At 37.2% G+C, this 63924-nt stretch overlaps 2 protein-coding genes across 2 annotated transcripts; one reads left to right on the top strand and one right to left on the bottom strand.

Moving 5' to 3' along the window:
• Positions 1-11695: 11695 nt before the first annotated feature.
• LOC145991426 (uncharacterized) lies at positions 11696-18783 on the bottom strand. Its single transcript, XM_083127426.1, has 2 exons — positions 16717-18783; positions 11696-12193 (listed from the first exon to the last, which is right to left on the bottom strand). The coding sequence occupies exons 1-2, from the start codon at positions 16780-16782 to the stop codon at positions 11747-11749; spliced, it is 513 nt and encodes a 170-aa protein (XP_082983552.1). The 5' UTR covers positions 16783-18783; the 3' UTR covers positions 11696-11746.
• Positions 18784-24939: 6156 nt separating this feature from the next.
• Positions 24940-45973, top strand: LOC145991425 (vesicle transport protein GOT1B). The gene is made up of 5 exons (XM_083127425.1): positions 24940-25131; positions 32544-32635; positions 35159-35337; positions 39800-39881; positions 45476-45973. Exons 1-5 carry the CDS (start codon positions 25107-25109, stop codon positions 45518-45520), a joined length of 423 nt encoding a protein of 140 aa, XP_082983551.1. The 5' UTR covers positions 24940-25106; the 3' UTR covers positions 45521-45973.
• Positions 45974-63924: the final 17951 nt, after the last annotated feature.

The following is a 63924-nucleotide window of genomic DNA, read 5'->3' as shown; positions in this document are numbered from 1 at the left end:
CGAATGCATTTAGGGACTTTTATTTTAATGCTAAAGGTACCTGACCTGCCTAACCTAACCACAAAGGCATATATTGAACAAAATCTTAAGTAATCGCTAAAACTCCACAGTAAGGTTTAACAACAGAAGTAAATCAGGAAACAGTATGGTATAGTGAAAACACATTTCACTCGTTTATTTCCTAATTATTTACATTTGTACTTACCTGTTATGCATAGCTGAACATTTTTGAACATAGGATTTTGCTTTTTTCACTGAAAAAAGCGTAATTTTCCACATTACAAGTATATATTGTTCGTTGCTAATTTGCTTTCGCAAACCGTTCACGGAAGGTTAGGTTAGGTTCAGAAAATAGAAAATTAAATTGGGGAAAAAAATGGTGTTTCACTTTCACTACACATCTTGTAAAACTACCGTGTGGTTGCTACACTAACAGGGGATTACATAATCGAATGCACAGAACATTTCATTCACGTAGTCAACGGTAATGGTGGGAAGAGCTATCATGCATCGGAGACACATTAATGTCGAAAAATACATGATTTACCGGCCGAATAAGTTGAACGAAGGGAGAAAACACTTCCACGAGATTCCAAAAGTCTACAGAAAATCAGTTGTGTAAGTAGTTTCTCCTGTAAATTTGAATAAATGTGTTTTCACTTTCCATACTGTTACCGTAAATCAAAATCGAACAATGTATAAATTGTATTCGTAGCATGATGAAATCGCAATAAAACAAAAGGAACTTGGGCCAAAGAGTACATTGTGTAGTAGTATGTTCAGTTGTTTTTGAAATGCGTAAATGGGTTATTGATGCTAGAGTATGTCTTACCATTCTCAGTAAGATTAGGTTAGGCAAACATAGTTAAAATTTGGGTTTGTAGATCCATGCACAGGTAGCCCAACAAACAATTGACGGATAACCCCACGAACCTTTCACAGTAAGGTTAGGTTAGGCAAACATAGTTAAAATTTGGGGTCATAGTAATATCAGGAATATATTAATTTCGTTCTAAAATGTAAAATATTGCAATAAACATGTTTTCATGGAGAAATCAAGGGATTCTGTTCAATTTCGCTTATTTTTTTATTTTTTTATTTCTACACGTGACCCCCAAATTTTAACTTCAAATTCGTGATTAGGAGGCCTCAATTGGTGAGTATGCGAAATATTACAAAAATCGGGTAGGTGCCCGATATTGTAAATTCGCTCCCAATGTTGAATCTGTGGTGAGTCCTACTTGCATATTTTGCTGAAATTTTCCAAATAAAGTTTGGTACTGAAGTTTGATTTGCGAAACAATAATTTTCCAATTTATTGAAAGTAGCAGTTCTTTAGTGATAATGCATGTGCACAATTATAAACAAAACATACAGCTTAATACATCATATTCAATGTATAGATGATGAAAGCTTATTCAGTGGTTTTATGTTCAAGCGCAAGTCTTCAGCAACCATAAAATTTATCCTCAGGTGGTAGACCAGCAACAGCTGAACCTCTTGTAGAAATGAAGTCAATTCAATGTTCTGCAACTACTTGTAATTATGTCCTACAGGCTTGAAAGATTATTTCACACTATTCTACATCTCAGATTGAAAATCATCTGCCATACAGACAGGCCCGGTGCTAGTCATTGGGCCTCCCCGTACACGCATGGCAGATGCTTCTCCCTTTAAAAGTCCCCCTCCCCCCCCCCCCCCCACAGCAACATGGAATTGAAAATCCATACCTTCCGAAGTAATAAAATAAATAATGAAACCTGTTATGCACAGTGGGTTATTTCGAAAATAGCAAAACTTTAATAAATGCAACACTAGACTATTTGGCTCCGGTACCCTTTTCTACACCCTCGATTTTTCGCACATTTCAGATATTATCGTTACGAAAATTAGTTCTTCATAACATACGATGTTTCTAAATACCGCGGAAAGTAATTTTTTAAGATCTACGTGCTATAAAACTTACGTTTTTCAATATTTACATTCCTTATGTAACGTCGAAACGGTTTTGCAGCGACCCGACTATTTTTGTATTATTATATATTATGAACTTTATTTTTCTCTCCCTATTAAATGCATCTTAAATGTAACAAGTATTGGGAAAGGAATGAAGACTTGACCTCATATTTTTACCACTGTAGGACTATGATGTATGATTGGATTTTTGAAAGAATTACATGTAATATTCCCCGGTCTCCCAAATGGGTGATCTGAGGTCTGAATTTTTACCTGCCCTACCTCACATTTCCCAAAACTTGACACCCACTGACACACTGAGAGACGTGGCAACAGAACTTCTGATGTTTGCTTCTATTGAAATCATATGGTGTGATGCCTACTACAAGGAAACACGGAACTTCCGTCCCAGGAGTCTGCAGGTTATCTTAAGGGTTATATAAGGTCTTCTTCCAATTTTTGCCACCCATTTCCACTGGGCCTGCATACAGGCCCACAACTTACTAGTCTATTTAAACTACCACTGCGAAGATCACCTGATCTGTATTGCAACATTCAGGTTGTTCCGTACTGAAATGAAACGTGTGAAATACATAAATTTAAGCTGACTTTAATTTTACAGGGAGACATGCCTCTCAACCCCCCTTTCCATGAGTGATTAATGTATGAATTTTGTAATACTAGTTAATGTCACAGACAGTGAGTTAGCAATATTATTTTGATATTAGTAAATAATTATAATTTCAGGCCAGAGGATCCAAGAGCATTTACTAACTACACCAGGATGCCTGAAAGTATACTTGAAGAACTACTAGCAGATGTTGCCCCCTTCATTGCCAAACAGAACACGGTGATGAGGCAAGCCATATCTCCAAGAGAGAGGCTTGCTGCTACGTTGAGGTTTTTGGCTACAGGAAATAGTTATGTGGACCTGTCATACTCGACCAGAATTGCTCCCAATACTTTAAGTGGAGTAATTCCAGAGACATTAAAAGCAATTTGTACAGTGTTGGAAAATACTGTAATAAAATGCCCATCTGAACCTGGGGAATGGGAAATTATAAGTGACGGTTTCCTGTCTCTATGGCAATTCCCACATTGCATAGGTGCAATTGATGGGAAACATGTAAATTTTAGACCACCAAGATCAGAAGGATCCAGGTACAGAAACTATAAGGGGCAAGACAGCATTGTTCTGTTAGCTCTTGTTAATGCAAACTATGAGTTCCTCTTCATTGACATTGGAAAAAATGGTCGCATGCATGATGCAGCTGTCTTCAGCGGGAGTGAGTTAAGTTCGCAATTGTGTTCTGGTGCACTTAATTTGCCCTTGCCATCTCCTCTACCAGGAAGCAGTGTGCCTGTGCCATACATTATAGTGGCTGATGAGGCATTCCCTCTGAAGCCAAATATAATGAAACCATATCCACGCCGTGAGTTATGTCACAGAAAAAGAATTTTCAATTACAGACTTAGTCGGGCAAGACGAGTTGTAGAAAATGCCTTTGGCATTTTATCAAATAGGTTCCGTGTGCTATTGACAAGCATACCATTACCAGTTGAGAAAGTTGAACTGATTACGTACACCTGTTGTTTGCTGCACAACTTTCTCATACAACGCAGTGTGGAATGGTATATTCCTGCCGAATTTAAAGACGGCAATGGGAAATCCATTTTAAGAAGTGTGTCACAGCAAGGCGGTAACAGATCCAGTGTCAATGCAAACACTGTCAGAGCAGCCCTCACAGATTATTTTAATTCTGTCGGTGCAGTACCTTGGCAAGATAAATCAGTCCATAATGGGCAATATTAGGAAGAAAATATGTGAAACTAACCTACCTATCTTTTTGTATAACCTGCTACTGGCTTCTAACACAAACGTTTCAAGTACACCTCGTAATTTTAAGAAAGAACTACAGAGACCATATATAACAGTTGGGCTGAAAAGTTCGTAGGCTAACATAGTAAAAAATATTTTTTTGACAAAATTCGATTTTATTATTCAATATAGTTGCCTTTGAGGGCGATACAACGATTATAGCGGTCATACAATTTTTCGATGCCATTTTTATAGTACGATTTCTCTTTAGCCTCAAAATAGGCCTCAGTTTCGGCGATTACCTCTTCATCAGTGCTAAATTTCTTTCCAGCGAGCATTCTTTTAAGGTCTGCAAACAGGAAAAAGTCACTGGGGGCCAGATCTGGAGAATATGGTGGATGGGGAAGCAATTCGTAGTCTAATTCATATAATTTTGCCATCGTTTTCATTGATTTGTGACACGGTGCATTGTCTTGATGAAACAGCACTTTTTTGCACAGCTTTCGCATGTTCAAATATTCATGCACAATATGTCCAACACGTTCCTTTGATATTTTTAAAGTCTCAGCTATCTCGATCAACTTCACTTTACGATCATTTAAAATTATTTTCTGGACTCTTTTTATGTTTTCGTCGGTAACAGCCTCTTTGGGGCGTCCACTGTGTGCATCGTCTTCGATGCTCATTTCGCCTCGTTTAAATTTAGCAAACCACTTCTCAACGGTTGATTTTCCTGGTGCAGAGTCCGAATAATGTTTATCAAGCCAAGCCTTGGCTTCAACAGTACTTTTTTTTCGCCAAAAAGCAATACTTTATTAACACAAAAATTATTTTTTATCCATTTTTTCACAATAACAAAAGCTGCTTCACTCACAATGCTATATCTCACGAACTAATTATCCGGCAGCTGTGAAATTTATACACGTATCTTTTGAAGGTTAGTACTAAGTACAAATCACATGGATTTAATTCTAGTAACGCCATCTATGAGTCAGCCTATGAACTTTTCAGCCCAACTGTTACACATCAAAAATGTTTGCAAGCGACTCCACAGCTGTTTTTTCTCTTTAGTAACTTTTTCTGCATACTGTACATTTATGAGCATCACAATTTTCTAGTTTAATATTCCAAAAATATCCACATGGGCAAAGTTATCACTTTTTTCAGAAACGTTACACACTTCAAAGTCTTAGTTTATGGACTTTTTGGACACCTGATAGAAGTAGAGGCAAATATGTCTCTTCATTGCTATACCATGTAAAATTGTTGACCTAATTCACATTTTTTTTAAAAAAAACAACTGCTTTTTTGCAACTCTAGAAAATATAACATGCCCTCATGATGTCACAAAATTTCTTATTGTCCATGTTGCCCCAGCCATTGTATTCATAAATATAATATTATATTAGATTTATTTCATCCATGAATCACATGCTCTGATATTGAGCATGTAAATTTGTGTTCAAATTACAATATAGCAATACAATGAAATATAATAATATAGTGAGTGTATACAATGAAATAACACCTTTGCCCAGAGGTTCCCAAACTTTTTTGTTCACGACACCCTTAGTGTTTGAAGATTTTTATGTGGCACCCTAGTCAGAATTCAAGCCTAACACTTTCAAATTCAGAAACATTTCACATGTAAAAAGTACCAAATAAGCAAATATTTGGATGAATCATATCATTTCAATGAAAATAATGAAACATTTCGCAGTGGCACTATATCCCAGCCACGGTGCACATTTTGGGAACCACTGCCTTAGGTCTATTACAGTTTAATGCTGGAAGTCGTGAACTGATATTACTGATACACTCTATTATATAATAGTAGCATCAGTAAAATATGTTGAGGTTACAATATAAATATATGAATTCCTTTATGGATTGAAAGATTTAATGAAATATTGTGAGATAATATAAAGATAAGACTTATAACTAGGGTGCTGATTTTTTGCCTATTTTATTTCTTTTTGTAGTAAAACATAGGCTTTTAACGTTTGTTTCATGATGTTTTAGTCTGAAAATGCATTTTTATAGTGCCTATAAATGCCTATTCTACAATTTTTGCCATCAGTACTTCAGCATGGTATTATAAGACAAATGAAACAATTTTACCAGCTTCTTAGTGATCTTAATGCCAGCATTCAAACATAATCCCTTTTTTTCTTTGTAAGGGTCTGTTCCCATGGAGTATCTACATTGTTCATTTCTTCATTAGGTTAATGCATGCGTGTTTCACAGATTTTAATCCCATATTACATTTAAAATTGTTTTGGTACAGCACATAGCTTCTATAAAAATAAATATATTGTTTAAGACCTAAAGATAGAATATATATTATGTAGTTATCAAGAAATACTGGAACATTGTAAAATATTCTGTCAGTAGTTTTCCAAAGGTAGACTTAAAATATTATTTCTGATTTCTTGTGCATACGTGATTTTATTTTTAACCATGTGATTTGCAATTTCTCCTTTGTAAACTTGTATAAAAATGTAAGTTTCTTGCTTTGCTTTCCATAAGGATGTGTAATTTATTAGCATACTAATATTTATATTTTTTAACTACATGAATATGGACATAATTATAGTACATATATATTTGTAACAATATAAGGATTTTTCTACATTAATGATGGATAATACTGGTAACATGAAAGAGAGAGAGAGAGTGAGAGTGAGTGAGTGAGTGTGCGTGTATATATAACAAATGCACAAAAATAAGTACCATCAAATATTTGTAGTTTTTTTTTGTACCCCCAAACCTTCCTTACCGGTTTTTCACATTTGTCTTTGGCAGCAAGAAGCTAGCAAAACACTGTTGTTTCCATTTGTTGCATGCACTGTTGTTATGTTCTCAACTTCTACAGGTAAATACGTTCTGTTCAGAATGTGGCATTAGAAATCATAAATTTTGACAACCCATGTGGCCACAGTGGCTCAGTCGGTGATGCATCTGACTACCATGCTATAGGTCCCTGGTTTGATCCCCAGCTGGGTTAATTTGGGAACTTCTTTAACATTGGAAGCTGCCCTGGCACCCACTCAGTATCAAATGAGATTGGTACCAGGGGGAAACCCTGGGGGGTAAAAGTGGTCAGGGGCATACCCCCATACGCCTTCATGGCCTGGTGCTAAGCACAGGGGAGCACTTTACCTTTTTTTTTATGTAGCGGACATTGTGGCCCCAACAAATCATCATGCAAGAACCAGAGGTACATAACTCCAAAAATACAGGGTTTTTATCATGTATCTACTCTGTTAATACTTATAAATAGGTTATGAATATTAAGTTACACATCTCCAATTTACTCATGTTTTAAAGTTATTTATTCTTAACAATAACTTTTTTTTCTCTGCAGTAAATTTGCTGAATTGAAGTTATATTTGGTTCTCACACGATGAAATATCCAACATAGGGCCACTGACAGATATGGTGGTTCAAGATGCTCATATTTTTCTACTAGGCTTGTTACACTACCATTTTTTACCTTAATTTTGAAAGTTGTTAAAAGACAGAAATTGCAACCTGGAGTCACTTTATTGAGGGTTGGCCCAGCCCAGTTTTTTTAAGGAAGAAAACAGTCAAAAAAAGTGTTTTTTTCTTCTGAAAAACAAAATGTAAATTATTACTTGAAATACTTGAAGTTTCACAATTTGTAAAAAAGTTTTGGAGAACTTGAAAAGGAAAGCTTAACAGAGTTTGTAATACTAAAAATAATTAATGTAGTACAAGCCAGAGTTTTTTTTCAGCCTATTATCCTGAAATCATGTTAGAAATGGAGTTTTAACAGAATTTTAAAAAAAATATATGTCCAAGAAACAGAAAAAGTATTTTCCCCTGTGCTTTGCACCACACCATTAAGGCATATAGGGGAGATGAGGGTGGGGGGAGGAGTGGAAAAATCTGGAAGTAGGTTCCAAAAAAACAAAAAAAAAAATGGTACAAAATTCCGGAATATTGATTAGATGCAAATGTTAAAAACAAAACTTTCAAAATTATCCATAAATGACTGTAATGCTACACTGTTAGCAAGTCACTCTTTCATATGAAAAATTATTTATGTCTGTACAGTGGGGATCCACTAGTATTGCTCGGCAAATTGTCCATGGACTATTTTCATTAATTTTCCTCTTACATCCTGTGTGTTTTTAAGAGTTGGATGTTTATGTATGCTGGTGCAGAAGTCAACAGCTTGTTTTGAGTTTTCTTTTAATTCTTAAAGCTCTTATTGGGTCAAATAAAGTTCATGATCATGGTGATGGAAAATATGCATGCTAATACTCATGGATCCCACTGTAAATATAATTTGGTGACAATATCAGGTGTGGCTGCTCACATGGAATGCCAGGAATTATGCGTGAATTATTGGTTCTGGGGATTATGCAGGAAGTTTGGTAAACATGAAAGAAAAGGTACAGGCAGATGTTTTCTCTATTTCCATCTTTTTCTCTCGACAGATATGAAAATTTGCTACTTTTATTAATATAAATACAAAATTTGTACATATTTATAAATGGGCAAGAAAGCTGCATGGAAAATTAATAATAGTTTTTCTCGTATGTACGCATTGGAGAAAGCCACCATCTTTAAAATTTAATGTAACAGAAAACATCAAGAGACTTTGTGAAAACAATGACGACTTTGAAATACCTGATGATATTTGGGATTCATAATTTTAAATAAAAAATAATGTGATCAAAATTCTTTTATCTGAAATAAAAATGAAAGACTGCTTCTTTTCACAGTTAAGTTGTTATATTGCAACAATGTAACATTGACAACATTATATAATGGATTCTTTTTGATTAAAATATTGCTAGCCATTGTTGTAACTATCTTTAGTCAAAATGAAAATAAATGTCTGATGAAGGGATGGCTTGTGTTCTCCTGAAATGTCAAAGAAAAACTGTTTCCTTATGCTTGTAATAACCGTAAACTACATGAAAATAATTGAAAATGAAATGAATTTTCTCAATCAGTTTACTTTGTTAGTATCTTTTGCAGATCAATCTTTCTGAAAGACGTAAGATTATTGCAAAAGGGGATAGCTTGAAGTTGTTTACAAGTTTGGGTACATTGAAATCACAGACCCTTTATTTGTTCATACATTTGTGTGTGTGGAGGGGTGAGTCTAATACATAAGGTTGGAATAGAGAAAGCATCTGCTTGAACCCTTGAATATTTTGAAAGTTTGCCTTGCTAACCGCAAATTATACTTTAATTCCATCATGATCCTAGTTGACCATGCTGAATCTTTTTTTCATGTTATCTTCAGTCAAACTCCACATTTTCTGTGCAGATAATTTTTCTTTCAACCGAAAGAGTCAATGACACAAATTTGAATGCCGAAACGTTACTGCACAAGGTGTGAATGCCACAAAGGGACTGATCTGAGCCGAAAGTGAGCCAGACCACATGGAGCAGAAGTTTGCACTTTGGATTGTGCAGGCATTAGAGGTAATTGGATGCCAAAACTGGGAGAGGGGGCTTTGACAAGGCCTAGCATTAAGAGTCCATTATGCGGGGTCAAAAGAAGGGGGAAGCTGCCCCCTGTAATCGCCACTGCTTGCAAGAATGGTGGCATGAAACATTTTGTTTTGTTTACAACTTTGAAAAACATCAAACTTGAGGGGGATTAAAATTGACAGAAAACATGCTTCAAGCATGTCCATCATTGAATATTTCTATCAGCAACCTGAGTAAATACCCATGTAACATATAAAAATCCTGTAAAAACCTTAAAAAAGGTTACATTTAGGCACATAAACTTCAAATAGGTTATTTTAAGCAGAATAAAACTGTTGGTTGTTGCATTGTTTAATGAAACTCTGACAAATTATATTTCTTATTTGCCTGCAAAGGAAAAATAGGTTAAAAATCCAAAGTCCAGTGATAACAAAGCAAGGATACCGTAATGTAAAAATTTCATCTTCATATACCTAAAAGCTCCTGTGAAAGGAACAAGAAGTTATGACATTTAGGTTAACATTGTGCACACAAGCAATTGAAACTTGCTTCAAGGCATCTCCAAATAAATTAGTCTTCGCATTCTTATCATGCTAATAGCTAACATGGATAGCAACTTTCTGTAACTCCACATGTATTTGATGCATCCAAATGAACTATACATTAATAAATATACATAGTCCTAAAGTTTCTATCAACAAAGTAGTAATTAGTTAATTTACTACATGTGCCCAACATTACTCCTCAATTCTTTTCCTGTGGGGGTATGTCAAGGACATGGTGTATATCAAATTGACAACTCTGGAATTATCAGCTGGGCATCCTCCGTGTGACTCCTGGGGCATATGTAGAAATGTAGTAATTACTACTTTGTTCATAGAAACTTTAGGACTACATACATTCATGAATGTATAATTCATTGGGATGCTACAAATACATGTGGAGTTACAGACAGTTGAAAGTAGGGAGTTTCGATTCGGCCACACTGTTGCACAGAAGTTACAAAGCCCTGGAATCCTAGCCAAAACAAAAAAAAACACCAATTTCCTACCACACACTTAAGGACCAAAAAAATTAGTGTTTATCTAATAATTCAGAGCAAAAAGTAGATCATTTTCTTCAACGTTCACTTTGCATGCTATCGTGAATAAATAATCCCAGCAACAGTTAAAGACCATGAACTTGGAAAATGCTTGTGTAAGCATCAATGGTTATTTCTAAACTTTGTGCCACGTGCATGATGGGTGGCAAGAAGTTCATGTGTCTGAAAGAGTCTATACAGTGCAATTGTGTTTCAGTTACTGGCAACAATAATAGTGCATGTAAATTTCCACGTGAACCACAATATGTTGATAACAGATATTAAATATAATTCGTAAAAGCTGAAACTAGATTTGAGAATAAATAACTTTCATCAAAGACAACACCATTGCCTTCTATTTAGTCTGAAAGTAATTTCTTCTTCAGTTTAGTTTGGTATTACAAACTCTTATCATGCACCCACATTAAGAATGGAGTGGATGTAAACAAATGCAAGTGCCCTGAGTGAAATTCTATAAATAGCACACCAATTTAGTATGTTAAATATTTCCAGGTTGGGTTGGAAGAGAAGGCCCACGTAAATGTTTTGGAAGTATAGACATACAATTGGTTAACACTTACATTTACAACCAGAATGGGAAATAGTCCATATTTCTCCCCTCCAAAACAATAATCACAGTTATATGAAGATGATTAGCAGCTAATCTACAAACAATTCCACCTTGGTGCGAGTGGCACCTGGAACATTGACTCATTTCACTTAGATGTTGATTTCTAATATTAAGCTGGGCCTCCTTGATGGCGCAATGGCAGCGTCATCGCCTTGAAATCAAGGGATCCAGAGTTCAATACCTGGTGGAGACACATAGTGGTTCAGATCCCACTTTACACTAGGTCCAGTCCCGATTAGCCTTACTGTGCATAAAGTGGACTTTTAAACACCCAATCAATCAATTTAATACTAAGCTGAAATGCACACTGTAAAACTTGCCACAGTATTCAAAATCAAGATCAATCAATTTAATATTAAGCTGAAATGCACACTGTAAAACTTGCCACAGTATTCCAAATCAAGTGAAAAAAAAAATCAGTGGGTAAAAAAAGTAATTAAAATAAAGTTGTACATACAATACTGAGGAAAAAATAATGTCTGTGGACTAAAAACTTATTACCGCCTTAGAAATTATTTAACCTAACCTAATTTTATTGGCATAGTATAGAACGACCACAAACAAAAGAACCTTCGACGAAAAGTCTCCGCACAGCTTTCCCTTCTTCCATTCAGCTTGGGCCATAAGGTGGTTCTTTTGCTGGTGGTTCCACTATACAGTATGTAATTTCTGTCAAAACATTTACACAAACAAAATGGGAGACTGGGAAATTGAAAAAGAAGCAAACAGAATATTCCAGTGGCACATTTAGGTCTATATTTACAATACAAAAAAGCTAACTCTTCTACAAATCATTTTGACGTGCCTCCTCAGATTTGGCATTTAACGTAGTTTGGACAAGATTAGATAGAACATCTAATCTTAGCTGTTCTGATCTTATAGATTTGAGTATCGATCCTATGAAAGCCATAGCAGCATCCACAGAATCAGTTTTTGTCTGCACTGGCTCTTTCAAACAGTCCGTCAAAGAACGCAGAGCCTCCACATACGGCGAATCGTCGTCTTTATGTTTTCTCTTCCTCTTCGAGGAACATGGAGTTTCTGAGGAATCTCCTGACGAACTTGTAGTTCCCTCACAAGTACGTTGAATTTCTGTGTCTTGATGGCTTATTTCTTCTCCATTTTCCTGAGATGGAAGACCGTCATAACCAACCATCACTTCCATCTCCTCATACTCTGTATATAGTTCACTTAGCCCAGCAATTGAACCACCTGGGCTTGGCGGCCTTTCCTGTAATTAAAGAAAACCAAGTGACAGGAGTTAACTTACCCAATTATTTAAACATGAAATATGGGTGGGTTGAAATAGACAATACCAAACACACAGATACAATGTAATGAGCAGGGCTCAGATTTTGATGTCTCAAAAAATATCTGAAAAATCACTAAATATTTGTTTATATTTCAGGATATGGCAGTTAGTTAGGCATAGTTCTTACTTCCGAAATTACAAGGTGTATGTGTGAAATTTAGGTATAACAATCCTATTTAGAATTATTGGAGTAGGTAATGTCAAGCGGCATGTTGCTTAGCTCCTCCATTTGCGTCGCGATGTAATTCTTGTTTTCATAGTCAGTTCCTGGCTAAAAATGAGCGAGTAAAATGTAATTGAATCACATTACTTTTTTTTTTTTCAATTATGCAAAAAAGGACAAAAAGCGAAAAATTATGTAAATCTGAATCTTTTAAAAAAATGACCTCACACTTGAAAAATAGAAAATATGACTAGAAAATGCACAATAAAACTCAAATTTTTATCAAGAGGTTCGCATTTAGGAATTTAATACTTAAGATCAATGTATACTACACAAGGGAAGAAAGATAACATGCCATCAAAATCCAAGCCCTGGTAATAAATAAGTTGGAACTGTGTTTATGAGTAGCCTAACTGCAAACTGATCCATGGGTACTAATCACAAATTGGTATTTTCAATGTTTAACCAATTTACACAGACAGATTGATCTTGACATAAATATGCATTACAATAGAACTTGGTACTACTATCTGTTCATAACATTTTATCTTTGTACCTGCAAAGAGTTTTTGAAAACATTTTGTTTGAGTCCAGATGCCACTTTACATATGTATTTCTGTGCACCAAATCTCACGTGTGTAGCGTTAACTAATTGTAAAATATTGATTGTTTGACTACCATAGACAGGTGGATACCAAGATTGCAAGCTGGTATTGGGTCGTCTTTTAGTCAAGCAAATCACGATCTAACCTGGCTTACATGTGAACCCATTTCTACATCCAATAGTTTCCCAATAATAATCATGTGTCAACTGGTTAAAATCGCAAACACACATACTGCCTTATATATATATATATATATACAACACACAATAACAATTCAATCTTATTATTCCAGGGTTAGATGAAACTAAATATATTTCAGGCACCAGTCCATAATTCTCAGAAGCCAGCCTGTGATGTTGAAACCTTTCCATCTATAAACATACAGCATTTTTTTTATTTTTTTTGCTGCAGTATGCTGTCCTAACACCTTTTTAATGGGTAAGAATAAAACTGATAACATCTTATTTTAATGAAATAAATGTATGTATGTAGCTACATAGATACACAATCATTCATGAACATAACGGTTCTGAATGTTTTTTATTTTTAAAAAAATGTTTCGCTCAGATTGGAGCAATCCAACATCTATTTGGAACACCTAAAAACGAATTCCACCAACCCACTCTCTGCTGTATTTTCAACTTCATCCCTACATTCCTGTGACATTGTCTGCTGCATTTGACACATTCTTTGTTCCGAGTCACCAAACCATCCTCCTGGAACTCACGGAAATAAATCTCCAGCCTAAAAATTCAATAATGCTGAATATAACGCAACATGGCCCAATTTTGAGTCACAAGCAATTAACCATATACTGCCGACTGAAACACACCTTCCAAACAAAAGCCAAGTACCATGTGACATGAGGTTATCACCCATTGCACCAAACTTATACACCTTGTTGGTGAAGTGCCGTATTTAGTCTTCTGGTATCAGGCCAAATGCTTTCCTTGTTATGCCAAATCTAGGATATTTATGTTAAACCTAACCACAAAAGCTTTCCGTGCTTACGTCAAAAGATGAAATACGGCACTTGACAAGGCATTTGAGTTGTGTGATTAGTCACACCCAGAGATATGTACCAAAATTTTGTCTGCAGTAAATCTCGTGTGTCCTGATGTCACACCAGAATTGCCAACCTTCAATCTCCGATACTTCCAATACTACTTCAAGATACAAACCACAAACATAACGTAACATGTCCAATGTCTTTAAAAATCTATTTGTCATTCTTAGGTCAAGTCATGTCTTTCAAAACCAATACCTTTCTACAAAACACTACAAAAGCAATGCAGATTTAGTTTACACCACAGGGAGATGGCGATGATGGAAGTGATGTAATAAATAGTATTAGCAAAAAACTGTCATAATTCCACTATAATAATCTCAAAGAGCTAAAAACAACAGAAATCGCTCGCAAGCAACAATCCTAATATATCACACATTTTTTTTTCTTTCTTTTTTTCGGAATGACCATCATCACCAGGTAAAGCTAGCTTTCGAGCTATTTTCACAAATTTCAAATTGCATGTGCATGATCTACAACCTGGCCTGCTACATGGATGTATGTATTCTTTAGTTGTTGATGTATATGAACCTTACATTGGTGCATATTTAATTTCGTGCACAAGACAAGTACTTTTTTTCTGCACATCATGGAGTTGAAAAAAAAAAGCCGCAAGAGTTTTGATGTGGACTAGTGCTGCTAATATGTCACATGACATAGGTATTACATTCCTAAATGCTTTCAATTTTAGGTTAGGCAGGCCAGGTTTAGGGTTTTTAGCATTACATTTACTTTGGTAAATACTTCCGAATCATGTAATTTCTGGTCTTCAGCACTTTGTGCTATTCTCACTACCTGGTGACAGTTGTAGTCACACCCATTTTTCATTTAAAATAACTTCTCAGCAGTAATTTCAGCAACACTGCCAATGAATATTATAAAATAAGATAAAAAATCAGGTCATGTTATGATTCAGGTAATTATTTTGCTAGTGAAAATAGCCACATGCTGTTCCCAGCACCTAGTAAAAATAGTCGCAGCATTTTTTTAGAGCGATTTTACAATACCAGACACTTCCCCAATTTTTTTTCATATTTCGCATACTCAATAATTTAGGCCTCGTAATAACGAATCTGCAGTTAAAATTTGGCGCTCACTTGTAGAACTTGCAAAATAAGCGGGTCCGTGATCGCAACTGACACCCTCGATTTCTCAAGAAAACCAATGTTTATCGCAAGATTTTGTGTTTCCTTAAAGAATGAAATATATATTCCTGATATTACTACAAACCCAAATTTTAACTTTTAGCCTAACCTAACTTTACCGTGCATGGTTCGTGGAGATATCTGTGAATTATTTGTTGGCCTACCTGTGCATCATTTGAGGGGGTGTAAATGTATATTCCTGATGTTAGTATGACCCCATAATTAGTGAGTATTCGAATTATTAACGAAAATTATGGCTTTTTCTGGTATTGTAAAATCACAACCTTCTACACGTTATTTTGCAAGTTCTACACGTGTTCTATACAAATTTTAATTGTATTGTAAAATCATACTTTAACACATACTCCTGAATATATGTTAACAGACATAAACAGAAATCAAACTATTTAGAAAATGCATGCATAGCGTGATAAAGTCGCAACTACACAAAAATAACCTGGGCCAGAACAATCCTATATGAAATAGCTTACGGCAAAGGTAGGATATATTTATTAAATTATCTGAAGTTATTTGAAAATTGTGACAATCTGGGATCAAACCTAAAGGCCAGTTTAGACGAAAGCATTTTCCTTAACATTTGTGCCATGACCAAAATGCTACCGTGTAAAGTGAGAAATCTTATGGCAAATTTCATAGCATTTCTCAAGGATAGGAACCATCCTATTTCCGTAGCATAACCAATCAGAAGCAACCTCTAGGTCACAAGCGCAGTTGTAATGGTGACCGCATGAGATGTAAACAACGTATCACTTCACATTTTTAAAACATTATTTAATTATTCAACCGAGAGGAATCACGCCTTGTATAAAATGGTTTTAGGTAGAGAAGAATGGCGCTGATTAAATATATTCTTTGCAATGTTCACTGTACAAGTGTAGAAGAATATTTAAGTTTCTTCAATTGTAAACACAGTGCACTCGCCATTTATGGTGTAACTCGATGTGCCTATCGTGCTGTATGTATCATACAAATGTAATCTCAACAGCTAACCAAAACATTCCATGAAATGCTTTTGTGGAAAGTACTATCTGCTATAAGAGTTTGGAAGCATTTACATAGCATTTATGCTAGCAAAAATGTAAAAGGAAATGCTTTCGTCTAAAGCCAGCTTAAGCCTTTCAACACCCTGTGCCAATGCTTTACCAAGACAAACTCTGATCTCTCACAATTGCATAACAACCATAAACTACTAGAAATATTTAAATAGCATCACAGTACTCTTGTAAGAGTTCAATTACAAAGGTAAGAACAACAAGCCTCACCTAGCTAACCTTCTCATGGAAGACATTAGTATATAGGATTAAAATTTTGTGCATAATAAACCATTTCTTCATTTATGATGTTGTGAGGTCAAACAGGATTGGGTTTTTATAATGTTTTAATCAAAATACTCCTTCAGAGATTGAAAACCACTATATGGATGAGTTGAATAGTTTTCCTACCTGTGCATTAGGCAATGGTGACATTATGCTCTTCCGGGGTACAAAGTGGTCTTCCACAAATCGCATTGCATTGAAGTACCAGAGAGAGGGCTGATAAATCTGAAAGAAAGAAAAAAAGGTTAACGATTAGATAAGTCGGAAACACATTTCTTGAAATTTACAGGAGAAAAGACGAGAAAGTACTTACGGAATTGAGTTCTTGTGGACTTTCCTGAAGCCGGGGATTTTTTTTTTCGAATCGTGCAACTTATTTGGCCTGTAAGTAGGGTATTTTTCGTCATTCATGCATCGCCGTTGCACGATAGCTCGTGCCACCATTGCCGTCGACTACGTGAATCAAATGTTCTGTGCATTCGGTTATGCAACCCCCTGTCAGTGTAGCAACCATTCGGTAGTTTGTTTTACAGGATGACGTGTGTAAGGTTGCGTTGTGAAAATGTTCCCGGATATTGAAGACCCACGAGATTTTTTAATTGAACATGGAATTGTGAAGGAAGAAATGGAATGTCCTAAATGTTCTAGTATATGTAAGCTACACATTACACGGGATGGGAAGTGGCTGTATATGTGTACGAAAGTTGTTTTTTTTTGTTTAAATTTATTTTTCTAAATTTTCCTAACCTAACTGAACCTAACCAAACCTTCCTTGAATGGTTTGTGGAACAATTTTCGATTAAAAACGTTTTGTGAATAGCTTGTGCGGTATTTATAAGTTCATAGCATGCAATACATTTAAGTGTAATGAAAGTTAATGTTTTTTTTTGTTTAAATTTATTTTTCTAAATTTTCCTAACTGAACCTAACCGAACCTTCCGTGAATGGTTTGTGGAACAATTTTCGATTCAAAACGTTTTGTGAATAGCTTATGCGGCATTTATAGGTTCATAGATTTGGAAACACTGCACATCAGTTGACGACAGACAAGATTTGGCCGCCGAATTAGCAAGGACAAATAAATAATTATAATGTGAAAAATAACTTTTTTCATCGAAATAAAATGATCCCAACTTGAAAATTGTTCCACTATGCATATGAGGTAAGTAGAAATTATTTTTATTTGAAAATAAACGAGTTAAATGTGACTCCGGCATATCTAACTGGTACCAAAAAAATATACAGCAAAAAAACATAACATTGGCATAAATTGGAAGGTTCACCAGCTTGAAAAACTACTGTTATAACGAATATAGGTACGATCATGTAATGTTAGAAGCAATTGTCCTTAATGTTTACGCACAGTTGCCGTCATTTGTTTTGGGGTCTTCCGCTCCACACAAGAGTTTTGCTACCTTGTGTTCAGACGTCAGATTAAGAATGGCTATGAGGTTAGGTTAGGCTGGAACGAGTTTACAATACCGGACCACTCTCCAATTTCTATGAAATTTCGCCTAATCACGAATCTGCATGTAATAATTGGCGGTCAAGTATGGAAATCGAGAAAAAACGAAGTAAACTATGTTTTCTTAATGTGACGTAACCCTACGATAAGAACAATAGCTCCACAGAAACCGCCATTTTCCCAACATGAAGAAATCAACAGGCAAGACAAGGTATAGTTCTCTTAGCTAAAATATTAATTCTTCTTTGTATTTATGCTAATGGAACCTAACCTAACCTCGTAGGCATTCCTCGTCTGACGTCAGCAAGATTGTTGTGCGTAAAGGAAGAGCATTAACGAAATGCGAAAGAAAGATGGTTCCGAATTGCTGTGTATGGACAATCACAGTGGTAAATCGCAAGGTAATTTTACAAGTTCTACACGTAAATGTACAATTTTAACAAGTGAATCACAGATATGTCATCAGGGCACCGAAATTAGTAAGTAGGCGAAATTTTATAGAAATTGGAGTGGTCCGATATTGTAAACTCATGCCGGTTAGGCCTGTTAGGTTAGGTTGCATTAGCATAAATACAATGATAAATTATTATTCAGGCTAAGAGAACTAAACCTAGCTACCTAACAAAGTAGGCATTTTTTGCTTTCACTACATTTGTGCAGGAATGTGCGCCACCATGTCACTTTTTCCTTCCAAGAGTGCCGAACCTGGAGAAGTATTTCTCGTTTTTTTCTAAGAAAATTTTTTTCGCACCTTCAAACTTATTTTTACCGATTACTAACTACAAAACATTACCAAAAAATTATGAACCGCGTTCGTCCTAAGCAGCCCATATTCTGCAGTCTTACCTAAAGAAGCAACTTCAATCATTTGAAATGTGAATTGCATACGATTTCACATACACAAATATCGATACTCTGCACGTGGCATCGGCTGTGCAGACACGTTAAAGGCAACAATCTATAACAATACTTACATCTGTAGTTCCAGCACCACTTTTCATTGACTTCTTAATCTTGCTGTTCTCCAGGTTAAATTGAGTGCGCAGATTGTTAAATTTCGTTTGGCACTCTTTGTGCTCTGTTCCTGGCCGCAACTCCCTTACAACATCGCACACACGATACAAAGCTGCTGTCCGCAAGTGCTTATTATGGTAATTAGCATTACCAATTGCATACAGACAAGGTTCTTGCTTGTATGCATCGATGAGGCACATAATTTGCTCCCTTGTCCACTTTGGTTTCGCCATACTAGTTAAAAAAAAAACGAAGATGGATACCGCTTCATAAAGACAACAGACTTTAAATGCTTTAAATTTCCTTCCTTGACTCACAGGATATCTACTGATATCTACACTCTTTGCTCACAGATTACTTCCCATGATCAAAAGTTCGCTCTGATTGGTTGGTTACAACAGCATCAAGCCGAGAAGCTAGTTGCAATTAGAACATGACCTATTCCTCAAAACCAGTCAAGCAGTCAGCCAGGCGGCCATGATTTCCAACTAGAAAGTTAGTTCAGCGCCAACTAGGCCATTCCTACTAGAAATCTAGTTCCGTGTGATAGGGGCATTAATTCTAGCAAGTACGCTGCTTAATTTCCATATTTGCATGGACGTTGGTAAGCTCTGCCAAACAAAATAAGTCTTTTTCTGTACGAATTTAAAAGTTTTATGAATCATATCTTGTTTAATCTGACAGTGAAGTTGCGAGTGTGGAACTTCGATAGCTGCACAAGGCATCCATGTTGCTTCGCAACTCCCAGTTAGGCTGGTAACTGCAAGAAGAAGTACCAGTAAAGATAATCGCCACCAGAGTAGCCAGTTACGAGCTAACTGTACATTGAAAAACCGAAATTTTCGCTAACTTCCAGTTACGTGCTAACATGAACCTTAACTGAACATTGAAAAACCGGCCAGACGTGTTACGTGGCAGGAGCAAATTTGACGCTTATTCTTACTGCTGACACGTGCATGGCACCAGACTCGGCCTTAAAATAAATAGATCTTAGGGTGGGATACAATATAACATCTGAAAATAGTAATAAAATATATTGTTAATAATAATATTGCCCTAGCACAATTGGGTGGCGTTCTAGCATAATTTCACAGTTCGAACAACACTTTTCGCAGCTGAGGGGTTGGCAACGCTGTTTCCCAGAGATTCGTCTGTGTCATTCAGTGTTGCCAGGTCTACTGATTTCGCAGGAGATTTCCTGATTTTCAGCACGATCTACTGATCTCCTGACAAGTTTCAGGAATTTGTGGAAATCTCCTGATTTTTTGCTTCCTTAAATATTTCTAATGAACAAATATTTTTAAAAATAGAAAGTTGATTTAAAATTTACATATTCAGCTGATGGAATGCAAAGACCCATGAATATTCCGCAAAGAGAGAGAGAGAGAGAGAGAGAGAGAGAGAGAGAGAGAGAGAGAGAGAGAGGTGGGGGGAGGATGGTCATACAAGGCTTGATGACACTGGGAAAGACCCGCGGCTTCTTGAGCCCTTTGTGCATTGGGAACTCCAAGGCGGGTGTCCTAACTTTCCCCATTGAGGTTTTTGTCAAAGGGGAGGAAACTGGTTACAATTAAATACCAATGTTGCCACCCAAGTATTCAGTTTTATGGTAGTGTTTATTGCAAATGCTAGATACAGGTTCAGGTTTTTAACTCTGATAAAAAAAAGGAGTCCACATTACGAATGCAGTCAAAGGTTATGGTTACAGAAGCTCTTAGCAAACTGTTGATTGATTGATTTGGTTTATTTTACTTCGCATTTCTGCCACTTTTGGCTGATCGCGAAGACAAGGATGAGTGATGATATGATGAAATTGATGAAGGGACAACCATGCCCAGGCCGAGATTCGATCCCGAGACGGGATCCCTGATGTCATAGCTCTCTGCTAACCACTCAGCTACGGAAGTCGGCTTATTAGACTGCTGTTGCAGACTTATACGTCGCAGTTTTATTTAGAAACTTAGAAATAATAGTTCATGTTTTTATAGCGTTGTTTTTCTTAACCTATTTCTGAGCGTAACTACTATTACAATTGGTCTTATGTCCCTTTATACTCAGTCAATACTGTGACGGTACAAATTCTCTTTCCAGATTTTATACCAGATAATCCTCGAATGCAAAAAGCTGATTTAATTAACATTTACATTGTCTGGAGTAACTGGGAAAAAAAGTTGAAGAAAAAATCTGCGACTTGTCTGATACTGAGCCCCGGGTTCGAATCCAGGACTGGGACTGGTATATTTCGGGGGTTCAGGCATGATAGCCCTTCTCCATTACCATGAATGCGAGTATGCTTTGAATGTGTTGTTAAAAAAAAGTGTGATCTTTCTTATATCCTGTAACTTTGGCTAGTTTTAAAGAAAAGCAATCTAAAGTGTTATCAGATAGAATATTTAAAAAATATATCCCCGAATGCGTAGTGGTTTAAGCTCTAGTCCTAGTTAATACAAAAATCACGAAATGTTTCCATAAACTTTTAAACGCCAAGTACATAAATCCACGCACAGTCACAACTTATTTTAGAATATTTGTGAGAGATGAACAGAAAATCGAGGTCGGATTTTTTCCAGTAATGTCACTGCCTTTTGCAATGTGTAGGGACAGTTCCGGCGATTGGGAGGGGGGCAATCCTTGCACCCCCTCAGTTTTGGCACCCGATCATCGCCACTGGTTGGGGGAAACTGTACCTTTACCTTAGGTGAATTAAGGGGGTGGGGTTATCGTACCCCTTGAAGTGTAAATTCATAATAAAATTTGTATTAACATAACAGTAATAAATTTATATTTTGACTTCTAAAATTAATAATTAACGTTCAATAATGATAGTGGAAAGTTTTTCCCATTCTACCCCCCCCCCCAGAACGTTGATAATCCGCTATTATTAGTTCTTCTGATTTTTTATGCAAATCTCCTGATTTTTGAGTGGACGATCTCCCGATTTTTAAAAATCTGACCTGGCAACGCTGGTGTCATTTTCGTTCCGTTGGAAATGAACGCGTCAATTGAAAATGACGTTTGAAATTGAATAGAAAAATATAAAGTAGCATTTGCTGACAACACTGTTATTTACTTCCGTGTTTAGAATATGCAATATAAATTCTCCAACAATAAGTGAGATACTACTTGATCGTAAACAACAACGACCAAATTCCCAGGGGGTGCTCGTTGCTATGTGAAGTACGTATGCATTACGTCATCTGGGAGGATCGGGTTTGACGGTGCTCGTTGCTATGTGCAGTAAGTTTGGTGCGGGGTACATTTAGCTACTAACACGTCGCAAAAATCGGAACAAGCAGGTTGTTGATTTCGTAGCGTTCGATTTATTTTTATTGTATTTTTGTACTTGTAGACTGCAATCATGTCTAATTGTGCTGTAGCAAGCTATGAAAACTATAACCAGAAAACTAAAGGAACTGACATAAAATATCATAGATTTCCAGTCGATAATTGCGTAAGTAAACAGTGGATTCATGCTTGTAGACGAAATGTAAAAAAATGCAAGTGTGCAGTGCCAATTATTGTGAAGAAGACTACGTAGGCCTATGTGAGAGATCTAAAAGCAGAATTTCTGTATTTTCCACCAAAGAACGTGCTGAAGCCAACTGCAGTGCCATCGCTAAAATTACATCCAATTACTTTAGTACCAAATAATCGAGGAAATGGTGTAGTTCTCCTAAACACTTATCTTCACAATATCGTAGGGATTGATACGATATGCTTCGCTTGTAGGACGTGCTGATAAGGTTTGCAAAGCTGTACGCTACGAAAGACACGCAATAAGGAAACGTGCCCTAAACAGGCTAAAGACTATGCTGCCAAAAAAGTGAAAAATATATAGACGTTGGTATATACACAAACTGCAAGCAATGTTTCGTTGTTGGAAAACATATTCGATCTATTACAAAGGAGAAATACACATCTGCATAATGAAGCAAATAAATTAAAGATTACAAACAACCTCTTTCAACCGCTTTAACCAAATAAAAAAGTTCAAAATCTAGAACGTAACCTAACCGACAGTACTACAAGAGAAGTCATCAATATCTTGAAAATGTGTTCAACTAGTGCGAAGTACGTAGTGAGCCTAACTGATTTGTTAAGTACATTTTATGTAAGTCGGATTTATAATTATTAACAATTTCATTTAACACTGACCGATGTGAATTGTGATTTGTATGTTCACATTATTGTGAAAAACGTTGTCGGAAATGGGCATTTCGAAGATCGTGTACTAACTTTCACGCTATTCGAAATGAAATTCACTTAGTACATCTTCGAGTTACATAGCGTTGTATGCACGATGGTAAATATTGCATAAGTGAATATTACACCTAACATTAAAATGTTTGCAACTTTGTTCAATTTTGGTATTTCACAAATATATTGTGAATAATTTTGTACCCTTGTACTCAATATAAACCAACGGATGTTACATTATTTCTTTGTAGTACATTTCTGTCAAAAAGAGCAAGATCTAAGATTAGTGTAATGCAAGTTACTTCGTTAATGTACAAATGTGTGTCGCATATCAGCCTTGGAGTATATTTTCGGGTTATACAACTCAGACACACATGGGAATGGAAATGGAAAATCTGCGGACAAAGTCCTTTAACGAATAATAATTCGTGCACTTGCACGGTCAATCATTGTCAGTTCATGTAACTTTTCTCCTTTATTGTTTAATTAAACTAAGATATTTTCATCGATATTCTCAAAGCGTTTCATTTACCGTGTGATCAAAGATCTATTTCTATAGGCTTGAATTAGTAGGTTAAGACATTTAAGTTTGATGTTCCTAGCACTCATCAAGTATTTCGAGTAGGTAAACTTAGTTAAATTAGTACTGTACACTTTGGCTCATCTTCTGCACGCGTTTGTATGTAAAGTTCTTAATACGAAAAAATACTTTTTAGAACTATGACAACGATAACTTGCAGCCAAATTTGAACCAGAGAAATTAAAAATATCTGCAAATTACAAACTGGAATTGCGTTTTCAAAGTCTGAAACTACTATCTTACAAACTATTTCATCATTCTTCCTCCACATAAAACTTTTCAAAAAATTTTTGCATGTGGAACTTTGATCCGTACGTAAATTATTGTACAGTAAATAAATATATGAAGAAGGTTGGGAATTCTTTCGAATTTAGAGTAAGTATCAAATGCAGAGTAAAATTTTATCTAGATTGTATATTGCTTCTTTCACTTGATAACTTCAAAAATAAAGTTACATTATGGACTTAGTGTTGCCCACGGGACGAGACGGGACAGGCTTTTAAAAATTCGAGACGAGACGAGATTGACCATGTGTCATAAGACAAACGAATATTTTCGAGACGAGACAGCATTTCCACGAGGCTCCACGAGACGAGACAGGCCAAAGTCTCGTCTCGTGGGCAACACTAATTATGGTGAATGGTAAAGATTGGATTTTAAGTATATCAGTATAATTTTAATACTTTCTGATGTTATATAAAATTTGAAATTCTAATTAGAACACGGACAACCTTCTTTGTAATATATCGATCATGTTTCAGAAAAATGAATTTTTACAATACTTTTGCACGTGCAATTTTCCCCTCTTTTAAAAGTAGCGTGTTTTAATTATGTTACTAATCATTAAAGGAATACCTCAATATATCCCGAAGTATGATAATTAATATTTACCCCTCAAAGTAATGAAACACTTTCCCTCTCTGAAACTCGCATAGAAATGATAGCGGCCGTTTGCTTCTGCCAAGCCCCGAACGAACATAACCGAAGGGGCACCGAGCATAACCGATCCTCCCACATGACGTCACGCGTTCGTGCATGATCGGCAATTTTCGGATGGCGCTACCTTATAGTATATTAAGTTACCTTGCCAAATTCCATATAAATGACAATGTTTAACGTAGTAGTAGAACAAGATGGAAGTGACGTGGAAGACGTAGCTACCGGCAAAACCAAAAATTATTAATGAAACCTAGGATAAAATATTGAACATATGCATTTTTTGATTTCAGGTAGTTCATAACGAATTGGTGAATCCAGAAAATGTTTGAAATTACAGATATACAAAGTAAGTATGTTTGTGTCGTCTAGTGTAGCTTTTTCATGCTAAATGTGATAGTCAGTTGTTTATGGAGTTTATCATGACCCATATGTGCTTAGAATAGACAGACGTTCATAGTGGCCGAGTAGATACAGTTTTTAACATTTTCGGCGCCATACTTTTTAATACTCGAGCAAATAATAAATTCAGATAATTTTATGGGATATTAGTTACCCCTTACTCAGTACTTTTGTCAGCCCTCCCAGTGTTCAGTATCTACTTTTCACAGTCTTTTATTTACTACATTCCTTCCAAAAACTGAGGAAAAGAGCACAAAAATCAACACAGTCCAGTGATATCGAATTTCTGTCCTGACAAAAACTTGAGTTCTTCGTTTTGTACGAGCATGGTTTGCACAATATTGGAGTGAAGTACATGATTGTCCTCCCCTCGAATTTTAAAATTGTTTTCCTTGTTTTAATATTTAATCTTAATCTGTATTGTGATATTGTCATGTCTACCGTTAGGTACTACTTTACTATACCGGAGACACCTATTAATGATTTATTTCGCAATTTTTTACATTGCTAACATACTATTCTGCATTGCGGAACATTTCTTTAGGTGAAATAATGGAGATCTAACGAAAATAATGTATGTTTCATACATACAATAGCCCCACGAACCATCATGGGGACGAGGTATGCCTACTAGGTTAGGTCTGTTAGGTTAAGTTCCATTAGCACTCCTTTGGTTCAATTTAGCATATACTAACAACATCGGAATTACAAATTCCACGGCATCTTCCACACCCGGCAACAACTTCATGACGCATCCTCGACGCGTCATCTTGTAGCAGCAGCAATAGTGCGTATTGTGCTCTCGTGCAGAAAGCAAATGGCGGCAGCAGCAATAGCGCGTCGGAAATAGATTTTCGTAGAAAACCACATGCATTCGCATTAAAATGGATCGAAACTACATTCCCGAACATCAACAACGCTACAATAACAAACATTGCTAACATACTATTCTGCATTGCGGAACATTTCTTTAGGTTAAATAATGAATTTCGAACGAAAATAATGTATATTTCTTACATTAACGAGTACTTACTGTTGTTCCTTATTTCCAAGAAACCATCCACGGGTAGCCCCAAAAACCATTGACGTTAGCCCAAAAATTCACGATAGCTCCACGAACCATCACGGGGACGAGGTATGCCTACTAGGTTAGGTTAGGCCTGTTAGGTTAGGTTCCATTAGCACTCCTTTCGTTCAATTTAGCATATACGGACAATACGAGAGCGTATTGTGCTCTCGTGCAGAAAGCAAATGGCTGCAGCAGCAATAGTGCGTCGGAAATAGATTTTCGTAGAAAACCACATGCATTCGCATTAAAATGGATCAAAACTACATTCCCGAACATCAACAACGCTACAGAAAATTATTTGCGTAAGTACTTTCTCCAGTAAATTTGAAGAAATCCGTCTCCTGTATAGTAAAGTGTTACCCACCGTTACTCTTGCGACCATTCAGAGAATATTATCACAGAAGTCATAAAATTTACCTACAAGTGGTCGTGCAGGTCATCATGACTTTTGTTTCTTTACCAATCCATTAGGGGTAAGTGGCTCATACTCCCAGTAGCTTCTTATGTCCTCCTGCCCGGTGATATTCGGTTTGCGTTCACATTTCGGCAGGAAAGGTGGTATGTGGGTTGCTGTGACACACGGCGACCATTTACATTTGTGCCAGTATACAGTGCTGGACATATGAAAAAAAACTAATTATCACCTATTTCAAACAGAAGTGTACTATATTTCTTTCCTTATGATGTTACTAATCAAAAAACTCTCATTCTTTTGTTTTTTTCCTAAAGATATACTTATTATTTGAGACACACGCAGAAATAGTGCCTTTATTCCACATGTATTTATAAATATTACTAAGAACACAAACATGTTAGTAAATATAATATGTGGTAAACTTTCCGTATCCGGAAAATGGATTTTTTAAAATTTACAGGAGAAATTACTTACCGAATGCAGTTTCTTTAGACTTGTTGAAGTTCGGGAATGTAGTTTTGATCCATTTTTATGCAAAATCATGTGTTTATCTGCGAAAATATCTCTCCAACACGTTATTGCTGCTGCCGCCATTTGCTTTCTGCAAGTGAGCACAATGTTCTGTGTGTTATGTGACGTAACCCCCAGTAAGTGTTTCAAACTTTGCCGTGTTTTCACTATAACATGACGTGTCTAGTATTTTTTGAGCTGCTATTCAAGTAGCTAAAAAGAAAAAAAAACATGTGCAATTGATAATGTTACCAAACTTAGCACTCCTAACATAACAATGTAAAATTACAAAGACCAATAAATCTAAAGATGGCTTCACATCTATTTTTGTTTTATAAGTTTTGAGTCCTTTTTGTGTGCTCTACTTTATTTAATAATCCATTTTAATGTAAAATAAATGATATTTATTGGAAATTTAATGACTCCTGTCATTAATATTTTGTGTTCATGAAGTTGTAGGTAATGTCCCATCTGGTGTTGTTTTGGGCTTTAAAGTTACTTTACCGTAACACATCTCCACAAGCTAAAAGCAACAGAAAACATACATAAACGACATAATCTTCCCTAGCTGTCCACAATTGTTCAATTTATAGCAGGGGTACATGGGGTCGAGGGTACTGATTTTACATATTGCATTATGTAGTGCACTAAATTTTATAGGAGAATGTAGATATAGTATTACCACAAAGTTAGTTTTCAGTGTTGCAAATACACTGGATAAGGAGCAGGAGCAATATTTGCCAATTGTATTGTATCAGTTGCAAATTTCACTGAACGCACATTTGTTACACAGTCAGTATTACCATATTTTGAGCAGCATCGAAATGTTCTACACAAATCTGTGATATTGATATTCGGTATTTTAGTGGCAACATTTAGACCTGTATAACTTCTAAAGCATGGAACTTTAATGCATGTTTCTGTTACCAGTTTCTTCTTTTCAAATGCAGATTTGAAATATTGTAATGTAATGAATCAATCAATACATGGTGCATTTAAAAATAAATGACTTTGTTCTGAAGTGGCAACACATTTACATTACTATCCTCGCATAGTTATGTCCTTACCAAAACAACAGGGTTTGAATTTTTTTTAATTTTTCTTGTTTCAAATTTTTTTTTTTAATGGGACACTATGTTAAGTGCTTAGGAATATATTTACAAACATGTTAAGGGGGCAGTAGGACCCTGAAACGTTGTTCCAAAAAAAGCTTCATACTCACTCACTTAAGTAGTGTAAAACTTAACATAATACAATTTAACATTGTTTATTTTATTTTATTATGTTATACTTGTTATTCTACAAACAGTAAGCTAATAAACATTTAGTTAAACAGTTTCCTCTCCAAAAAGTAACTCAAAGTAACAGTATTTATTACTCAATAATTACAAAATTTGAAAGTGTAATACCAATGGGATCCAGAGTTATGTAAGATTAAGGTTATGTTCAGTTATGTAATGCATGATAACATAGTTTGATAAAGTCTACCAAAAAAGAAAATTAAATGTAAACACAATATTTTTCAACCCAGCAGTGATCAGAATGCTACATTTTAAAAGTAGCTTTGCTACAGCTACTCTTCCAAAAGTGAACATAGTACATTTACCAAAAATTAGCTCGCTACGCTACTCCTGGTCGCTACTCGCTACTTCTTCATAAAAAACTTGAAATGACCATGTGGCAGGCCCGCACTCAAGTGAGGGGTCATGCCATCCACCTTCCTCGAGCTATGAAACATTTTAATTTGAACCTATAAAAACCTACGAAAATAACGTTGACAATTTTTCAAATTTTGCAATAATTTCGATTTTGTGGTTGCATAAATGATGGATTGTTTCTGGGAAGAGACAGGTTACAGAAGTACGCAGTCTGCAATATCTGGCAAGTCTAATTTTATGACCATTGATGCAAGTCTATCGGACAGTCCATTCCTTTTAATTCATGTCCCAACTTTTTCAGTCTTGGCTGTGACACTACTTGCTATAAAGGAAGACCCTTGCGCCACTACAGATATTCTACTGTTCATGTAGGACATTCTGCAGACTACTGTGTACATTTTTAAAATCGTCCGAATTTTTTTGAGTCAAAAGCAGCTGTTTGATACTTGACAAATAGGAATCCATTGATTTGAATGGTTTCTTTGATTATATTGACTTGGTGTTTCAAGTCCACTTTATGCACAGTAAGACAGGCGCGGTTGGCTGTATAGCGCAAATGTGCAGTGAACCCCCAGTAATATACAAAATAAACAATAACAGATGTTCATAAGCGTAGAGCGGCAAATTCTCTTGTTGAGAAGGAGAAACCGCGGGCCAGAGCCACTCAGCTCCCCTCTAGTTCCGTTTCGTGCAAAGTCTCTGCTGAACCTCCGCAAGGCAACCCCTACCATGCTAAAAGCATAGGATGGCTAGCAGAAGCTCGACGCGTACATATGGCGAAAATACATGCAGTCTGATACTGGAGGAAGGTCGTCTCGTCAAAACGGACATGCACAGTTCGTAGGATCACCAGCGAACTGGAGTGAACCACGCTCTTCTCTCTTCTAGTTGTTGCCCTATGTGTTTCAATTTGAATTCATTTGGCATTCTCTTTGTATTATTTATATTTTGCAAGACTTATTAGATTAATGAAGAGGGTGTAATATATATGCAGAGGTGACCCCAAACGAAAGCTATAAGTAAAGATGGTGGGACAAATAAGATAAATATGATAAAAAACAACTTGCCTACACATTCAGAGTTTTCTTCTTTAAGATGGAAACACTTCAGGTGGAAGGAGCCGAAAAGTCAAAAATAGCGCGAGGGCGAGGAGTCTCTTATCGGACAAGACTTAAACAACCTTTTGGTCTTCTTACGTCAGACTAAATGCTTTCGTTGACATGTTAGGCTTTTTAGGTTTAGTTGTCTTAGAATATATACACTGCAATTTTTGGGTCTTTACCGTGCTTGACCAAAAATGTAGTATTTACTGTTTATTCAAGCCTAACCTAACAATGAAGGCATTTCGCACTTACGTCAGAAGACAACCAAAAAGTTGTTTGGGTTTCGTGCGATCAGTTATACTCTAGCGCGAGAGGGTGTTCGAGGGGACCTGCGCATTTGACTTTGTTACATGTTATTGTCTCCATACTTGTTAGTTTGTTTTGAAGTACGTGGCTGGTGATTGAAATATATTTGTCGTGGTGATATGTTGAGTGGAGTGAGGTGGATTGTGTATTAGAAGGAGTGTGAGAAGTTATTGCATAGAATAGAATCGAATCGCTTTGATTTAGTGATATACTTTCGAATATTTATATAAGAATTATCTTGTGTTGAAGGGGTCTTGGGTTCGATTACTGATACATACTCATTTTAGCAGGCAGAGATTTGTATTTTTTAACTGTAGGTTCAGGATCAAGTTTCTATAATATAGTCTATTTGACAGTGGTGGGACCAGAAAAGAGTTGGCAAGAGTGGAAGAGGCAAAATTGAGGCGAGAATATTTTCTGAATTCTGAGATACCCCTAAATACAATACCATACGAAAATCTTAAATTAAAATGATCACCCCCCTTACCCACACACTCCTTGGTGTTGTCACTGTTATCTGAACATAAAGCAAATTAACTTTGTCAGTAATCTACCGGCCAAAATTTGATAATTTTCCCAGTACTACCTCTACGAACCAAAGCGTGTAGTGTCTTAAAAGGTTTAGATAAGTCCACTTTGCAGAATTTTGGTGAACCCCCAGGAAAATTATGCATGGTCCGCGGCTGCAGTAAGGCTAATCGGGACTGGACCTACACTTTAAAGTGGGATTTGAACCACTATGTGCCTCCACTGGGTATTGAACCCGGGATCCTTTGATTACAAGGCGACAACGCTACCACTGCACCATCGGGGAGGCCCCATTTATATTAATAGAGCTGCAGTTGAGATACATTACAATGTCACTAATTGTTCACATTAATTTGTATACTTTTTACATTATGGAACAAAGATTCCTCAATGGCTGCAATGCAAAACCAACCATATAAGGGGGTCATTTAGCTCCACCCAAACTGCAAGGTCTGGTCCCTTTCTTTTCTGAGTTACATTCATCCTCATCTTCATGATTAGCGATAGTTACAGAAAAGCGACGTACTGAGCACATTGATTGCTGGCACTATTGCTTTGCCATTGTAGTGGGGAATGGATCGCTCGCTCTTGCACTGCAAATTGTGTTTTACACAGGCACCTAGCCAGGGAACATAAATAAAGTTATAACTACAGTAACAATTGCATTCCATCAAAAAAGGTTTAGTGTTTAATAGAAGAACCAGGTTATATTTTTATATTCTACCATTTAATTAAAAGAATAAATGGATCCACAGATTCCAAAGTTTTCTTTGTGAAAGGTCACCACTAACTGTTAAAACCTTTTTTTGAACGATTGTGTAAAAGCTAATAACAAAATGCAATAACTATTATTTTCAGTACACTAACGGTACAAAATATATGAAAGATAATGGACACAATTGTGTTAGATATTCACTGATACGGTGGATCGAGTAGCAGTCTCACCATTTATGTAATAATAGCAATACATTTGGATTGAAATTTGTATATTTTTAATAACTTATAATAGTTATTATTGTAAAAATAACAATAAATATTATTGTCATTTCTATTTGTACTAATCAAGTTTAATCTATGGCCTGACCCCCTCTACAAATATTTCTGGTGACACTCGTGCTGATAAGCGGTGAGCCCCCCCCCCCCCCCCCCCCCCCGAAATAAAATTCTGGCTATGGGCCTGGTTTTACATAATAAATAATGACATTTTGCTGTCTCTTACACCATGAATATCCACAGGATTTTTTCCGGAGCTGTCGCAAACAAGGCATGTTGAGCAATGCAGCTCAAAGAAACATAGCTGTTAGCCTGAATATATTCATATATGTCTGTTAGTTATCTGGATATTAGAAATATTAAGATATTATTGAAATAAATTATGTAAATATCTATAATGGACGATATTGAGATATTTATAATCTAGATTATCTGTATTTCCATGTCATACACTTTGTCTTATGAACCTCCTGCAAAAGTAAGCGCTATTCTCAATTTTTTTTTACGCTGTTGCCACGTTGAAAATTTACGTCAAAATTCTGAGAAGAAATGTAGCCGTAGCGAAATTTTTGCTCCAACTACATGAATTTTGTAGCTTCGCTACAGCTACAATTTTCAAAATGTAGCGCCGCTACACCTACAAATTTTATAGCTAGCTACAGTAGCGTGCTACTTCCGACCACTGCTAATCAGTAAACTCAATATAACTGTTATGTTCCTTTTAAACTTGACTGTATATGCAGAAGGCTAATTTGTAAATAACTTTTATATTTTCAGAAATTGGAGTTGGTCTAGCAGCGTTTGGTATTGCATTCCTCTTCCTAGGCGTTCTGCTTATATTTGATAAAGGTTTATTAGCCATTGGAAATGTAAGTATATTAAGAAGACTTGGATCATAAGTTATGTTTTAGTTAGCAGTAGTAAAACATACTTTGTACTTTTCTTTTTTCCCTTTTTCCTTAATATATTTGGTCTAGGAATTAATTCGTGCGCCTGGACAAGAGATGGCGTAACGAGCGTATCGTCCCACAATTCCGTGTATCCACACATGCGTTGAAAACTCCTGTCAGCGTACATCATTCGTAGTATAGGGCAGTTGATTGACGTGTCAACAACAGCATTTTGTAGTCAACATGGCACAGTTCGTGCCAGATAAAGTGTTTTTGCGGGGTGTTCTGCTTCATTACTTTAACATGCAGAAAAGTGCTACCGAAAGTCATCGTATTTTGGTGGAAGTGTATGGTGACCATGCGCTAGCTGAGCGAACGTGTCAGAAGTGGTTTGCACGGTTTAGAAGTGGTGATTTCGGCCTGGAAGACCAAGAGCGACCTGGACAGCCAAAAAAATTTGAAGACGAAGAATTGAGAGCATTGCTCGATCAGGATTCGTGTCAAACGCAGGAAGAACTTGCAGAAGCATTAGGCGTTGATTAAACAACATTTTCCAAACGCCTCAAAGCCATGGGAATGATTCAAAAGATGTCACATTGGGTTTCACATGAATTGAAAGACAGAGACGTTGAAAGACGAAAAACCATTTGCGAATTGCTGCTTCAAAGACAGAAAAGAAAGGGGTTTTTGCATTGCATTGTTACTGGCGATGAGAAGTGGATCCATTACGAGAACCCGAAACGAAAAAAGGCCTGGGTGAAGCCAGGTGAACCAGGTCCATCACAACCGAAACGAGATATTCACTGTGTAAAGGTTATGCTGTGCATATGGTGGGATATGAAAGGTGTGGTGTACTATGAGCTGCTGCAACCGGGTGAAACTATTAGTGGAGTACGTTATCGACGACAATTAATGCGTTTGAAGCAAGCTCTGGCCAGGAAACGACCAGAATGGGAATACAGACATGATGAACTTATTTTTCAACATGATAACGCTCGCCCACATGTCGCAAAACCGGTCAAAACCTATTTAGAAAATGTCGGATGGGAAGTTTTACCCCACCCGTCGTATTCACCAGACGTTGCTCCTTCGGACTACTACTTGTTCGATTGCATGAATAACGATTTGATTGGACAGCGGTTCACTTCTTCAGAAGATATCGAAAAATGGGTCTCTGACTGGATCGCTTCAAAGGATGAGGACTTCTTTCGCCACGGAATGCGTAACTTGCCTGACAGATGGGCGAAAGTGGTGGCTTGCGATGGACAATATTTTTCTTAAGGTATTTGTGTATTTTGTGTTTGAACTACAGCTTCAATGTGTGCGTAACAACCGCACGAATTAATTCCTAGACCAAATAATTTACTTGAAAGTTTCTAGGCAAAAGTCACTGACAAGCACCTGGAGTTTCTGCAGATTTTTGAGTCTACCTCAATTCTTTCTCAGTAGATGGGAAGAGTATATCTTCAACATTATCAATTTTTAACTTTACTTGAGCACAAGTTGCATACCTCGATTATGTATAATTAAGTTTTTAACCGTGGCAAAACTTTAGTTCAACAGTTATCAGAAACATGTCAGCAGCTTTGCCATTAATTTTAAGTCTGGTTTCTTTTTGTCTTGAAGACAATTTTGCGTGACGAGTGAAAAAATGTATAAATTAAACTTTTTTTATTGTTTGTTTGCTAAATGGATAAAGAATGTTAAAATTTATATTAAAGTTGAGCCACATGGTTTAAATTTTTTGTCTTGTCTTACACACAAGGACAATTTCTTGGTTTGTTTTAATATTTAATTTGATTATGTATTTTTTTTACATACTTTATTTCAGTAATGTAATAAAAACATGTGTAATTATATATGAAAGCTCTTCTCTCAAGTCACTTTGAGTTTATTTGATAGGAACACTAACATATTAAACAAAACATAAGTAAAAATAAATAAAAGGGAACAGTAACAGTTTTCACTTATTCATGGTGCAACTTGTAGCAGTAGGTTTTTATTCTTTCAGTTTACACTTCAATTCTCACACACTCAAATCTAATATCTTACTCATATTTGCTCACCAACTTAGGCAGGTGCTAATTTTTGTTGCTCCTAGCATTGTATTTATGCTTCTATGTGTACCTGTTACTATTTGTATGTTTTAAGTATGTTAGGATTGTTAGGTTGAGTTGTTTTATGTACTATTTACATATCCTGCATGTGTATACAGCATTTTCCATGTACCTAATTGCACCTTTCATCCTTGTGTACAGTCACGATCGCTTCTATATTGTAACAAATCCATTTACTTTCAGTACCCATACTTTCTGGGTTCAATGCAACCCAGAATTATCTGTGACTACAACTTGCCAAAATCATTTCACAATTGCAACCACAACCTAGAATATAAAACAGTATTTTTTATATATGGGACAAAATCTGTGCAGCATTTAACTGTGCATAATGTATCCCTCTTGAGTTAATGCCAGTTTTTTTTTCTTAAAATGCTTCTTACAGATTCTCTTCATATCAGGACTAGCATGTGTCATAGGTCTAGAACGAACGTTCAGATTCTTTTTCCAAAAACACAAAGCCAGGGCCTCGGCTGCATTCTTTGGAGGTGTTGTGGTTGTCTTACTAGGATGGCCTGTAGTAGGAATGATAATTGAGACGTATGGCTTTATTTTATTATTCAGGTAAGAGTTGAGCATGGATTAGCATACCAAACGTAGTGAAATCTCTGATAAGGCATGGGTGTATCTCCTTTCATTTACTTCATCCTTTCAGTTAACATCCGAGATAATACTATAGCACCTTAGATCCTGTAGAGCAACCACAAGGAAAAGAACCTTCAGCCAAAAGTCTCCACGCACCTTCCCCTCCAGCAGGAGTACGATGCACAAGAGTTGCAAATCTGCTCAGGCTCTTTTGCCTGTGGCTCCACTATAGTAGCATTTGGTATTGTCAAGGATCAACCCTAGGACATGATCATATGGGTTCAACATTAACCTTAAAAAACACAGTACTGTACACAGTGGCGGAGCGTGACCTTTCCAACAGTGTAAGCCTATCATGATGAAGGTTATTTCCCGTTGTGCTTATTTTTGGGCTGACATGGTTAGTGATTTATCCACACACATCGACCCCCCCCCCATTTTTTCAGAAAAGTTCCCTGGAATTTTCCACCAAATTAAAAATTCTGGATAAATCTCTGGGATTGATGTTTTCTTTGCTAGGCTGTGTATCTCCTACATTTCAACTGATAATTAAGTCAGTCTTATTCCTATCGCAATGAGTAACGTAATGATAAAAAATATGCAAAGTTAGATAAAATGAATAATAATAATAATAAACGAAAACAGAAGGAAACAGAAAAGTGCAGAATACTTTTTACAACCGCATAACAAAGTATCAGCTTCGTACCCTGAATCACAAAATCGGCGCACTTTATTTTTCGTTTCTGTTGCTATGCCTGCTAGAGAAGGAAGGGGTGGGCCTACCTACATCCACAAGTTTCTTCTTGGCAGCAAAATCCTTGCTGGATAACGGCGTCTGCACCAAGTTCTCCACCCCACCGCACAATCACACTCGTTTTATTCCATAATGCACTTCACTATCACACAACAGCACAGGGCCGACAGTCCACTTTGAATAGATGGAATTCGCAAAAGCAATTCGTGATTAAAATTAACCGATATGCCATCTGGTGGGATTTTCAGGAAGTACTCTAAGTAGGATACGTTGTATTGAAGTCGTTTAAAGTATGGGGAATATGCGAGAGCCTAAGGTGTACTGTTCACGTTTTTTTTTGCTCTAAATCGTTTTATGGGTCAGAACAAATTAAAAGTTTTCATGTGTTTCACCCCATGGAATCAACAAAATGAAATTTGTTAATAAATCAGAGAAAACGTAATTGACAGAAGATTAGTATGGGGGATATAACACTGTAATTCGGCAAGGAAATTACGAAGAATGCACGAGTCTGCTTACTTTATTTTTCGAGAGATAAATATATATTACCATGAAAGTAAAGTTTTAAATTGTACTTTATAAATAAAGGTTTATTTTTCTTTTTCGAAAAATCATGAAGCTTCTTACCCAATGCGTCCATGTATTACCGGTATTACGTATGTGTGTGAAATTGGGAACAGGTGCAAGTCGATTAAGAGAGAAGATGAAAATAGTTTGAGAATGAATTAATGTCGAATATAATTAGAAAAAAAAGTGGACATGCTAATGTTACTGATTCATTCAGTACGATGTCCTTTTTCAGTGAGTATAGCCTGGTCATGAAATCGTGAATATTATTATTAAACCAGCCTTTCTCTTTCGAGAAAGAACTGCAACGATATGTTCGCAATTTCCTCCTGTCCCAGCTTTTCAAGTACAGGTCAATTTCAATTCCTTTATTTTCAAATAATTTCCGAGAACCCCAGTTACAACATGATGTGCAGATGATACAGCACTGCTTTGGACAATCAGTCCGTATACATAGTTTGGTCTGCATTTTCAGTGTTATTTTTGCCTATGATAATTAAATGTTTCGTTCTCAGTACAGCTTCACGTTTGTTAGAGTACCTGGAATTCACATCGCATTCGCAATATTTAAAAATAATGCGTAATTTAAACGTTTTCTACCATACCAGTCATTACAACACGCTGCTATTTTGTACTACTGCTGAATGTTTTGATTTTTTGATTTGATTTAGTTTATTTTACTTCGCGTTTTGTGCCTCTTGGCTAATTTGCGAAGATGGGGATGAGTGATGAAATTGATGAATGGACATTCACAAACAACCAAGCCTGACCGGGATTCGAACCCGGGACCCTTGGCGTCGCAGCGCGATGTGCTAACCACTCGGCCACAGGGTCGGGCCTACTGCTGAATGTAAACAAAGAGTTATCCTACTTAGAGCGGCCATATTCGAAGCGACACTAGCGCTCAGGTGGTAATTTTAATTGCGAATACCTCGATAACAAGAACGGGGAAACAAAAAGAAACCAGATCCAAAATTGGTCACTGCTCAAAGCAGTGATCTTTCGGACTGTCAGGTGAATATCCCTTTCGGATATAAAAAAATTCCCTCTCTTGCCTTAAAATTCTCTATATTTAGTAAAAAAAAAATACAATATTAATTATAAAAGAAATGCTCACTAATTGTAGGGACATATCCAGAAATTTCTATCAAAGGACTTGTAAGTGCTTTCTTAGGATAATGTAAAAGGAAATCTAGCACCTAAAAGATCATAAACAGGCTTTTCGAACACTGTTCGAAGAGTGTTTGAATCACGGACTACGTAATTAATAATATTTTGTTCACATTTGACATGAGATTTGTAAAATTGGTTCAATTTTCAGCTTTCATTAACATTTATTTATTTATTTATTTTTGCACTTTTTAGCTCAATTATTACCAGCTGAGTTCATACATAAACTGAAAACAGAGATCTTAATATTTCTGATGTTTATGCTCTCCTATAAGCTAAAAACAGAAACGAGAATTTAGCACATCAATGTGTATCTAGTTTTCCCGTATCCCGCTCATTTTTAGGTTTCTCCTTTTTCCCCTTCCTGTTAGTTCCCTGTTCCTGGAAAAAACTTCCTTGAAGCACCGCCGGCTCAAATTTCCTTTGCAGTCAACCATTCATACCCGACAACGCTGGAGCCCCTCTTTTTTCAGAACCTGTGTCTCGCTGGCACGTATTCAGTGAAGCCAACCCAAGCATAATGGTGCTAAATTTCGCACAAGTTTAAAAAGTCGTTTGTAAGTTGGGGATATAAATAAAACAAGAGGGCCACTTTTCGTTGTGGTTGAATTATCTCAAATTTTCACATATAACGTCGAACCCATCCCGTTGGTTGAACCATTCGAATTTATATTTTTGTTATAAATTAATATTAATAATATGAAAATCACAGAACAATTTAGTAGTATGTAGCATAATTTCGGAGTTTAAACGTCACCATGGATATACAGAAGGGGCAAGGCAAGGAGACACTTCCTGAAAAATGAATGTCAACCATTTTCACACGTACAATTTCATTTCAGTCACATCAAATTGTTAATTATTGTAAGGGCGTTGCAGAAAAATGTTAACTTCAAATTGAATTAGTATATTTTGAGAAGGGAAATAAATATACCTAGTTTACCCCAACCCGGTGGATCAGTCGGTAACGCATCTGACTACCATGCTAAAGGTCCCGGGTTCGATCCCCGGCCGGTTCAAATCCGGGAACTTTTCTAACGATGGAAGCGGCCCCGGCGCCCACCCAGCGTCGAATAACATGGGTACCTGGGGGAAACCCTGGGGGGTAAAGGCGGTCAGGGGCGTGATGCTGATCACATCACCCCCACTCATGACCGGATCAAGAAAGTGTGGGGCGTTACCCCCACACCCCCTATACGCCTTCATGGCGTGGTGCTATGCACAGGGGAGCACTTTACCTTTTTACTTTACCTCCCTGGTGGAAAGAAATACTGCGGATGTCCATGAACAACACTTTTTATAAACATGAGGTTTGCAACGCTGCTGTAATCCTGTGGCCGTAGGTTTACAAACCTAGGGTTTGGCCCACTCTTCTCCCTATATTCCTTGCTCTTCTTCATCCAGATAGGATAGGCACTGCTCCTTCGCGGTCAGAAATTTGTAAGGCAACATTCAGACGGCTTACAACTTTCCGCAAGCAGAAGGCGGGAGTTCCCATGTGCCCCTTGGTGCTGAAGTGTTGCAATCTAACAAACAGGATCTCGAAGAGTGGTATCGGGCGGAGTTGAACTTTGAAGTTTTTACTAATTTTGCCATATAATTACATACATTTTACTAGTTCCTACTTTCAGTTATATTTTGCTGCTGCTACAGAGTTGTGATGACATTTCTTACTTCATACACATAAATATATATATACACACAAACTACTGTATCTATGTTGCTTGTTGAGCTTTGTTGGAACCAATTTATTGCAAGGCCTGTTGCAATCATTGTCTAAGGTATACATAGGTTGCAGCTGAAACAAACAACTTTTTTTTTGTTTTTTGTCATTTTTAAGTGTTTTCCACATAGCATTATAAATTTTCTTATATATTTGAGAGATAATGTTATGCACAGATCTCTTAGTCAGAAAAAATAAACTAAATACTTTTTATGTTTTTCTTTCAGTGGATTCTTCCCAGTGGCTGTTAATTTTCTTCGAAGGGTTCCAGTGTTGGGCACAATATTGAATTTCCCAGGGATTAGAGTAGTAAGTATGAGCATGCTGGGTTCAAATCCCAGTGTAGGCATTGGCATTGTTCTTTTGTGTGTCCATTAGGGGTGTGCGGGACAGAATTTTTTTGGTCGGGACGGGAAATTTTTTTAATCCCGACATTCGGGATGGGAAAAGTTTGCAATTTCCCGACAAAGTTGGGACATTTTTGGGATGGGAAATGTTCTAAATTTCCCGAAGTTCTGAAAATCTCAAATTCTACACGTCATTTTCAACTTAAGTGATTGTTTTTGTATTTCTGGAATAAAAAGGAACAGTTTCCGATAAGTTCCAGATGCTTGCAATGCAGAAAACGTCGAGAATTAACGACTTTTTAAAATGACCATTTGGTATTTCCCAACTGCTTGGGATCCCGAAAAGTTGGGATTGGGATGGGAAATTTTTTTCCCGATCCTGGTCCCGACTTTTCAGGAGCCTGCACACCCCTAGTGTCCATTCATCAATTTCATTATATCGCTTATTATCTTCGTGACTAGCCAAAAGTGGCAGAAAAGACAAGTAAAATAAACCCAATCAATCAACAAAGACATTTTTGCTATACACAAATGAAAATATGATTATAATGCTAGTTAGCAATTGAGGACTAAAGTGATAAACGTTGTAAGTGCCAAAAGGGAAAGTGTTGGGAAATCGCATCATTCAGCACATCAGCCCGTATACGAACGTTTACACGCCCTTTGTACTACTTAGAGGGCTACCAGCCACTTTTCACGTTTACCACATTATCAAGCATGGAACATTTCACAGTTTAACGTGAAAAACGGTGTTTGAATTCTTGTGGCACTTACAGCATTTACCAATTTTAGTCTTCAATTAATGAAATGTATAATGAACTAATTTTCATCCCCTATGTATCTTGTGTTTTGGAATTTCGCAGAGTTGTCTGCTAACATGTGGTCTCCACTTCTCACATTGGATATTTTTTTATTTGGAATAGGCATTACCAGGGTTCCTGGAAAAGTTCGGGAAATAACTTAGAATTGAAGAGGTCATCGAAAAGTTAGGGAATTTTGTAAAAACATGGAAAAGGAAGAAATTTCTTTGCTTTCTTGCCAAGATTGGAAGCTGAAAACACATTTAACATTTTCCTCCAACTGATTCCTTTTTGGGGAATACAGGATTTCATATATTTTTTTTAATATTTATTTGTTATTTAATTTCAAGAGTGTGAATTAACTTTCTCATTTGATTAACATGCATAGTTAGAGATACAACACTTATTTCATATGATTAGGCACAATGAGTGAGAACCCTCCCTGATTGTTCTATTCCCATATCTTCAGGGGTGGCCTAAGTGGGAGTGGAACAAATTATTTGAAAACAGGGCAATGCAAGAGAGAATGTCAGTTTGTATTGTTCCATTCAGAAACAGAGGCTCCTTGTAACCCAGTCAAAACTAGGTAAGCACTTTGTTCCATCAATTTGCCAATTGTATAACATTATTGGCAAGAGCATTTCGGTGTAGGTTATTTTCAGGTGATCTCCCCCCCCCCTTCTTGATCTAATGTACCCAAACAGAAAACTGACTACTGTAGCCTGTCTGTTGGCAACGGAACATACCAACACTTAATAATATTTACTAATGTTCACATTGTCAAAGTCAATTAACACTCAGTTATCGGGCACTTTTGTTCTGAAACCAGGCACATGAATTATTTCTGGGAAAAGTATTTCATCATATGTTGTTCTAGATGTCGACTAGCATATCATAGAACAAACTGAGCCCCTTGCTCTTATCTGACTTTATGTACATGAGTCGACAATGCAAACTTTCAGATTATTTGTTAATATTTAAATTAGATTGTGTCCTACATGCCACAGTGGTCAATTTGTTAGGGCATCTGTCTGCCACGTGGGGGACATGGGTTCGATACTCAGATTGAGGGATCTAAGGTTGGAATTTTTCCTGCCTTGTCCCTGCATAAAGCTGCTCTGGGGCTCACCCAGCCTCAAATCAGTGGGTACCTGGGGACAACCCTGGGGTGTAAAGGCGACCAGAGCATGGTGCTGATCATATCACCTCCAAAATGGGCTAGATCGAGAATGTGTGGGGTCCTACCCCTATATCCCCTAAATGTGCCTTCATGGCACGATGCTGTATGCACAGGAAACTTTACCTTTACCTGTGTCTTACATTGTGGGACAGTGTGTAGTGCCTTTTGCTTTTTGTCTTCAAGTACAGCGAGGTTATTTCAGTGGTTTACCTCGAGCGTGTCAGCCGCTTAGCGGCTCCTTCATGCAACAGGTGCCGGCAAATTGCGTTACAGGAAGTCCGTAACAGAAACAGCTTGTTTTGTAATGTTTCCACTTTTCACAATTACAGTTACAATTACAATTGAAATAAGCACGTACCTTGTCGCAAGGATGCTGGAAAAGGTGTCCTCCCAAATACAAATATTTCTGACATCTAATCTTAGATTAGACATCGGTACTTTATCCTCAGTTGTCGCGACAGCACCGGCAGCTTATCGGGGGAGTTCTCAGCCGCGAGAGGTCACGAATGCGACACCTGTCGTCAGTGATGCCAACCGTAGGGACATGTCCCTAAGCATAGGGACTTTTCACTATATTTCGCCCGCGTAGGTACAGATTTGCCAAATGAGGGAAAACGTAGGGACATTTTTCAATCTTGAAAAATAACATTTTATTGTGCAAAGCTTACTCGCCAGTCAGTTGCACTTTCTTCGTGCTTGGTTTGGAATGAATGGATTAGCTTATCTGGATACTTTAGCGAGGAGGAGAAAAAAGTAACTAACTAACAAATCTCCATCAGAATTTTGGAACATGTTATCGGTTACCAAGAACTTTCAAGGCAAGTTCTTTTTTGAAAACATTTCCACTCTCGCGAAAATAGTGCTAACATTGCCACATTCTAACGTGGAAACGGAAAGAATATTTTCAATGTTAAGTAATACAAAAACAATAAAGAGAAATAAAATGGGACCAGAATTGTTCAAGGCTGCAGGAAATACAGCATCACCAACCAACATCTATCTCTTCACAGCAGCAGCATGTATGACTTCAAATAACATAATCAACAGTAAATGACTCAACGTTATTCATTAGGGGTGTGCGGGGATCCCGAAAAGTTGGGACCGGGATCGGGAAACATATTTCCCATCCCGATCCCGACTTCGGGAAATGACTTCCCGACTTTTCGGGATTCCGAGCAGTCGGGAAATACCGAATGGTCACTTTAAAAATTCTCGACGTTTTCTGCATTGTAAGTTTCTGGAACTTATCGGAAATTGTAAGTTTTTATTCTAGAAATGGAAAAACAATCACTTAAAGTGAAAATGACGTGTAGAATTCGAGATTTCCAGAGCTTCGGGAAATTTCGAACATTTTCCATCCCGATTGTCGGGATTTAAAAAAATTTCCATCCCTATCCCGTCCCGACCCAAAAAATTCTGTCCCGCACACCCCTATTATTCATTAAGGCAAGAATTTACAATACCGGACCCTTCTGTAATTTCTATGCTACGTCTTATACTCACGAAATAATTAGTCATGATGATTTATCTCAAGTTAACATGTTGGGGCGAGGTGAAAAAATTGTTCATTAACGGAAGTTGTAAAATAAGCTTTTCAATTCTCGCAATGATGCTCCGTACACAAGTATGGTAGCCATATTTGTTGATATGAACAATTGACGTTCGCAATTAGTTACGCTGTCTACAGCGTTGCCACACTGTTGATTTCATACTTGGAGAGCATGGATCGTGTAAGAATGGCGGAAGAGCACAGTAAAAAGTTGTTAATGTTGTACAGATTTTTAAGTGGAGTGTGCAGGAGGATGGCCGTGGGATAATTAATAAACTTATGGATTTCGGTATATTGCCCAAAGAAGGTGCTTACATGTGACAGCGACAATCACGATGTAGAAGAACATGTGGAGTGTGGACTGATTTGATTACAGGTAAGTTTGGCAACAGTGCATCGATCGTAAAATTGCAGGATACGAAAATGGCGTCTTCGATGATGAACGTTTGCCGTTAAAGTGCTACGAATTGTTTCTTTTTTTTATTGGTTCGTAATCACAATTAGCGCAAAACCATTCACGGATATCTACTACACTGACCATTTTCGGTAAGGTTAGGTTAAGTTAGGTTAGGCAAGGCAAACATAATTAAAATTTGGGGTCAAAAAACCATGCACGGGTAACCCCACAAACCATTGACGGATAGCCTCACGAACCATTCACGGGAAGGTTAGGTTAGGTTAGGATAGGCAAACATAGTTAAAATTTGGGGTCGTAGTAATATGAGGAATGTATATTTCGTTTTTTAAGTATTGGAAACACAAAATCTTTCAGTAAATAATGAGCAATCGTGCCGATCGCAGACCACTCAATTTAACTTATTTTGCAATTTCTACACGTCACCCCCAAATTTTAAATTCAAATTCGTGATTAGGAGGCCTCAATTAATGAGTGTGCGAAATATTACAAAAATCGGGGAGGGGTCCTGTATTGTAAATTCGCTCCTTCATTGATTGTGGAAGCACCGAGCAGAAAGATTTGGTAAGTAAATGTGTATATTTTATCTTCTGTTTTGAATGCTCATGAGATGGTGTTTTTTTCAGTCGCTTTACTTGGCGTAAAGACATTTGGTCAGTTGTAGGGAGATTTTGACTACGTCTTTAGGGACATTGCCGGAAAATGGTTAGCAACACTGTCGTCTACCAGACGTAGTGAGTCTAAGCTCATGTTCACTTCTTTTTGCGTTTATCAGTACGCGTGTTGTTTATACTGTGTTATTGAGTTGGTGTGCTAGTGCTTTATTGTGTGTTAATTGTTATTCATTCATTAGTTATTCCGCTAAACAAATATAGTCTTGAACAAAGAGTTTTTATGTACGATAATTACATGAAAACGAACTCTTGCAGAAAAGTGGTCAGGCAATTACGAGAGACAGGATCTCTTGAACCTAAGAAACGTGTTGTATTGCTGTTGAAGGAGGTCATTTTCAACATCTCTTATAACACAGGAGGTTAGTGATCATCATTATTATTATTACTTTTAAATATCATTTTATGCTTTCGGTTTGCTTTATGCGCCGGGATGCTGTCTTCTGTTTCTGTCAACTGAGGATAAAGTAGCGATGTCTAATCTAAGATTAGATGTCAGAAATAAGGTGCCAGAAATATTTGTATTTGGGAGGACACCTTTTCCAGCATCCTTGCAACAAGGTGCGTGCTTATTTCAATTGTAATTGTAACTGTAATTGTGAAAAGTGGAAACATTACAAAACAAGCTGTTTCTGTTACGGACTTCCTGTAAAGCAATTTGCCGGGACCTGTTGCATGAAGGCACCGCTAAGCGGCCGACATGCTCGCGGTAAACGACTGAAATAACCTGCCTGTAGTATAGTAAACTGCAAATTAAAATGTATAATAATTACAGAGAATCTTATTACTCACGGTTTCCGCTTTTAGTTTGTTTAATTTTGATGGCCGTCCACAAACTATAAACAGCTTCGCGGAAACTGTGAGTACTAAGTTTCTCTGTAATTATTTACTACCCCGTCTCTCATTTCACAAAATATGAATAACATGTATACTTCTTGCAGATCATCGACAAGCTGGCAGGTGATTCAAACAGAACAACTGTATGAGATTAGGTTTCGGATACCCATAGTTGTGATTGGGTACAAGTGTCAGCCAGGACGATTGCTGCCAAATATGTTGTACAAAGATTGGTGAGCTGTTTGTGTACCGAATGGTTGTGACTCCTGCTGCCCCGTGAAGTGTACACAGTGCTACCATGGAATATTTTGTGTGCATATTTTTCTACAAGAACCACAGGTGCATTGTTCATCGTTCTTAAGTGTTCATTCCATAGTGACAATGGAATGTTGATACTGGGCTAGTCTTGTTTCACAAGTTGTTTGATGTGTTATCATATGAATTACATATGAAGATGTAGACCAACATCTCATTATGTTGTCGTGAACAAACCCAATTTGATGGTTGCAGAGGAGGTGGGGGGTGATCACCTTGAGAGGCAGTCTTCTTTTGTACATATGTATTTTACATGGATTTAAGTTACTTGAATAAATTTATTATATATTAAATATGTGGTTTTAATCAATTTTGGGGGTGGAAATGGATTTTTGGAAGGAGAGCCCTGAAGAAGGGATAAAGACGTGTGTGTGGTTGGCTATTAGGAAAATACTTGCACAACCCATGCAACTAATTGATCACAATGTAATCTTTGTCCATGAACTTTTAAGTGTATGATAAACATTTTTCTGGAAACAGTCTTAGTGATTGTGTTTTCTATAAGTTGAGATTCTTTTTCAGTTCAATTTTGCCAACTTGTTCTGAAGCTAATCATTCAGAAATTTAAAGGCATTTATGAACTACTGTATGCACACGGGGTTCCAAAAACCATTACAGCTAAAAAAAAAAAAAAAAAAACAATGCATGAGTTGAGGTATTCTCAGTGATTTCATATGAGTCCAATAGAAACAACAGTCATTTTTAATAATGTCAAGGAACTCTAAGCCAAATAAAAGATTGAAAACTACTGCACTGTATGAATGATAGAAATTTAAATTCTATTTACATTTGTAAGACAATCAAACTTCTGAAGTATGAGTAGTTGTGAGACCTTGTTAAAGAAGCATTTGTGTGCTTTACACTATTTGGTACTTCTAACCAGAAGTTATATTTTGTGCAGTGTGTACAAAGTAAAATTATCAACTTGACTTCATGTTTTTTGAAACTTATATAGCATCCATGGAGAAATACTATGGTCCTGCACCGTGGCCGTGAGGTCTAGGGTGCAAGCTTTGGGCTCCAGCCATGAGGTGCATGCAGGTTTGAGACTTCTTGCAGATTTCAGCCTGTGTATGGGACTGGTGGCCACCCACCATCATGAGGAAATTGGGGAGCTAGGAATGACTAGCGTAACCCGGTCAAGGAAATCTACAACAATGACTGGGAGTTTGTCGTGCTGACCACACGTCTCCCTGTAACTGGTTGGATGATTGGCCCCTCTGGTGGGAGTGATGCTGGCAGCCTTTAGGTAGGCACACCCTCACGGGCTGTCGCCATATGTTGTTATGGAGAAATACTATTAAATGGAAGCCAGTCTATTCTCATGCATTTTAGCTGGCATAAATACATAAGTGATGGAACTTCCTGGGTTGTAGCTCAGGAACCAACAACAACAGTAGTAATAAAAATCATGAAATACACAAAAGCCATTCCCAATCTCACATGTAACCAAACCTTGCCATTGCTGATCACATGGTTAATATAGTTGTTTTTAGATCATTTTTAACATGTAGCTTGGCAGCCCAGAGAAAGTTTATGCCTTGTGCTACCACTGTATAAAAGGACTTCATTCTCCTCCAACCTCCATTTCCATCCTTGATTTTATTTTTGTGTTTTAAATTATAAATTTCATAATCTTTATTTTCTCCTCTTTACGCACAGCTCAAGGAATGAACTGGAACAGTATATAATAGTAAAATCATCATCGTGAAGCTCCATCTTCCCTTGGTTTCCGTGCACCAATACTTAACCTGTGACTCAACAGTGACCTTCCTCATTGTCTTACCTTTCCATTTCACCTCCTGATAGCAAGAACTAGACAAAAGGTTTCCTTTTAAAGGTATGAAGCATGAGATATTACTTAGATTATTTGTGTCAGTTCCATAGGTTATTGATTTTTTTTATTTTTGCACAGGAGAAAGAACCTTCAGTTTTAAGTGAGATCTGAACCACTGTACAATGTGACTCTGTCAGGGACTGAACCTGGGACCCTTTCATCCCAGTAGGAACATGAAAGCAGATGAATCCTTGATTTAATATTAAGAGGTTTAATCTGAAGGCACAAACAAGCAACAACCAAATGCCCAGATAGGATTTTCATTGTTAACTAATTGTTTATATGGGTATATTGTTTACCTCATTTTCCTTTGTTCCTGGCTAGTTATTTGGTTCAACCTGTTACCTTTTCTGTGCTAACAATCACTCGACAGTTTCTGTTCCAATCAGAAATGAGGATAATGTCATCTGCTAGACAACAAAGAAGAAATGGAGTCCAGTGAAGCAGCTCTTATGCACATGGTGGTATCATTTCATAGTTTAATCACCATGTTTTTGTCTTATAAAGGAACCTTAATTTGGCAGTCCTTATGGTAGTTAGTGTACTGTATATACATTTGCACATTGTCGTGTAGCTTATCTGTAGTGTGGCTTTCCCACCGTGTGGGATTGACATTAGTATGGGATTTTGCTAAAAAGGTCAGTGATGGGCATGCACAGGAAGAGCAACAGCTTAGGCTAACGTGGATTAGAAAGTGAATTCAATGATACAAGCTGACAAACTTTAAATGATTTACGAGAGACTTTCATGATACTTCAACAGAGCATTATTTTTTAAATATAAAAACCCTTTATAAAGAGTTCTGCATTTTACCACGTGACATGCCAACACACGACATTGAATGTGAACACACACAAATCTCAATAGATGGTATAATCATGTGTTGGCTAGACATTCAATGTCAGCATTAACCAATTCTGATCCCTTAGAGACTCAAATAAGAATTTAACAGATGGTGTAAAATAGAAGTTCATCAAAATCATAAGTTGCAACAGTCAGTATTGGAAACATGAGTTTAAGGGGGTCAGGCCCTGATTGTCAGCTCATTTTGTATCCAGGTTCGTAATACACTCCTAGCACAATTCCAATGCATGTTTTGGGTCATTGTCTTGCTTCAATGTGAACCCTTTCCCAACTGAAAATAATCCTGATGACTTAGAGTGACACTGAGAATCACATGATAACTATCTCTTTCTTGAGCAGATCACCTGTCTCCACAATGTGGCAGAACCACTGTTGACTGTTTTAATTTATCTCTGCAGTTACATCATGGATCATTTATATATCTATTGACGACTGTAATATATGTGTCCTCCCACAGGCTCAGTGACCCAGTGGTTGACTTTCGATCTTGCCACCAAAGTTCACAGGTTCCAGTCCTGTTATGCGCAAGGGTGTTCTTTAAAAGTTTTCCTTCAAAATATATGTGCTCTCCCATTGTTTTTCAGGGGTTACCTTAATGTTTGTGATCCACATTTGTAATAATTTCAGCAAACTTGTGCAGTCTTGTGTGCACCATTGACAGCTTCCCCTTTGACGTGGTTGGCTTATTTTTTTTTACTACAAATTTGGAGTAAAAGAAAACATGGTCTCCAGGATACGCCATCAGCAGACCCTGAGAGTGACATTAACTCTCGAAATGTCGGAAACTTATCTGGAAATCACCTGGTTGATATCCCGAGAAAACCTCTTCATCAGAGTTGCAATGTTTGGAAGTGTCCCACACCGTGGCCGTGCAGTCTCAGGCTTCAGGCTTTGGGTTCAGTCTATGGGACATGCGCAGGTTTCAGTTTCCTGGGGGCAAAAATAACTTTTGTCCTGAGATTTTGGCCTGTGTATGGAACCGGTGGCAACCCACCATCTTGAGGAAATTGGGGAGCTATAATCAAATAGCGTAATACGGTCATGAAACTGTACAACAACGACTGGCACAGTTCATCGTGCTGACCACACGTCACCCCCTAACTGTTTGGATTCTCTCCCACCTTGGGTGGCTGAGTGAGTAATTTCAGGTGGGAGCGAGGCCTGTAGTTGGTAGGTAGGCCTGGCCCCTAATGGGCTGGTGCACCATGGGTTGTTGTTATTATTGTATTAGAAATAGCGTAAGTGGAGCAACAATTAGTACAGAATTCCAGAGGGCACAGTGCAGAACTTGGTTAGTGCATTAGATTTGCACAAAAAATCACAGATCTGTCAGGTTCAAACCCCACCACCGGCGTACAGAAATTTGTTCACGTGAAGACAACAGAAGAGGTGCTCGAAATGTACTGTTAGAATAAGTATAGTTAAAAGCAATAGACAATGGATAATGTCCAGTTAACATTTCATGCTATTGCTGGAATTTTGTCGCTGCCTGATATGCTCTTCCTTCCATATTTTCTTAAAACATTTTCATTATTGTTGTTCTCCTTTTCCATATGTAATTCATTTCACTGCTATTTTCATCATCTTAAGTGTTGTATTGACTTCCATAAGGCGATAGATCTGTTAGATCGTAACCAGTGGCGTAGCAGGGGTGGGCGAAGTGGGCAACCGACCAAGGGCTCCCACCTATAGAGGCCTCCCATCCCATGCGATTGATTCGAAAAATATAATACATACCGGTACAAGTGAGAAAAGAATATGGAAAAGGTTAATTTTTGTGGGAAAAAAATTAAAACATTCTGCTTTTATCTGGTTTTAAATTCTAGTAAAACGTTATAATTTTTGTGAAAACGTCAAATCAGGGGGGGGGGTAACATACAGGCAGGCGGACCCTAAGCCTAAGGGGGGCTGAAATAAGTAAAAATTATCCTTGTATTTCTCATGTAAGACATTTAGCAAACATTCACGATGAGTTGCTTGGACATTTCCACCCATTTTATCTTTTCTTGAATAAAAATCACTTTGTCTTCTATTTTCTTCTTTCTGTTCACCTTGCACTCCCAATTTTAATAAGTTAACAATAAAGCACCTCCAACTGCCACGAAGCAAGCATGAGGCATTTAAATGCTTGCATTGTTTCCTTCTCTCCTATAGCAGGCCCTTACCCAAGATTTTTTTGAGAGGGGAATACAGATCCGGAAAATGTTGAACGAAGGGAAGATCCGAAATGCTGTTGGTTTGATTGAATTAGGTTATTTTAGGTCGATTTTCTGGCACTTTTGGCTAATCGCGACGATAAGGGCAAGTGATGATATGATTAAATTGATAAAGGAACTCTCAGTCAGGGATTTTAACTCGGGAAGCGGCATGCTAACCACTACATCACAGTGGTCGGCGAAATACTGTTGGAGTATTAGATGCGACCACTAATGTTATGGTAGTATTGCAGCTATTGCTAAGTGTACACCCAAAAGTAATAGGTTCATTACGATTTTCATTCAGTGTGTATTTCAGTGTGATAATAATGGGGTGAAATAAAAACGCCACTAAGCAGATGTCAACACCAGCTTCGCATCGCAACTTAATTAGAACAACACAAGATGTAGAGTATAAACAGAATGAAAATAGTAATGAACAATTTGTCTACTTTTCTCCTTGCTATTGGCTGTACAGTTGTAGGTTTCAATGTTCGAATGTAACGGCAAGAAATCAACTCACCGATTACCCTCCTCCCCCCCCCCCCCTTTCCGATCCGATAACCAGCAACGCAGTCGCTTACAGACAAAGGTTGTTACATGGTGTACAGTTTGGTGCTTATTGTTTACATTCAATCCTCAGAAGTATTAGAATTTTATTGTGTTTTGAAAATTAAAATGGTTTTCATTTTTTAACAATTTGCTTGTACCAGCACCATTCAATAGCCATGATGATTCTACGGTTAGAAAATAATATATTTATAAATTAAATAATTCGTTAGCAATGATTATTAAAATGAAGAACATGTTTAAATGTGAGTTAACCAAAAGGGACGAAACGTTTTCGCAACACGACTGCAGTTTGAAAAAAGTCAGGACAGGGATTAAAAATAATTGGGATGCTTTGCAGACTCCCATCAATGTTTATAAAACAGAAAAAAATACTCAGTGTTGCAAACTAGACTTCTGGAGCCTGTCTCTTTCTCAAAACAACCCATTCATACCAGGTGGTTATAATTAAAGTGACGGTGTTCAGAGTGGTACAGCACGGGCTGTAATGAGAGTAGCAGTCTGAAACTTCGTAGATATGCTAATGAAGCAATGCACTCGCGAATTATGAAAAAAAAAAAAAGTTCCAATTCTCGCCACCAGGGTAAAAAATGGCGCTGTAAGCAGTCGAAACGTGGAATTTTCCGTAACTCTGACGTCAAAGTCGGTGACATTGCCTAACCATTGTGTGAGCTCCCTGGTTGTCGTTGGTGACGCTTGTTGCTTTTTCCTTTAGTAATGTTCATGTAATTCGAATAGTGAAATTGTAGCGATATTTTATTACAAAGAGTATTGTTTTCTGCGATTTATAGGGTTTTTCCTGTAACTATACCACGTTTTGACTGCTTACAGCGCCATTTTTTACCCTGGTGGCGAGAATTGGAACTTTTTTTTTTTTTTTTTTTGCATAATTCGCGAGCGCATTGCTTCATTAGCATATCAACGAAGTTTCAGACTGCTACTCTCATTACAGCCCGTGCTGTACCACTCTGAACACCGTCACTTTAATTATAACCACCTGGTATATGCAAGGACGAAATCAAAATTCTTGCAAGATCTGAAAAATCGTTAAATGTTATTTTCGTAGGTTTATACAGGATGTCCCTAAAGGTACTTTACAACTTTGATGTCATCGACATGTAGAAACATACCATGCCCCATTTGATTTACCAACACATGAAGTTTTCTTGTGTATTATTCCACTTCAACATGCACACCACTAGTCTAGTGGCGCGTACAGCATCTAATCGAAATTTCAACTCTGCCCATACCCTCCGTAGCATATCCCTGTCAACCCCTCTCTTTCAAGAATCCTGGGGCCGCCACTGCTCACATCTAGGATTCTGTGTTGTGGTGGACCATCTTATTTAGGTGTTGGTGAATCGCCTACAAGAAAGTACAGGTATATTCCTCTATGTCAATTGGAAGTTGTGCTATGTGACATCAAAGTTGTAAAATACCTTTGGGACACGGTGTATATCTTCACATTATAATATTTCATAGTTTGAGGGGGAGGATGGTCCCCATGGCCCCTCCCTTGGGTACGGATAATTTCATCAGCAATTTATTATTATTATTTAAATATGTATCCCTGAAGATTTTGTATCACATTGAGATTTCAAATTTAAAGAACGGATGGGGGCCTCACATTCTAATCTCGCCCAGGGCCTCGCGATATGTTGCTGCGACACTATTCGTAACAGGCATGTGCTAACAGCTCCCATTTTAACTGATTATGCCCATCCTGCTATGGGCAGCATTGAAATGAAAGATGGACATAAAATCAAGAATACCACTCTTGTCATCTATGGTGTTATAGTGTTGACATGATAGATGGTGGTGGTTAGTTATGTCACCAGAGAACATATGGAGCAATTTTAAGGATAAATGCCGTAATTCAAGTTAGGCCTTTCTTCCAGCTAACCCCTTAATTGTTAATAACATGGAAGTACATAACATATTCACATATGTTTTTTTATGATGTATTATCAAACCTGATCTATTGAGATGCTTTCGAAATTTTGTATATTAATTGGCCATAGCACTGCAGGGTCATTCATTCCATGTCAAATCAACCAAAAAAAAATAATAATTGAACCTTTGATATTCCGATTTTTAATATTTCTTTGTTTATTCATTGTACGTGCCTAGCCATTAAGAGGATAAAAGATACAAAATTTCAGATTTTTTGGGCTCTTAGTTTTTGAGCTATTGACTTTCAAAAACTCAACAATTGCAATATTTAGATAACATTTTAAGTTTTTAAAGTTTTGGGGAAATCTCAAAAACACCCATTTTTTTATAGCTATATGTTTTAAAGGCATCAATTGACTATTTGAGTGCAAAATTTCATAATGGGACGGCAATGGGTTCCTATGGAGATTATATTATTTTATATTATGATGTGCGTGAAATATGTCAAATTTGTTGACTTTCATGTTACAACTGTAACTATAATCTGAGTGGTCGATGTTGAAGTCTTCATATTTATCTACGAGGCTCATTCGGAAAGTAACCACCGTTTGGGTATAAATAAAAACCCGCATAGATACAACAAATTTTTACTTTACATCTGAACGGTACAGCTCTAATCTATTTTTCAACATAGTCGCCATGTAAATTCAAACATTTGTCATGGCGTTTCACTAACTTACCAATCCCTTCTGCATAAAACTCGGCCGCCTGGGAATTCAACCAACCTGTCACAGCATTTTGAAGATCCTCATCATCAGTGAAGTGCTGTGCCCCAAGCCACTTCTTTGTGTGAGTGAACAGATGAAAACCAGAAGGAGCCAAGTCCAGGAAATACGGGGATGATCTAAACCGTCCCATTGAATTGGCGCAAAAGGTCTTGTGTTCGCCGAGCGTTGTCATGCACGAACACAACCCCAGATTTCAGCAGACCACACCGTTTCTTCTGGATGGCTCTTCTCAGTTTCTGCAAAGTGTTACAGTATACTTCAGAAGTGATTGTCGTACCACGTTCCATGAATTTTTACCCAAAGAAATCTTATCACTCCGCGTATCTCGCATTTGGCGGGATTTTCGATGGCATCACACATTTTGTGACGTTATAACCAGCACACGCGCGTCACTACGATGCTCTCACTAGCACAGCTGGAAGCTTACTGAATCACAGATTGCTTTGACGTAACAACGGTTGCGCTCTGCCCACTACTACTAGCGCCACGCCACAACGGCGGTTACTTTCCGAATGACCCTCGTACCTTATAATTTTTGGACTTCAAATAATATGAAAATACCTAATATTTACCACCTTTAATAATATGTAATAGTATATGTGGTACAGTCTTGGACACAGCTGGCTTGTAACGACCCTATTGAAGAAGCAGTGAAGCAAGCCATCCATGTCTGACCACCAAGCGCCTTGTGACTAGACAACCCAAACAGCATTGCAATTTTGCGGCTTGTATACCAGTCACGGGTATACATCTCTGTAAATTGAGTAGTGATGAAAAAGAGAAATACGAGATGAAGATTGTCGATCGTAATGTCTCGTGTTCTCGACATGGAATAATACTCGGTCCACGTTACGTTCCATTATTTAATGTTGTTTGGGAATGAACCTGACGGACTAGGTTTATATTTTCAATCCTTGAATTACAGTAAATTCCATATTTTACAATTATATTAATGCTTTGAACGAAAATAATGTCTAGAAAAACATCGAACACACGTTCACACCATTCTTCTCACACACATGCACGTGAAAACAAACACACAAAGCTAAGTTTTAACTTCCAAGTGAATGTCCAAATAACAGTAAATGGAGAAGCACGATGTGCGAAACATGGGATTTTTCACAGAAAGAATGCGTCTATTTGTGACATACGTGGTTTCTATTAATAGACAATGAAACAATTATGAGAGAAATTAACATGCATTTTCGTCTTCAGGTGCTGAGGAAGGAAACAGACTGACTGGAAAAAATAAAGCATGGTGCTATTGATAGGCTGTTGGTTAGCGTACAGAGCTTTCATCAGTGAGGTCTAGGTTCGATCCCCACCAAGGACATTTATTTTTATTCTTTTCTATTAGTGAAGAAGTATGTAATATTGTTTTCTAGGCATTTTGACGAAAGGATACGCATCAAATTTGTTCGTTTAATCTGTATTTTCATTCTTCTAATAAGTTCTCTATCGCAATGGGATATAGAGATTCTCTATCTAGGCGATGGATATCTTCTCAATGGTTACGTAGCTACGATTCTCCAGTCCCTTACACCCACTTGTCTTATTTATTATTATTTATTTCATATCTAACGAAAACACACAGATATAGTTAGAACAAGAAACACACCTCGCGTCGAAGGTTCCAGACTCGAGTTCTGGCTTTTTTTTGCGAGGGTGATTATTCTTGTGTGTTTGTATATCATCTTTGTCAAAAAAAAATATTCCTCATTATTGCCGTGATTAACCTAGGGAGAGACCAAAGCGACTGAAATAACAAAAGTACAGGAAATGCAAGACACATCTGCCTAGGCATGTTATACCTTGGGAATTAGCAATCTGAAAATTAACTTGCGTTTCAGTCGACTACTTGCGAAAGAGTTTCGTGTTGTCTCGTTTGGAGTGTTGGTTATCGTGTCGGACTAGCATGCGGGCAACCCGAGTTCGAGCCCAGCGGAAGGAAAGTTTTTTTTTTTTTGTCTAATTTCATCCAAATTTATTTATAAAACTGAAGTTTCTGCAAAACCCTTTGAATTGCATGCCACTTCGTATGTTGGTAATCTGAAAGCATCAAAGATGAAAATTTGATGTTTCGAAGCGACGATGTATTTGTGTATGTGTTGAAAAAACGCAGTTATTTATTAACGAAAAACATGCAGCCACGTGATCATTGAGAACGCTTCCTAGTTGTCAGTGCTAATATGGCAGTAACTACAGTCTGTCAACACACACCAACTTTCACGTTTCCCGTAAAATGATTACCTTTCCACGTTTCAAAATCATGAGTGCTGTCTAAAGCAATACTTTGATACTTGCGTCTGCATGTTCGAATCTAAAGTAATACGAAACTTTTTTCCCAACAAATGACATTCAAACCATTAATAACTGTTTGAAATGTGATACTAATATCATATATAGAAAGAATAAAAATGGAGAATTTCGCTTAATACAACTTATAAATAGGGAGCGGAAGTTGATGAAATGTCATCTTTTTTCTGACATCTCGGACACGATGCCCATTAAATATACACAATATTACACTTCATCTAGAACCCAAAAAAGGTAATTTTAAAGTGCATTTTTTTTGCATTTGTTGCCATTTGTCAGGTTTTAGGTCATTTTCCCGGATTTTCGGCATTTACCCGTCATTTTTTGCAATATTCGGTATATTGTTTCATCATATTTTGTGACTTCTTTAATTTTGGTAATATTCTTGAATCTTTTCACCAAGGTATATATATCTCGCAGGGTTGCAATTTACGAGCAAAAGAAATGCTGAACTGGTGACAGTCTTTGTTGTGTCGGGGGAAACCACCAGGTGCCCGTCTGGGGCAAACTCAGATTTAAGATCAGATAAGGAGAGGCTTGAAATACCATAGCTAGACCCCGTTTGCACTGAAAATCCTCGTTGCATATTTTAATTGAATGTGCATGTGCTATCATTTGGTGCCCTTTTTTTTAAAGCAAGATTGCATTTTGTTTAATTTCATTTTCATTTCAATTTTTAAACTGAAACTAACAAATTTGATGGTCATTTCTTGCATTTTACGTCATTTTTTCCCCATTTTTTAGGATATTCTATAGGTCATATACCTATATTTTTTAGGTCATCAACTTCCGCTCCCTACTTATAAATATATTAAATTATGTGGATACCTGATGTGAAACGTACGATGCACGATCAGAGAGCCTGAATGTTGCATTGAAAACTGCAGAGAACAATGACTGACTTATGAACAGTGAAAGGTTTTTCCATGCTCCAATGGGATATTATTTATAACTATAAATAAACAAGGGAGAAGGACACAGGTGGGTATGATGAACTAAATTGTAATCTAAAAGTTTTAATTGAAGAAACAAAACACGTTCGCGGTTAAAAATAGAGCAATCAATTTCAGACACATTACACTAACTGAAAGAGTATTTTCAAAATTAATAGTATCCTCGTTCTTCACCTTTTTCTCAGTTGTGACACATGTCAATTTCCTCTATATTATCTGTATTCTCATTGGGACAAACACCCACATCCATGCCCGAACCGAGTATTAGTAATATCGCACGCTAGCCAACAATTCCAGAGGAAAAGTTTGATACGCGGTTTAGTGGTTCCAAGTGGTTGGAATCCCACTTTAAACTATAGATCCAGTTTTCTTACTGTGCATAAAGTGGACTTAAAAAGAAGGAAAAAATCGAGGAAAAGCGCTTGAAGGTTTCGATGAGTTCCAAGTGCCTTGATGAGGCGAAGCTATTACATGAATTTCAAGTGGTCAAGTGGCCCCGTGGTAGCGGATAAGTTTCACGTACAGAAGGCTTTGAGTTCGATTCCCGATCTATTGCCCTATGTTTTTATATATAACTCGAGCAACTAATTATTGCATTTTATTTAATAATTTATTTGAGTAAAAGTTAAATACATTTTTACTTTATTTTTGGGTGGAAATCTTTACTTTACTGTTTTAAATTTTATTTGTGAAAATTATTTTTTGCGATAGTTTTTTCCACATATCTCATCATTTTACAAACATACTCAACAAAATGTTATGCCTGGCGAAAAGTATACATTTATTTCGAGAAAATGATCCAGAAATACATATAATACTATTCACAAGAAATTATCGTAATCGTTTGGAAAACAAAATTCAACAATTCGCACAGCAAATAAAATAAGAATGTTCGCAATAAATAAATTCAAATATATAGTCGCTCGAGTTAAGAAAAAAAATTGGAGGCAATCAAAGGGGAATCGAACCCAGTATCTCCTGCGTGTCAAACTTACACGCTACCAACCCACCACCTGGTCTTCTGTCAGTCGGACAATCTAATATTCTTATGAATAACTCTTGCTAAGTTTTTAATCTTTGAAGCGCTTGTAATTGTTGTTGTGTGTCACGGAGTTATGTTTACTGCAACATTTGAGCACACAATCCAAACATACGTAAATTTTATACACAGAAAACATGGGTTTTCTGCACATAATTACGGAGCATGCGCTCTGTCAAGGACTAGAAGGAACCTCGCAAAAGTTACTGAAGCTTGTCTTTCGGTGCTGACAGTTTGCCCCGGAGTCACGTGGTCTATCTCGTTATCAGTCGACATGACCTTGAGCCTGCAGAACCAGCACACTGAAGTGAACGAAGGTATTTTACGTGATTCGTAAACTGAAAGAAAACATGCCACGCGTTACAACAGACAGAGGTTTGTCTTCAGCTTTGGGACAGACAAACCACACTAGGCATACAGACAGAGTATAATGTAAGATAAAAGGATATTATTTCTCCGTCTCCTCACACTGACAATTTTATTGCCTTTTTTTTTGGACGTATTTGGCCACAGAAACGGAATTATATTATTGAAGACGTATCTCGTGTGATGGCTTGGTTCAGTATGCTGATAAGGTTTTCTGACAAAAGCAGGACGAGATACCCAAGAACAGTAATTGTCTATCTTTTATATCTGCTTCCTTCATCATCCGGTATAAGGCAGACAAGCACATGCCACAAATATGTAAGAGAACTATTGCTAATTCGGTAACTTGTCTTGCAATTGAATTTCTGTCATGAACAGCTGCAAAGAAACAAAGGCTTTCCTTTTAAAGGATTACACCGAATAATTGTTATTTGATTAAGATACTAAAATGACTTCAGTATTTACATGCAGTACACAAGAGATTCTAAACACACTCTAAAACATACTACTGTTCGTTTCAACGTATTATTTCAACAATCAAGACACAAAATAAAGGGCATGTTCAAGAAAAAATATGTTTCTTTGATTATCAAGTGCATTACGTGGTTAACATCAAGTTTGGATTTGCCGGTTATCCAAATATTATTAATTTTGAAAATAGTCTTTCAGTTAGTGTAATATGCCAGAAATTGAATGCCCTATTTTTAACCGCGAACGTGTTTTGTTTCTTCAATTAAAACTTTTAGATTACAATTTAGTTCATCATACCCACCTGTGTCCTTCTCCCTTGTTTATTTATAGTTATAAATAATATCCCATTGGAGCATGGAAAAACCTTTCACTGTTCATAAGTCAGTCATTGTTCTCTGCAGTTTTCAATGCAACATTCAGGCTCTCTGATCGTGCATCGTACGTTTCACATCAGGTATCCACATAATTTAATATATTTATAAGTAGGGAGCGGAAGTTGATGACCTAAAAAATATAGGTATATGACCTATAGAATATCCTAAAAAATGGGGAAAAAATGACGTAAAATGCAAGAAATGACCATCAAATTTGTTAGTTTCAGTTTAAAAATTGAAATGAAAATGAAATTAAACAAAATGCAATCTTGCTTTAAAAAAAAGGGCACCAAATGATAGCACATGCACATTCAATTAAAATATGCAACGAGGATTTTCAGTGCAAACGGGGTCTAGCTATGGTATTTCAAGCCTCTCCTTATCTGATCTTAAATCTGAGTTTGCCCCAGACGGGCACCTGGTGGTTTCCCCCGACACAACAAAGACTGTCACCAGTTCAGCATTTCTTTTGCTCGTAAATTGCAACCCTGCGAGATATATATACCTTGGTGAAAAGATTCAAGAATATTACCAAAATTAAAGAAGTCACAAAATATGATGAAACAATATACCGAATATTGCAAAAAATGACGGGTAAATGCCGAAAATCCGGGAAAATGACCTAAAACCTGACAAATGGCAACAAATGCAAAAAAAATGCACTTTAAAATTACCTTTTTTGGGTTCTAGATGAAGTGTAATATTGTGTATATTTAATGGGCATCGTGTCCGAGATGTCAGAAAAAAGATGACATTTCATCAACTTCCGCTCCCTATTTATAAGTTGTATTAAGCGAAATTCTCCATTTTTATTCTTTCTATATATGATATTAGTATCACATTTCAAACAGTTATTAATGGTTTGAATGTCATTTGTTGGGAAAAAAGTTTCGTATTACTTTAGATTCGAACATGCAGACGCAAGTATCAAAGTATTGCTTTAGACAGCACTCATGATTTTGAAACGTGGAAAGGTAATCATTTTACGGGAAACGTGAAAGTTGGTGTGTGTTGACAGACTGTAGTTACTGCCATATTAGCACTGACAACTAGGAAGCGTTCTCAATGATCACGTGGCTGCATGTTTTTCGTTAATAAATAACTGCGTTTTTTCAACACATACACAAATACATCGTCGCTTCGAAACATCAAATTTTCATCTTTGATGCTTTCAGATTACCAACATACGAAGTGGCATGCAATTCAAAGGGTTTTGCAGAAACTTCAGTTTTATAAATAAATTTGGATGAAATTAGACAAAAAAAAAAAAACTTTCCTTCCGCTGGGCTCGAACTCGGGTTGCCCGCATGCTAGTCCGACACGATAACCAACACTCCAAACGAGACAACACGAAACTCTTTCGCAAGTAGTCGACTGAAACGCAAGTTAATTTTCAGATTGCTAATTCCCAAGGTATAACATGCCTAGGCAGATGTGTCTTGCATTTCCTGTACTTTTGTTATTTCAGTCGCTTTGGTCTCTCCCTAGGTTAATCACGGCAATAATGAGGAATATTTTTTTTTGACAAAGATGATATACAAACACACAAGAATAATCACCCTCGCAAAAAAAAGCCAGAACTCGAGTCTGGAACCTTCGACGCGAGGTGTGTTTCTTGTTCTAACTATATCTGTGTGTTTTCGTTAGATATGAAATAAATAATAATAAATAAGACAAGTGGGTGTAAGGGACTGGAGAATCGTAGCTACGTAACCATTGAGAAGATATCCATCGCCTAGATAGAGAATCTCTATATCCCATTGCGATAGAGAACTTATTAGAAGAATGAAAATACAGATTAAACGAACAAATTTGATGCGTATCCTTTCGTCAAAATGCCTAGAAAACAATATTACATACTTCTTCACTAATAGAAAAGAATAAAAATAAATGTCCTTGGTGGGGATCGAACCTAGACCTCACTGATGAAAGCTCTGTACGCTAACCAACAGCCTATCAATAGCACCATGCTTTATTTTTTCCAGTCAGTCTGTTTCCTTCCTCAGCACCTGAAGACGAAAATGCATGTTAATTTCTCTCATAATTGTTTCATTGTCTATTAATAGAAACCACGTATGTCACAAATAGACGCATTCTTTCTGTGAAAAATCCCATGTTTCGCACATCGTGCTTCTCCATTTACTGTTATTTGGACATTCACTTGGAAGTTAAAACTTAGCTTTGTGTGTTTGTTTTCACGTGCATGTGTGTGAGAAGAATGGTGTGAACGTGTGTTCGATGTTTTTCTAGACATTATTTTCGTTCAAAGCATTAATATAATTGTAAAATATGGAATTTACTGTAATTCAAGGATTGAAAATATAAACCTAGTCCGTCAGGTTCATTCCCAAACAACATTAAATAATGGAACGTAACGTGGACCGAGTATTATTCCATGTCGAGAACACGAGACATTACGATCGATAATCTTCATCTCGTATTTCTCTTTTTCATCACTACTCAATTTACAGAGATGTATACCCGTGACTGGTATACAAGCCGCAAAATTGCAATGCTGTTTGGGTTGTCTAGTCACAAGGCGCTTGGTGGTCAGACATGGATGGCTTGCTTCACTGCTTCTTCAATAGGGTCGTTACAAGCCAGCTGTGTCCAAGACTGTACAGCGTCTCTCAAAAGCCTTAGGACAGCGACATTATATACTAGGCAACCCAACTTACACAAGGCGTTGGTGGGTTGCGTGTAGAGTTAGGCTCAATTTCAGGTTTGCTACATGCACAATAGATATGTATGAAATACGCAAAAGGGGTCGCTGACGAGTCTACAGAAAGGAAAAGAAGAGAAGAGAGGAAACGAAAGAGGAAGAGGTACAGTAGAGGAGGAAAGAAAAGAGTAGAAGAGGAGAGGAAAGATGAGAAAAAGGGAGCAAAGAGGAGAATGAAATAGAGGAGAGGTTTGGTTTGGTTTGATTTGGTGTTTTAAGTCCACTTTGTGCACAGCGAGGCTAATCGGGACTGGACCTCCAGTTTAAAGTGGGATCCGAACCACTATGTGCCTCCACCGGGTATCGAACCCGGAACCCCTTGATTACAAGGCAACGACGCTACCACTGCGCCATCGGGGAGGCCCTCGAAATAGAGGAGAGGAGGAGAAGAGAAGATGGAAGTGGAAAGTAGAGAAGAACGAAGAGGAGGGGTGAAGTTGGAAATCGAAGACAGGAGACAGAAGGGTGGGATGGAGGCAGGAGGCAAGAACTGTAAAAGAAATATTCAGGATTGATATTCCATGGATAACAACATTACAACGGCGGGAAGTTGGACAAAAACAATACAGGCAAATTTAAGTTATTAATTACAAGTACAAACAAATAAATAGTTACAAATAATGAACTATCGTGCAATTAAAATTATTGCATTTATTAATTACATCATACAAATGACACAGTATTCCCGTTACTATTATGAATGAAAAGGTGTGTACAGCACCACCAACCCTCTCTTTGGGCAGGGGCACGCCACTGACTAAATCGAAATGTACCAACAAGTGATTATGTACTCGGTGCGGTAACACTTTACTATACCGGAGACGGATTTCTTCAAATTTACAGGAGAAAGTACTTACGCAAATCATTTTCTGTAGCGTTGTTGATGTTCGGGAATGTAGTTTTGATCCATTTTAATGCGAATGCATGTGGTTTTCTACGAAAATCTATTTCCGACGCACTTGCTGCTGCAGCCATTTGCTTTCTGCACGAGAGCACAATACGCTCTCGTATTGTCCGTATATGCTAAATTGAACGAAAGGAGTGCTAATGGAACCTAACCTAACAGGCCTAACCTAACCTAGTAGGCATACCTCGTCCCCGTGATGGTTCGTGGAGCTATCGTGAATTTTTGGGCTAACGTCAATGGTTTTTGGGGCTACCCGTGGATGGTTTCTTGGAAATAAGGAACAACAGTAAGTACTCGTTAATGTAAGAAATAGACATTATTTTCGTTCGAAATTCATTATTTCACCTAAAGAAATGTTCCGCAATGCAGAATAGTACGTTAGCAATGTAAAAAATTGCGAAATAAATCATTGATAGATGTCTCCGGTATAGTAAAGTAGTACCCTCGGTGCTAGTAGCGGAGCTCTAACGTGTCTTAATGTTCAAGTTCAACCGAGTGAAACTTGATTGCTTTTCAGCTTTGGCCAAATCTACCGCGATATTTTTGGCTATTCCTCGAGCTGCTTGCCAAACTGGTGGAGTCGCACGCAAATTGGCAGCGGAACAGCTGAGAATCGAGGGCGCGGGGGATGGGGGACTTGCTCAAGGGATTTTTATTCCTCCGTCGACGGTCGCCAGGACGAAACAGGTTCAGGAGGCAACCGCTATGAATTAAAAGGCGAACGAGGAAGTGCCTGTTAAAACTTAAGCTAGTGTAGACTTGAATATGTTTTGGTATGCTTGAGCTGTCGGTTAATATTCACAATTGTAACTAAACTGTAAATCACCAACCCTGAAACCTTCTGTAAACAAACAGTTTTTAACGATTCAATGTATCACTAAACACGGAGACCTTCCCGCACGCATAGAACTCGCCATGTTGAAAGTGGCACTACTTCCTTGCT

The sequence above is a fragment of the Lepisma saccharinum genome, chromosome 8 (genome assembly GCF_977018435.1).
Source record: "Lepisma saccharinum chromosome 8, izLepSacc3.1, whole genome shotgun sequence".
Taxonomy (NCBI): Eukaryota; Metazoa; Arthropoda; class Insecta; order Zygentoma; family Lepismatidae; genus Lepisma; species Lepisma saccharinum.
Note: the sequence above shows the minus strand (reverse complement) of the source record. Positions and strands in the feature narration are given on the sequence as shown.

Excerpts from the sequence above, each read along its gene's own strand:
- LOC145991426 (XM_083127426.1), bottom strand. The coding sequence starts at position 16,782 with ATGCGATTTGTGGAAGACCACTTTGTACCCCGGAAGAGCATAATGTCA. Across the intron at positions 12,194-16,716 it reads CACCATTGCCTAATGCACAG|GAAAGGCCGCCAAGCCCAGG; the intron begins GTAGGAAAACTA and ends CTTTAATTACAG.
- LOC145991425 (XM_083127425.1), top strand. The coding sequence starts at position 25,107 with ATGTTTGAAATTACAGATATACAAA. Across the intron at positions 25,132-32,543 it reads TGAAATTACAGATATACAAA|AAATTGGAGTTGGTCTAGCA; the intron begins GTAAGTATGTTT and ends TTATATTTTCAG. Across the intron at positions 35,338-39,799 it reads GGCTTTATTTTATTATTCAG|TGGATTCTTCCCAGTGGCTG; the intron begins GTAAGAGTTGAG and ends TTTTTCTTTCAG.